Raw genomic sequence first — 72089 nt, forward strand, 5'->3', positions numbered from 1 at the left:
TTCTTTCTGATAGTCAAATTCTATGAATAATTTTAATGAGGATATTTTGGATAAAGCTAGACATCTGCTTAATGGTCTGATGGCCCATGCTGAGAGCTACGAAACTGTAGAGGTTCACACTTTTCCGTTAGACTCGGTGAGTCCTTCTGATGACAGGCATGTATAAATCCTAGTATAAGAGTGTGGTACATTAGTGCAGCAAGAGGGCTTTACAATTCCAATGACCCACAGATTCTATTCGATCTCTGGTACAATTAGCATAGAATTTCCTTGTTCTCCCTGCTACCAGTAGGAGTTTTCTCCTGTGCCCTTGTTTTTCCTCATGTCCCAAAGTTGTGCTGGTTAGTAAGCTTATAAATAGATGTATGGTAGGAGAATCAGAGTGAGGTTGATGAACATGTGAGAGGAGATAAATTACAGAGAAATAAATGTGGGAAATGATATTGATGGGTTGCTGTGAGGCACAATGTCTCAGTTGTTTTAGACACAATGGATTCAGTGACCTCCTACATTCAAAGGCGATTGAGAATAAGCACTGGTACTAACCTAAGAAAAATGCATGGACTTCTAATCACACATTTCATTTCTCCTGCACAAGCTGTCACACTGTGAGGCAGTATTCTGTTTGAACCAGAAGACCTGTTTGCCTTCAATTCAGACCTTATACAGCTGCTGTAAATCAGCAAAATGATTAGCTCTCTCTTTTGGATGTGGGATAAAAGGGTAAATCTGGAATATCCTGAGTCGATACAGTCTTGGGTTGGAGGTTAGGGTACTTCAGTTTCAAAAATTTTATATTTTACTCTACATTTGCCACAAATAAAGATTTACTTAGTGTTATTTCCTTATCTATTGAATTCATTGGATGAAGGATGGCTCATATGATCATGCTGTAATCTGGGAGTTCCTATTTTATCATGCCCACATGGGATAGTCACTATTGGATCTGTGATGAAAATCTGGTTTCTTTGCAAAAGTGTTTCCAGAATAAAAGAACAGCTTTTATGAATGGTATTTGATCCAACTGAGTTATCATTTCCAAAAGCTGCTGGCCAAGACAATGAATCTGGAGACTTGCAGGACTAGTTCTTCTAATGCCTGGTCCATATGACAAATCATAAAAACCATCATGAGGCAATATACAGTAGTTCCCATGTCCAACTATTTCAATGGTCCAACCTTGTCTTGGATTGAGCATCTGTCTCAGCTAATTTCTGGCAGGAATGCACAGTTAAGACATATTCAAGTCCTGGCCTATTTCTCTGCCAACATGAGTTGAATTTTACGATGCCAGCAGATCCGTGCCTTAAATTCCACTGAAGGTTTCTGCAAGTAAATCTGAAATACCTTTCTTTACCTGTTGGGGTGAGAGGATGTCATTATATACTGCTGTTCTCAGCATTTTCTTTATATATCAGAAACCAAAGGAGTACAGTTAGTCTTAATTAATACTGATGATGGCAGAATCACAAGCAAAACAATCATTGATAATCTGCCAATTAAAATAGGAACAATAAAAGAGAAACCATTAATTTTAATTGTTGTCAAAACTTCGATATCAAATTGGGCCATCTGCCATCTCTCAGTAGTAGATTGTTGAATTTAGCTTCACTCTAGAGATTTGAATGGAAGAAGAATGCTGACACATTACTGTAGAGCTGCAAAAGTTTTGAACTGTTTTGGATGAAAAGTTAAACTGAAACCCAGTATTCTTTCTCCAACAAGATATTGAACTAACTCAACTAACCTTATTAAAATAACTGGTAAGAGTATGTCTCAGGCCGAGCAATAACAGCATCAGACTTCTAACTCGAGGATCACCAAGTGATCCTTACAGTGTTTTATGCCAGAGTCCAGTACTTCCATGGATTTTAATTCCAGTGTTTATTTAATTAATCAAATTTAAATGTGCCAGCTCTTGCAGAGGAATTTGAATTCATGGCTCAATGTCATGAATCTAGATACTATACACCTGGGTACCAGACCACTCATTTAGCCATCATATTACTGTGCCCGTTAAGCAGATGTGTGTGGCACAATAGTGTAGTGGGTAGAGTCACACTATTACAGTGCCAGCAACCCAGGCTCATTTTCCGCCATTCTAGGCAAGAAATTTGTACATTCTCCCTGTGACCGCACAGATTTCCTCTGGGTGCTCTGGTTTCCTTCCACATTCCAAAGATGTAGGACTTCATTCACATTAGTGTAATTGGACAGTGCGTGTTTGTCGGGTCAGAAGGGCCTGCTGCCACGCTGTATCTCTAAATTAAAATAAGAAGAAAACAGCAGCATACGCATCCTGACAATCAATATAAAAACTCAGCATAGCATCTATATCATAGCCAGAAGGAGATTATTAGCCGAGTAGATGATTACAAATAAGATCCCATGAAATATGATATAGGACTTCCAAGCAGCTCTTGGCAAGAATGAAGAGACAGGAAAGTAGACTGGTTTACTGATTACCTGAATCCAGCCACTGCTAATAAGAAAGGAAACTGTAATATGGTGAGATGATTCAATGGCTTTAATGGATGAGGCAATAATAGGACAAAGTGAAGCATTGAGTACTTGGAAAATAATCAATACAGAAGAAGTCATGCTCCAGGGATCAATTACTATGATAAAGCTGAAGATTGTGCACAGAGATATAGAGAAGATATTGAAAAGGAATCCATATTTTGGACAACTCTGTGCTTTAATAAAATGAATGGATTGTTATTTCTATTGGCACCTTTTAACAAAGCTCAATGGACAGGGCTAAAAATTATGTAATGTTTCATCCTAAGCACCATCTTCGACTGGGGCTATTTTACGTTTAGAGAGAAAAAAACACTTTCAATATTTTCTGTCTTGTTGTAGATCAGGGTGTTCAATAGCTGGCAGTGTGTCTCTGGGTGCTTTATTCCATTGATGCCCCTGACACAGTACTCTAATGGGAGTTTAGGTCCTGGCACTCCAACAAGGCACCAAACAGCATGGGGCTGTCTTTATGCGAATTGCTGGCAGCATTCATAGAACAGCTTTGCCCCAAGATTCACAAGCTGTGATAACCATCAGAGTGATCAGTGTCTTTGAATGTTTTTCCACTATGAAAGATTAAGGATATTTATCCTTGCACAAAAATCAATTAAATATTTATAGTTAATGTATCTAATTAGGAAAAATCTACTTAACTTTCTTCCATCATCTAATTGCTGCTCTTCATTTCAATGGGGCCAGCTGTGTTGGGAACAGGTTTTAACTGGTCCATGTCCAATGGACAGATTTCCCAGAGAGAGTGGAAGCTGCAGCCATCAACTTAAGCTGGCAGTACTGGATACCAGCAAGTTGTTGAGGGACCAGATAAAGAGCAAACTATTTAATTAATATCTTGATGATAATGTATTAACCAAATCTCATTCAACTCTGTGAAAGACAGTGCGTTCTAACTGTGAATTAATTTATTTTATTTATTAACAAAGAAAGTGTCCAAGTATTCTCATCATATGCATCAGAATCATTTAAAATGAATTACTGTGGTTTAGTAGGCAACTATGATATCCTGCCTAAATGGCAATGCAGTGAACAGGCAATGCTGGTCTTGACTGAATGATGTTTTGGGCAAACTTTTGGCTGAATCCTCAGATAATGGTGTGAGTTATTTTTTATCCTTCACATAAGTTGCTAAAATAGGCAATCAGATAACTCATTTAGTATGAAATTAATATAAAAATGTTGGTAACATTCATCATGTCAGACAATATTTGTGAAAGAGAAACAGAGTTATGTTTCAGGTGTTATAGATTTCAATTTTCTGACAAAGTATTTGAATGTGAAATGTTAACTCTATTTCTCTCTCCACAGATGCCACCTGTTGATTCATTCTTTCATTCTCTATTTTTTTATTTAATTCTGTGTTAATCTACTTCCATTGATAAACTATTCATTGTTTATTGTTGCAGTCTCCTCTTCTTCGGAGAAACCAAATGCCAACAGGATGACTGCTTTTGCAGAATCACTTACTAGATCATAAGACCAGGAAACGTAGGAGCACAATTAGGACATTCAGCCCATCAAGTCTGCTCTGCCATTTCAATATTTCACTCTCAAACCCATTCCCCTGCCTTCTCCCTGCAACCTTTCACAACCTGACTAACCAAGAATCTACCATACTCCATTATAAATATACCCAGTGACTTGGTCTCCAAAGCTACCTGTGGCAATGAATTCAATAGATCCACCACCCATCCTCATCCCTTTATTCTAGATTCCTGCTTTATAGGAAACATGCTCTCCACATCCACTCTATCTAGGCCTTTCAACATTTGATAGATTTCAATGAGATTCCCCGCTCATTCTACTAAATTCCAGCGAGTACAGGCTCAGAGTGGGAATTATGAGGATCCCTCATAATATAATAACCCTTTCATTCCCAGAATTATTCTCGTGAACCTCTTCTGAACCACCACAAATTTCAGCATGTGCTTCCTTAGAGAAGGGTCCCAAAACTACTCACAATACTACAAGTGACAGCTCACCAGTGCCTTATAAAGCCTCAGCATTACATCCTTGTTTTTATATTTTAGTCCTCTCCAAATGAATGATAACATTGCATTTGCTTTCCTCACTCCCAATTCAAATTGCAAGTTAACCTTTAGGAAATCCTGCGAGAAGACTCCCAAGTCCCCATTCACCTTGGAATTTCGAATTTTCCTCATGTTTAGAAAATAATCTACATTTTTATTCCTTCTACCAAGGTTCATGACCATACTATTCTTGACGCTGTATTCCATCTGCCACTTCTTTGGCCATTCTCCTACTCTATCTAGACCCATCTGCATCCTCCCTGCTTCCTCAACACTACCTGCCCCATCCACCTATCTTCATATCATCTGCAAACTGGGCTACAAACCTATCAATTCTGTCATTCAAATTATTAACGTACAATGTAAAAAGAAGTGGTCCCAACACTGACCCCAGAGGAACACCACTAGACCTTGGCAGCCAATCAGAATGGCTCTCTCAATTCCCACTCTTTGCACCATGCCAATCAGCTGATGCTATGTCCATGCTAGAATCTTCCCTGTAATACCCTAAGTTCCTATCTTGCTAAACAGCCTTATGTGCAGCACCTTGTTAATGGCCTTCTGAAATCCAAGTACACAATATTCACCAATTCTCCTTTGTCTGTCCTGCTCATTACTTCGTCAAATAATTCCAACAGGTTTGTCAGGTAAGATTTTCCCTTAAGGAAACCACACTGACTTTGGTCTATTTTATCATTAACATCCAAGTACCTGAAACCTCATCCTTAACAATTGGCACCAACATCTTCCCAACCATTGAGGTCAGGCTAACTGGTCTATAATTTCCTTTTTTCTGCCTCCTTCAATTCTAGAAGAGTGGAGTGATATTTGCAATTTTCTAGTCCTCCAGACTCTTTGCAGAATCTGGTGATTCTTGAAAGGTCATTACTAGTGTTTCCACAATCTCTTGAGCTACCTCTTTCAGAACCCTAGGATGTAATCAATCTAGTCCAGTTGACTTATCCACATTCAGATCTTTCAGCTTCCCAAGCACCCTAACAATAGCAACTGCACTCACTTCTGCCCATTGAAATTCTTGAATTTCCAACATCTTGCTAGTGTTTTCCACAGTGAAGACTGATGCAAAATACTTTTTCAGTTCATCCACCATTTCCTTATCTGCCCTGGAATTCCAGCATCATTTTTTCATGGTCTGATATCTATTCTTGTCTCTCTTTCACTCTTCATATATATGAAAAAATATCTTTGATGTCCCCTTTGATATCATTGGTCAGCTTACTTTCACATTTCATCTTTTCCCTCTATGGCTTTTTGGTTGCCTTATGTTGGTTTTAAAAACTTCCCAATCCTCTAACTTCCCACTAATTTTTGCTTTATTATATGTTCTCTCTTTGGCTTTTATTTTGGCTTTGACTTCCTTTGTTAGCCATGGTTGCATTATCCTACGTTTAGAATACTTCTTCTTCTTTGGGATGTATCTATCCTGCACCATCTGAATTGCTCCCTGAAACTCCAGCCACTGCTGCACTGCCATCATTCCTGCTAGTGTCCACTTCCAAACAATTTGACCAGCTGCCCTCTCATGCCTCTGTAATCCCCTTTACTCCACTGTAATACTGATATATTTGACTTTAACTTCTCCGTCTCAAATTGCAGGGTTAATTCTATCATATTACGATCCCAGTCTCCTAAGGGTTCCCTCACCTTAATCTCCCTAAGCAAATCCATTCATTACACAACACTAACTCTAGGATTGTTGATCCCCTAGTGGCCTCAACCACAGGCTGCTCTGAAATAGCATCTCATACATGTTCTATAAATTGTCTCTCTTGGTATCCAGCACCAACCTGATTTTCACAATTTGCCTGCATATTCAAACCACCACCCCCCCCCCGCCCCCATGACTCTCATAACGTTCTCCTTTTGACATGGTTTTTCTATCTCCCATTGGAATTTGTAGCCCACATCCTGGCTACTGCTTGGAGTCCTGTATACAACCCTCATCAGGTCTTTTTAACCTTTCAGTTTCTTAACTTTACCCACAAGGATTCTACATCTTCCCATCATATGTCACTTCTTTCTAAGGATTTGATTTCACTTTTTACCAACAGAGTTACATCACCCCCTCTGCCTACCCTGACTGTATCTTCAATACATTGTGTATCCTTGGATGTTAAGCTCCAACTGAAACCTTTCAGCCACAACTCAGTGATGCCCATAACATCATACCTGCCAATTTCAAACTCTGCACAAGAGCATCTACATTATTCTATGCACTGTGAGCATTACAATATAACATCTTCAGTCCTGTATTTACTGCCCTTTTTGCTTTTGTCCTCCTCTTACACTGCAATTTTGCTCTATCATCCACTTGTTCTTCCTGGCGGTCTTACTATGCACTGCCTCAGTGTATATGCCAACTTCCCTATTCTCGACACTTTTACTATCCTTGACACTTTTACTCCAGTTCCCATTCCCCTGCCAAATTACTTTAAACCCTCCCCAACAGTTCTAACAAACCTGCCCACAAGGATATTGATCCCCCTGAGGTTGAGGAGTAATCTGTCCCTTTTATATAGCTCATACCTTCCCCAAAAGAGATCCCAAAGATCCAGAAATCTGAAGCCCTGCTCTCTGTACCAGTTCCTTAGCCACATACTCATCTGCCAAATCATCCTATTCTTACCCTCATCGGATTTATCACAGGCAGCAATCCAGAGATTACTACCTTGGAGTTCCTGTGTTTCAGCTTTCTACCTAACTCCCCATATTCTCTCTTCAGGACATCCTCTCTTTTTCTAACTATGTCATTGGTTCCAATATGTACCACGACTTCCCCTCTTTTACAATGCTGTGGACTTGATCCAAGGCATCCCTGACTCTGGAACCTGAGTGGCAACATGCTGTTCTGGTGTCTCTATCACATCCACAGAATCTCCTGTCTGCTCCTCTAATTATGGAATCCCCTATCACCACTGCACTCCTCTTCTCCCTTCTTCCCTTCTGAGCCACAGAGCCAGATTCAGTGCCAAACACTCATTCGCTGAGGCTTCCCACTGGTAGGTCATTTCCCTCAACAGTATTCAAAACAGCATACTTATTATTGAGAGGTACTCTGTACTGGCTGTCCATTTCCTTTGCATCTCCAGACAGACAGCAGATACTTGCCCCTGGTGACCTGGGGTGACTACTTCCTTATAATTCCTATTTATCATCTCCTCAGTTTCTCCTATGAGCTGAAGGTCATTGAGCTGCAACTCCAGTTTCTAATACGTTCTCTAAGGAGCTGCAACTCGGTGCACTTGGTGCAGATGTAGTATCTGGATGGGGCGGGGGGCTGGAGTTGGTGCTGGATGTCTCCCAGAATTCTCTCATCTCTCACAAAGAATACAACACTGCTCATGGAGGCATTCTCATTGCTTTAAATGTTCACTAAAGATGAAAAATGAAGAAGAAGAAGAAACTTACCAGATATTTACCAAGTCTGTTGAGCCCAAACCTCCACACTCTAATGCTGTCCACTCCCACACTGACCAATCCAACAATGGCCACTCAGCTTGTTCATGCCTTATTTTTATTTACCCTTGCTAATGAATAGTTCTTTGATTGGGCTGCCATAAAAATGCTGAAAGCCTGTCAACACTTCTTTTTAAACTCTCCTCTTGACCTGTGAGTTGCCTGCTCCGTTCCTGATTTTATTGGGCTGCAGGAAAATACTTAAGTTTCTTCCAAATTATCCCACTATATTCAGTGTTCAGAATATAGTCTCCTCTACACTGGAGTGACTAAATACAACCTGATTGACTGCTTTATAGAACTCTTCTGTTCAATCTACAAATCTACAAGAATAACTCCCATCTTCGGTTGCCTGTTACTTTGATTCTCCATCTAACCCTCACTCTGACAGTTCTTTCAGCTCCAATGCTGTTCCAATAAAGAACAATCTAAGTTTGAAGATAAACACTTCATTTTTCATCGAGGCATCTTGCAGCCCATGGGACTCAATATGGAATTCAATGATTTCAGGTAAACAGCCTTTCCTGTTTTGTGTCAGGATAGTGATGTAATACTATCCACCTGTAATATTAACATAGTTTTCTCTCTCTACTGATGTTACTTGTACTGCTTAGCCCAGTATGCTTTTGTTCGAGATTTCCATCCACTACGTCTCAGTGTGTCAACACTTTTTATTCTCTCTCTTCAATGCCCCTCATTCATCTCTCTCTATTAACATTCCTTCCTACAGTTCAACTTTGATAACCACTGTTAATAGTCATCCTGGTGCCAGCACTTGAACAACCATGCTTCCCACATCACATATCTCCTCCTCTCTGTAACTTATGATATTTGCTTTCTCATTTTTCTTGTTCAATGAAAAACCATTGATGCTGCTTTTCTCTCCTAACAGATTCTGCCTGACCTGCTGGGTATCTCTATTATTTTGTTTCATTATTGTTCTAAGCTTATTAATACGCAAGAGAAAATTAAGATCAAGTCAAGCATGAAAATGTTAAAGGAATAGACACCACTACTTCTGAAACATGATTCAAGCTTCAAGATTTTTTAACTTCATTTCCAGTGCACAAGTGTAAATGAGAACAAAATAAATGTTTCCCTGATCCAATGCAGCGCAAAAAAAGCAATAAGATAAAGAACACAATAATAAAAAAACCACAATAAATGTAAATGAAAAAGATTGACTATATGTACATAAAGAGACGCTATGTACAGGAGTCTGTACATAAAGTGATTCTGACAGGAAATGATAAAGTAGTGGCAGTGGGGGGAGGGGCATATTCAATTTGTATAAGAAGCAATAGTTTATGTGCTCACCTGGTTTCAAAAATTCATAGATTTAATGTGAAGAAAAAAAGTCATAAAAGTAGACCCTAGTTTTGGCAGACTATATTGGAGTAGATGGAGATATTTCATAAAGTAGATACCAGTTAACTGGGCCACATAGGGACCAATACATTTTGGCCCAATTAAGTGGTTGCTCCAATTAGCTGAAGTTTCCTGGAAATAGTCAAAAAGGTATAAAAGTGACAAACTGGGTAACAAATTTTGTATTTAAATGAAATAACAGATCAAATTAGAACACTAGAAATATCTATAGTACTATAAATCAGTGTATTAGTTCCTGATAGTTATCGATGGAGGAATTCATCCAGTGTATGATGCCATTTTCATTTGGTTGACTGTAAATTAACAAAATCGGTGCAAATATCTAGTGCATATAACAGACTACCTACATACAAAAGATGTTTTGATGACTGCATCCTCCAAATGTTCATTTTCATTTTAACGTTTAAGATGATTGCTGGTACCTTCAAATTCTTTATAGTTTCTAACTTGCCGAAGTAGTGAAATTATTTCATTTTTGCTCCTGGCCATTTCTGGCATCTCAACGAATGAATGCTCAAAAACACAGTGAGCAAAACAGTTCTGAATTGTCTTATTGCTTATATCTCACTAACTAACTGTGACAAAAATCATTGCTTTTTGAACACAAACACAAACAAATGACAAACGAGAAAATGTGCAGATACTAGAAATCCAAGCAACACACACAAAATGCTGGAGGAACTCAACAGGCCAGGCAGCAGCTATGGAAGAGTACAGTCGACATTTCAGGCCGAGACCCATCATCGAGACACTGACGTTATTTAAAAACTGTTGATTCTGACAGCAGTGTAGTGTCTAACAGCCACACAAGTGCATGTAACTAACACTAGTTAGAGGCTGTTCGGCAACAGTCTCCCATCCCAGTTAAGCAGCCTGTAGTGTCCCAAATAAACCAAGGGAATTCTGACTATTTTCTCAATTAGTTTGTGTCCTTTAAGAGTTGTTCCAAAGAAGTGGCTGCCCCAACTAACCAATGGCCCAATTAATCGGAATCTACTGTATTGAGAAGATAGAAATGAGAAGGGCCTGCAAGAGGGATATACAATACATTTTAAATCAGAAGTATTCCTTCAGAGTCAATCAGACTATCTCAGTAATACAGGGAGAAATTGTAAGTTCCTCACTCTCCCTGCTAGTTTTGAACTCATACCTGCTCAACAGACTGCTTCTGAAGACATTCCTGCTGTTTAGATAATTAAAGATAAAGACAGGAAGGTTACCATTCAGAACTATTAATAGAAGTAACTCAATTATTTCCAAATTGTCTTGGCCATTTTCAGAAATGGTTGCCATAGTGATGGTCCAAAGTAATGCTGAAAGACTTGAAGATATCTCCTTTGGGGATTTTAATGAGCAGATGCAACAGAGGGAAATGTATTCTGACTCCCTGCTGAGCTATTTGGGAGAAAACAAAGCAAATTTTTATTTTCTCCAATATCTCATTCATGAGTCACAGTTCCAAAGATCTCTTGAGTGAGTCTCAGCCTGAAGTACATGAATAGATATGAGTAAGTAGCATATCCATGCACTTTCAGCAATACGTAAAGTGAATAATTAAGAATTCTTCCCTGATTATGGGAAATAGTTGATATCACATGTGCAGTTAATAAGGTCTCTACTTATGGTTCCATGTGTTACGGTAGTGAAGGTTAAACCCATTATAATGGAAGTCAAATTAGAAATACGTATGCATATTAAGTTATTGCCATGTGTAATCTAACATAAAATATAATGGATTCAAATAAGGTTTGTACAGTGATTAGCTTCCTGCTGAAAATTTAATCAGCCAAGATCACCTTCAATCAATGTTGGAAACCAAACAAGAACCTGTCAAAACAAAATGTAAAGCAAGTTTATTTAAGGTTTACCCAACAGTGATGTGTGAAAATGGCCGACTGAAAAATAACTGACTAGCCACTTAAATGCACTGATTTTGTTTAGACTGCAGATGGGGTGTAAATTCCATCTCTGACATCCTGACCTTTTCAATGTGGCCCAGCACTTAAGTTGTCTAAACCTTGCTCTCAGCCCCAGGCCCTGCTGCCTCGACATGCTCTCAGGCTGGTGCTGTACTGCCTCAATTTGGCCCATACCTGACCTTTCCTGTTTGGCCCGGCGCTTAAACTGACTAAACCTCGGGCATTTCCTTGACTCTGCTTGGCTTGCCTCGGGTCTGTCACATTGAATCGCACAAAGTCCACTCCAGCAATGGTCAAACGTTGGCTCATTCCCATCTCTTGGGCCAAGGCCCGATTCGGCCCGCCATGCCTTACCCATACCACATCTTCGCAACTTCAGTTCACACCGGGTCATACAAGCGGTTCAAAAGCTCAACTGCGCAACAGAAGTTACAGGCTATTGTTTGCAGTGATTGTTTACCAGAAAATGAGGTGTTATTAATAAAGTATTTTGTTGTTTTCTTTGTTTTGTTTGCCACCTATGAGCAGTCACTGAGCTTCACCAGCGGAACCTTCAACTGGAAAAAGACCTGATGCAACATTTCAACCTAAGTGTCAACAAATCCTTTCCCCCCTCCCCCAGTGCTGGTACTGCTCGAGCTGCGGATTTCCTCCAGTGGGTTGCTTGTTGCCCAGATTCTAACATCAGCAATCACTTGTGACGATCATGCATACCTTTAGATTTCGTTGGCAGTACTCACTAACAAAGTGGGAGCATTAAGTCAACATAGTGTAAAGGATTATGGTAAGTACCGAAGTTCTAAGTTCAAAAGTTCAAAGTAAAATTTATTATCAGAGTACATACATGTCACCACATACAATGCAGAGATTCTTTTTCCTGAAGGCATACACAGCAACTAGAGGACACAGACTTTCATTCTATTGGCTTGAGCTTCATTGAAACCTAGATTAGCTGAGAAGTTTTAATTTCCATTTGATACTGTCTTTTAATCCATCACTGAATACATTGACTATCCAAATCTACAATTAAATTAATTTATTACTCTTGCTTTATCCATTTCCCGTCCTTTTCATCTCAAAACCTAGACGAAACAATGAAAGATATGGGTTAAGTTGTGATAAAATATTGACACATTTCAAAAGGCCAGCATTACTTGTCTCTTCTCCTGGAGGAGTGAATTAAAACTGAACTAACTATGCACAATTGGAAATCTATAAATCCATAAACAGTCAGGATCTAATTAAACTGGAAAATGCTGTGGTTTGAGAGTACCTCAGTTTGAGTGCTCATTGTGAAAAGAGATCCATAATTACAATGGTATATTAAAGGGTAAATAACCAACAATTAAATATTGTGCATTGCACTAGCAGGGTTAAGATGTAAACTGCAGTGGATTAAGAAAGATAACCTACCACACATACAGTGCACAGGGGAAAAATCCAAAGTTATGATTGATTAGTGGGTTTTGGCATAACTCCAGAGGACTGAGACTTTCTGGCCAGCTTTGGCTTCTTCCCCGCTAGAATCAAATTACTTTCACATCTTCATATTGTTTTCTTGACTCCAGCAAGTTGTGATGGGAGTGAAGAATATATGTAAGGAAGGAGTTTAAATTAATTGAATATCTTTTTTCTGCTTTTCTTCTTGGTAGGCTTTTGTCATTGATATGTTGATGTGTGACAAACAATGTAGTTTGGGATTTCAGTAACAGTGGCGGCTGAATGCACAATGAAAATTGATGGATTCAACAAAATCAGAAGGATGTGATAACATTGTAGAGAGGTGCAGAGGAGATTCTGGGATGGAGTGCTTTAGCGATAGAATACATTGCACTTATTTCTCTTGGAATACGAGAGGCTAACGTGGAACTGATAATGGTGTGCAAAATGATGATGGGCATAGACAGGGCAGATAATCAGAAACTTTTCCCAGAGCAAGGACGTGTGGAATCAGAGGACATAAGTTTAATATAAGAGGCAGGAGATTTATAGGGTATCTGAGGAAGAACCTTTACAGCCAGAAGCTGTGTAGAATCTTGGATGAACTTCCTGAATAATTGGTGACGACAGAAATTCTCACAACACTCAAGGATGAGAACCTAAATTGCTAAGGCTATGAAACAAGTGGTGTTAAATAATCAAAGGTATTCAAAGGTTAACAAACATTGAGGACAAAGGATCTGTTTCTGTGCTGTATGACTCTGTGACTTTCTGAATCTATGCCTTTGACTCTTCCATTGTAACTTAACTCTTTCATTGCCTCATATTCCTTCTCGGCCTTCAGCATTTTCCATTATGCCTCAGTGTTCAAAGCTGAACACAAATTTTGGACCCACTGAAGAGTTACAACATTGGTATATCAGAAACAAGAGTAGGCAATTCAGTCTCTTGACAATGAAATCACAGCCGATCACTATCTCAAGTCTCCTTTCCTACCTTTACTCCACATCTGGTAATGCTCTATGCTGATAAAATGATTCATCTTAGTCTTGAAAGCTTAACTGGTCCCATTTTCCACAGCTTTTTGGGAGGAATGTTCTGGATCTGACTAACATTTCTGTGTGAAGAAATTGTTTTATTTCCACTTTCACTCTTGAATAGCCTTACTCTGATTTTAAGATTTTATCTTGATTCTGTCACCACAGGTGCTTTGCAGTGATACATGACAGAGTTCAAACAGTGTCAATGGTCCAACCAGTGAATTTTCAGGATAAATCCATGTTAGATCAGATTCTCTGTATAATAACAAAGGAAAATAATGGATCATGTGACAAAGCAGTAACTTTCAATGACCATCACCTACTGCTACAACTGTCACCCCTCCTGACAAGCATACATAAAGGTTTGATGTTAAGCAAAAGAAGCAAAATAAAGGACAGTCCGTAATTTGCTTACAAATGGACAGACGTGAGTCACAGGAAATTCTTCAGATGCTGGAAAGATTGAGCCACACACAAAATGCTGGAGAATCTCAGTAGCTCAGGCAGCATTTTGGAGGAAAATTAACAGTCACTGTTTTGAGATAAGTCCTTTCATCAGGACTGCAAAGAAAGGGGACAAAAAACACAGTAAGAAGATGGGGGTGGGGGTTGGTGGGAGGAGCAGCACAAGCCGGCAGGTGATAGGTGAGTGAGAGGGAAGGTAGGTGGGTGAGGGGAGTGGGGGATGATATGAAAAAAACTAGAGGTGATAGGTGGAAGAGGAAGAGGGCTGAAGACAAAGGAATCTGATAGCAGATGAAAGTGGAGTAAAGGGAAGAAGATGGGCAAGCAGACAAAAGGGAAGAGCAGGTCATGAGGGTGAGGTAGGAGAAGAGAAGGGGTAAGAGGGGAATCAAAATGGGGAAAAAGAATGAAAAAGGAGGGATGATAGAAGCTAGAGAAATCAATATTCATGCCATCTGGTTGGAGATGGAGTGTGAGACAAACATGAGACTCTGTTCCCTATATTTGTTTAATCTACTTAATCTTATTAATTTTATTCCATGCAGCAATAGAAATGATCATTATATAATATCAAATAAAACCATTGCTCTTTTGGCTCTGAGGGCGAAAACACGATGTTGCAGTTAGAGTGTAATGACAAATGAGTATGATTACGTTAAAAAATAACAAGTCTCTGTTTTAATCAGATAAAAATGAATAGGCTTGAAATTAGCTTCTACAGTAATGCTGATGAACATCTTCATGCATTTATCCGAAATACCTACTGTATTTCCATTACTTTATCGAAGTTATTAAATTGTATAACATAAACTCTTCACTAAAATAGCGGAAGCAGTTTATTAAAACATTCATTATTGATACCTTGGAATGTATGCGGGATGGTTTTTTGAACCAACATGTCGAGGAACCAACTAGAGAGTAGGCTATTCTGGACTGGGTTTTGAGCAATGAGGAAGGGTTAATTAGCAATCTTGTCATGAGAGGCCCCTTGGGTAAGAGTGACCATAATATGGTGGAAATCTTCATTAAGATGGAGAGTGACATAGTTAATTCAGAAACAAAGGTTCTGAACTTAAAGAGGGGTAACTTTGAAGGTATGAGACGTGAATTAGCTAAGATAGACTGGCAAATGACGCTTAAAGGATTGACGGTGGATATGCAATGGCAAGCATTTAAAGGTTGCATGGATGAACTACAACAATTGTTCATCCCAGTTTGGCAAAAGAATAAATCAAGGAAGGTAGTGCACCCGTGGCTGACAAGAGAAATTAGGGATAGTATCAATTCCAAAGAAGAAGCATACAAATTAGCCAGAGAAAGTGGCTCACCTGAGGATTGGGAGAAATTCAGAGTTCAGCGGAGGAGGACAAAGGGCTTAATTAGGAAGGGGAAAAAAGATTATGAGAGAAAACTGGCAGGGAACATAAAAACGGACTGTAAAAGCTTTTATAGATATGTAAAAAGGAAAAGACTGGTAAAGACAAATGTAGGTCCCCTGCAGACAGAAACAGGTGAATTGATTATGGGGAGCAAGGACATGGCAGACCAATTGAATAATTACTTTGGTTCTGTCTTCACTAAGGAAGACATAAATAATCTTCCAGAAATAGTAGGGGACAGAGGGTCCAGTGAGATGGAGGAATTGAGGGAATTACATGTTAGTAGGGAAGTGGTGTTAGGTAAATTGAAGGGATTGAAGGCAGATAAATCCCCAGGGCCAGATGGTCTGCATCCTAGAGTGCTTAAGGAAGTAGCCCAAGAAATAGTGGATGCATTAGTGATAATTTTTCAAAACTCGTTAGATTCTGGACTAGTTCCTGAGGATTGGAGGGTGGCTAATGTAACTCCACTTTTTAAAAAAGGAGGGAGAGAGAAACCGGGGAATTATAGACCGGTTAGCCTAACGTCGGTGGTGGGGAAACTGCTGGAGTCAGTTATCAAGGATGTGATAACAGCACATTTGGAAAGCGGTGAAATGATCGGACAAAGTCAGCATGGATTTGTGAAAGGAAAATCATGTCTGACGAATCTCATAGAATTTTTTGAGGATGTAACAAGTAGAGTGGATAGGGGAGAACCAGTGGATGTGGTATATTTGGATTTTCAAAAGGCTTTTGACAAGGTCCCACACAGGAGATTAGTGTGCAAACTTAAAGCACACGGTATTGGGGGTAAGGTATTGGTGTGGGTGGAGAATTGGTTAGCAGACAGGAAGCAAAGAGTGGGAATAAACGGGAACTTTTCAGAATGGCAGGCGGTGACTAGTGGGGTACCGCAAGGCTCAGTGCTGGGACCCCAGTTGTTTACAATATATATTAATGACTTGGATGAGGGAATTAAATGCAGCATCTCCAAGTTTGCGGATGACACGAAGCTGGGTGGCAGGGTTAGCTGTGAGGAGGATGCTAAGAGGATGCAGGGTGACTTGGATAGGTTGGGTGAGTGGGCAAATTCATGGCAGATGCAATTTAATGTGGATAAATGTGAAGTTATCCACTTTGGTGGCAAAAATAGGAAAACAGATTATTATCTGAATGGTGGCCAATTAGGAAAAGGGGAGGTGCAACGAGACCTGGGTGTCATTATACACCAGTCATTGAAAGTGGGCATGCAGGTACAGCAGGCGGTGAAAAAGGCGAATGGTATGCTGGCATTTATAGCAAGAGGATTCGAGTACAGGAGCAGGGAGGTACTACTGCAGTTGTACAAGGCCTTGGTGAGACCGCACCTGGAGTATTATGTGCAGTTTTGGTCCCCTAATCTGAGGAAAGACATCCTTGCCATAGAGGGAGTACAAAGAAGGTTCACCAGATTGATTCCTGGGATGGCAGGACTTTCATATGAAGAAAGACTGGATGAACTGGGCTTGTACTCGTTGGAATTTAGAAGATTGAGGGGGAATCTGATTGAAACGTATAATATCCTAAAGGGATTGGACAGGCTAGATGCAGGAAGATTGTTCCCGATGTTGGGGAAGTCCAAAACGAGGGGCCACAGTTTGAGGATAGAGGGGAAGCCTTTTAGGACCGAGATTAGGAAAAACTTCTTCACACAGAGAGTGGTGAATCTGTGGAATTCTCTGCCGCAGGAAACTGTTGAGGCCAGTTCATTGGCTATATTTAAGAGGGAGTTAGATATGGCCCTTGTGGCTACGGGGGTCAGGGGGTATGGAAGGAAGGCTGGGGCGGGGTTCTGAGTTAGATGATCAGCCATGATCATAATAAATGGCGGTGCAGGCTCGAAGGGCCGAATGGCCTACTCCTGCACCTATTTTCTATGTTTCTATGTTTCTATGTTTCTAATACAATTACATGTCCTGGTACCGTAAAAATGTAAAATGACATAACCTGTTTAGCAAGATTGAAAATCCTTTTTAAGATTGTTGGTGATTTTTTAAGATTATTTGCTCATTCCTGAGATGTGACTACCATGGAAATGCCTGTCTATTGTATATTCTGAATGCCCTCAAACTGAGAGGACATTTGTAAATCAGGCCTAAACGCAGGAAGACAATCTAGGTTATTCTGGGTGAGGACAGCAGGTATCCTTTATTTAAGAAAGTGAGTGAATCTGATAGATTTGTACCAAATTCTGAAGTTCCATGCTTATTGGTAGAGAGACTATATCTCATTTCAGTTTTATTTAGTTACTTCAGTTTTAAATTTCACAGCTGCCGTAAACAGACTTTAATTCATACCTCTCAGTCAAAGGTTGATTACCAGGTGCTGTGGGTTTTTCAATGTAACTGCTTGACAGTGGTAAAATCTGCATTAGTTACAATCTTGATTAATAATTTGAATGAAGGGATTGAGTGGGCAAAAAGCTGGTAGATGGAATATAATGTAAGAAAATGTGAGGTTACCCATTTTGAAAGAAAAGTGTAAAAATGATAAAGTTCAAGGATAATAGGGATAATCCTGCGAACTACAGATTTATTTCAGTGGTGGGCAAATTCAATGTTCAAAGTTCAAAGTAAATTTATTATCCAAGTACATATATGTCACCATATACAACACTAAGATTCATTTTCTTGTGGGCATACTCAATAAATCCATAATAGAATAAATAAAAGACCTCACCAACTGGGAATTCAATCAGTGTGCAATGTATGCAAATACAAACTGCATATACAAAAGGAAAGAAGTAATAATAATAAATAAACAAACAATAAATATCAAGAACATGAAATAAAGAGTGCTTGCAAGTCTGTCTATAGGTTGTGGGAACATTTCAACGATGGGGGAAGTGAAGCTGAGTAAAGTTATCCCCTTTGGTTCAAGAGCCTAATGGTTGAGAGGTAGTTAACTGTTTCTCTTGTTCCTGATGGCAGCAGCGAGAAGACTGCATGACCTGGGTTGTAGGAGTCCCTGATGATGGATGCTGCTCTCATGCGACAATGCTTTATGTAGATGTGCTCAGTGGTGGGAAGAACTTCACCAGTTATGGACTTAGCCATATCCATTATTTTTTGTAGGATTTTCCATTCAAAAGTATTGGCGTTTCCATTCCAAGTTATGATGCAGCCATTCAATATACCCTCCACCATATAACTATAGAAGTTTTAGATGTCATGTCAAATCTTTGCAAACTCCTAAGGATTTAGAGGCGTTGCAATACTTTCTTCATAAGTGCACTTATGTGCTGGACTAAGGGCAGGTCCTATGAAATGATAACACCGAAGAATTTAAAGTTGCTGACTCTCTCCACCTCTGATCCTCCAATGAGAACTGGCTTATGGACCTCTGGTTTCCTCCTCCTGAAGTCAACAGTCAGCTCCTTGGCCTTATTGACATTGAATGAGAAGTTGCTGTTGGAGCGTCACTCGGCCAGTTCTTCAATTTCCCTCCTATATATTGACTCATCATCCCCTTTCATTTGGCCAATGACAATGGTGTCATCAGCAAACTTGAAAATGGCATTGGAGTTGTGTTTAGCCACATAGTTATAAGTGTAAAGTGAATAGAGCAGCAGTTTAAGTACACAGCCTTGTGGTGATAGAGGTTGTGGAGGAGGATTGTTGCCAATCTTTACTGACTGGGATCTGAAAGTGAGGAAATCAAGGATTCAATTGCACAAGGAGATATTGAGGCCATAGTGTTGAAGTTTATTCGTAGTTTTGACAGGATGACAGTATTGAATGCCCATTTGTAGTTGATAAAGAGCATCCTGATATCTGCATCTTTGTAGTCCACCTGTGCCAGGGTTGAGTGAAGAGCCAATGACATGCCATCTGCTGTGGACCTGTTTCACCGGTAGGCAAATTGGAGCAAATAACAGACACTTCTAAGGCAGAAGTTGATATATTTCATCACTAAACTCTCAAAACACTTCTTCACTGTGGGTGTAAGTGCTACTGGACAACAGTCATTGAGGTAGGTTGCCACGTTCTTCTTAGGCACTGGTATAAGTGGAGCCTGCTTGAAGCAGGTGGATACCTCAGGCTGCTGAAGCCAGAGGTTAAAGATCTCAGTGAACACTCCACCCATTTGATCAGCGCAGGTTTTTAGTTATTGACCAAACACCCTGTCTGGGCCAGATGTTTTTTGTAGCTTCACCCTCCGGAAGGATGCTCACACCTTGGCCTCTGAAAATGAAATCACAAGGTCATCGGAGCTGTAGGGGCTTGTGATGGTTCCTCCAATCAGAGTGAGCATAGAAGGCATTGAGCTCATCTGGAAGCAACACCCTGTTATTGCCTATGTTGCTTAATATTACTTGATAAGAGGTGATAGCATTCAAGCCCTGCCAGAACTGTTGAGCATCCTGGGCAACACACACAAAATGCTGAAAGAACTCAGCAGGCCAGGCAGCATCTATGGAGAAGAGTAAACATTCAACATTTCGGGCCGAGCCCCCACATGAAGACCCTGATGAAAGGTCTCTGCCTGAAAAGTTGACTGTTTACTCTTTTCCATAGAGTCTGCCTGGCCTACTGAGCTCCTCCAGTATTTTGTGTGTGATGTTTTGGATAGCCAGAATATGCAGATTTTCTAATGTTTGTTGAGCATCCTTCATTAATTTAAGTTTAATCCAGAATTGCCTCTTCAACAATTAGATGGCTTTCCGGAGATCATACCTAGATCTCTTGTAACTTTCTTGGTCACCAGACTTGAATGCCTCTGATCTGACCCTCAGATCTGATTCATCCAGGGGTTCTGGTTGGGGAAGACTGAATGATCTTTTGGGGACACACTCATCTACAACTGTTTTTAAAATGTCCGTGATGACTATGGTGTATTCATTCAGATCCACAGATGAGTCCTTGAACATGACCCAGTCCACGGACTTGAAACAATCTCATAGCTATTCCTCGGTTTACTACGACCACCTCTTTGTTGTCCTAATCTCTGGAGCTTTGCTCTTTAGGTTCTGCCTGTACGCAGGTAGGAGAAGGACAGCCAAGTGATCAGATTTCTGGAAACACATTCTGAGCATAGAACAGTTGGCATTCCTTATCTTAGTTTAACAGTGGTCTTGTGTGTTGAGACCTCTGGTGGTTCAGGTTATATCTTGATGGTAACCACGAGAAATCCTAAGCAACAGACACAAAATGCTGGAGTTCAGGCAGCATCCATGGAAATGTAAGAAATCGACGTTTTGGGCTGAGATCTTTCTTCAGGACTGGAAAGGTACAGGGAAGATGCCAGAATACCAAGGTAGGGGGAGGAGAAGGAAGATAGCTAGAAGGTGATAGGTGAAGCCAGGTTTGGTAGGAAAGGTAAAGGGATGGAGAGAAAGGAATCTGGTAGAAGAGGAGAGTGGCCCATAGGAGAAAGGGAAGGTGATAGGCAGGTGAGAAGAGGTAAGAGGCCAGAATGAGGAATAGAAGAAGAGGGGAGGGGAAGGGAATTTTTTATTACTGGAAGAAGAAATTGATATTCATACCATCAGGTTGGAGGCTAGTCAGACAGGATATAAGGTGTTACTTCTCCAACTTGAAGGTGGCCTCATCTTGGCACAAGAGGAGACTATGGACAACATGTTGGAATGGGAATGGGAATTGGAATTCAAACATTTGGCCTTCGGAAGTTCCGCTTTAGGCAGATGGAGCTGAGGTGCTTGACAAAGCGAACCATAATTTACCATGGGTTTCAAAAATGTAGAGGAGGCTGCATTGGGAGCATCGGCCACAATAGACGACATCAGCAGATTTGCAGGTGATATGTTGCCTCACCTGGAAGGACTAATTGGTGCTCAAAATGCAGGTGAGGGAGGAGGTAAATGGTCGGGTGTAGAATGGCTGCTTGCAGGGATAAATGCTGGGAGAGAGATTAATGGGGGGGGCGGAATGAATGGACAACGGAATCATGGAGGGAGTGATCCCTGTGGAATGCGGAGGTGGGGCGGGGGGGGGAGGTAAAGATTTGTTTGGTGGTAGGATTCCTTTGGAGATGGTGGAAGTTGTGTAGGATGGTGTGTTGGATGCAGAGGCTCATGGGGTGGTAGGTAAGAATAAGAAGAACTCTATCACTATTAAGGCGGCGGGAGGGTAGGGTGAATGCAGATGTTCAGGAAATGGGGGAGATTCGGCTGAGGGCAGCATCAATGGTGGAGGAAGGAAAATCCCGTTCTCTGAAGGAGGATCTCTCTGATGGGGATGCCACCAACTCTCATCTTCACCGGTCTGCCAGCCCAGCAAATAACCATGGATGTCCTTCATTCCACTTCCAAGTCACTGGCCTTCAAACACAAAGAAGCATCCTAGACTCTGGAAGACCTCTAATTCCCTCATATCACTGTTCCTAAAACCCTGACCCCAACTCCCTGCTTTTCCTGAAAACCATTCCTACAAATCAAAAAACAACTAAGAGAAATTAAGCTTGAGCCACGATGTCAATGGAGACTGCAGTTCGGAGCCATCTAGATTAACAATATAGTCTTATTATGGATAGCTAGTGTGGGTTTGTGTAGGACAGGTCATGCCTCATGAGTCTGATTGATCAAACATAGCCATTGTGGAGACTGACAAAGTACTGTAGATTATGGTTTCAGCCTTTCAATATAAACAAAAATTAAATTCTGGAGACCAGACTTCCATTCTTTTATCAGAAGATAATATGTAGGTTTGCTAAATTAAGATGAAAGGAGAAAGACATCATCACCAAGATTGAAGGTAGAAAAGGATTGATGCAACATAGAATTGGTAGATATGCTGGAAGCTGAGGAAGTCTGCCATAATGTTCTGATCCACAGATTGATGTTGCCTTAACTGCTAAACATAGTCTACCCACAATCCTCTGCTAAGTGAGAGGATAATGAGATGTGTAGTCCAATCTTTCTGAAAATCCCACAACAACGTACTCTGCAAGTGAACAAACAGGGAATTAAGGCAGCACAATCAGAAATATCACTATAATTGAAAATGCTGTTTACAGCTCAAGGATGTTGTAACTGCAAGGAATCCATGTGCCACGGAGGAATGCACAGATGATTTAAGTCCACCTAAAAGAATATTCCCCCAGTCTCTTTCTCTCTACGCCCTTCCTTATGCATTCAGAATTATATAAATTCTGTGAACAAAAGGTGGTTGAATTAATATCAACTAACCCAGATGCTAGTGCTTGATGATGTCAAGTTCCTCTTTTTTGAGCCCGAAGGAGGTAAACAATTAGGCATTCTTAAAGAACACAGCAAAAACAACATAAAAACTGGAGTAGTTGCTACTCCAAAACTTCTACAGGGAACGTTGGAAGAACTCCAACTGTCAGTTTCACTGCTGGAGAGAATTAAAGAGTTAAAATATCAGGTATTAGTCTTTCACTGTAACATAGGACATAGAGCAGTGCAGTGCAGTACAGGAACAAACCCTTGAGTCCACAATGTCTGTGTGACTATGCTGGCAACTGAAACTAACCATAAATGCTTGCGCATGCTCTGTCTCCCTCCATTCCCTGCCTTTATCATGCCTCTCTAAAAAGCTCTTTAACATTGCTATTTTATCAGCTACTAATACTGTTTGTACATGGCAGGGTGTTTCAGACACCTACCACTTTTTATATTTAAAAAAACATTTTGTGTGACTGTATTTTACTGATATCCTATATGTACCTTGTGCTGTGCATGACTATTGACACTGTTCATTGCACCTTGGCCCCGGAGTAACGCTGTTTCTGTATTCTAGAGTATTCAAGTATGGTTGAGTGACACTTGAAATTGAACTCGAAATAAAATGTTTTACCCTCTAGTGTTTGACATTTCCAACCTTCTTTCACATCATCCAGTACAAAGTCCACAGAAGAGGCTATGCAAGTGGGGGGCATGCACCTATCTCAGCAGGAATGAGATTGGTGAAGACGAACAGGTCACTGCTGCTACTGTGGCTCTCCAGGACACTTCTGGGTATCATGTCCCAAGCGTCCAGTAAGAAGATAGCTGTCAGTAAGAAGGGGAGTTCTGGAGAGTTGGTTCTCTCTGCAAGCATCTTCCCCTGATTGAGAATTGCTCCCAACTTTCCTGTTGTGGGGGTCCCAGATTCATGAGCTTCAGGCATTTATTGACTCAGGAGCAGCTGGTAACCTCATGGATATCACACAGGCTTAAACATTGGGAATTCCTTCTCAATAATTGAGAGAGAATATTGATGTCAATGCTCTGATTGATAATCCACTGAGCACCGGAAAGATCCACCTTTCAAAGGTACCCTTCCAACTTGCGCTAGAGGACAACCATAGGGAGCAGCTCTTCTTCTATCTTGTTGATTCATCTGAACTACTACTGGTGTTGAGATAGCTTTCCCTGGCTATCTTGCACAACCCACAGATTGATTAGTCCTTAAAGGTGCTCCAAGAATATGGAGTGGCATGCCCATCTTCCTCATTTTCTACTCTGGCCTTTCACCTTTTCTCTCCCACCTATCACTTCTCCCTGGGCCCTTCCTCCATCTCTTTCTGCTTCAATCCACTCTCCTCTTCTATCAGTTACCTTCTTCTCCAGTCCTTTATCTTTCCCATCCACCTGGCTTCACCTATTACCTTCCAGCTAGCCTCTTTCCCCTTCCCCGAGCTTCTTATTCTGGTGCTTTCCCCCTTCCTTTTCAGTCCTGAAGAGAGGTCTCAGCCTGAAGTGTTGACTGTTTGTTCAATTCCACAGATGCTGCCTGACCTGCTGCTCCTCCAGCATTTTGTGTGTGACGCCTGTCTACCTGATTGGACCCTGTCAGCATTTTCCCTGTGGTACCATCTGCTAGTGTGGACCTGTCCAGTGTTCCAGCTGAATATGCTGACCTTCTTGAGGTCTTCAGTAAGATGAAGGCACCTCCCTGAATCCACACTAGCCACTTGACTGTGCCATTGACCACTTATCCAGTTCTAGTCCTCCCTGGGACCAGCTCTGTGCCCTCTCTCTTCCTGAAGCAGTGGCTATGGAAGAACACATCCATCAACCTCAACAGCAAGAGTGTTCTTTTTTTCTGAGTAAGAAGGATCGCAAGCTCAGTCACTGTATTGATTATTGGGCCTTCAATGATATCACGGGGGAAGAAGCGCTACCCTCTTCCTCTATTTGCCTCTGCGTTTGAACGTCACCAGGGAGCAACCACATTCACTAAGATAGATATCTGGGCAATGCTTGCAACCTGGTTTGCATCCAAGTAGAAGATAGCATTCAACATCTCCATTGGCCTCTGTGAGTACTTTGTGATGACTATTGGTCTGGTCAGCTCCCTGCTGATTTTCAGGCCCTGTTCAACGATGTGCTCTGGGATGTGTTGATTCAGTCTGGTTTTGTGTTTTTGGACAACATTCTCATCTATTCCCATTCTCACCAGGAACATGTCCAGAATGTCCGGAGGGTGCTTAGATGGCTCCTTGAGATCAACCTTTATGCCTAGCCAGAGAACTGTGAGTTCCACACAGAGTGTCGTTCTTGTGCTACATCCTTACTTCTTCCAGTGTTCGAATGGACCTATGTAAAGTTCAGACAATCACAGAGCAGCCCAAACCACTGACTGTCAAACAGGTGAGGCTTCACGGGGTTTACAAACGCTTATCGCTGCTTCAGGAGAAACTTAGTTCCATTGCAGCCCCCATAAATGCACTCACCAAGAAGACCTGTGCAGGATTCCTTTGGACAAGTGAAGCAGTCCAAATGTTCTCTGAGCTAAAGTGATGCTTCACCACTGCTTCAGTGCTGCAACATCTAGACCCATCCCAACCATTCATCGTTGACGTCGATGATTTATATGTTGGCTTTGGAGCAATTTCTCTCCCAGTGCTCTTCTGTAGATAATCAGCTGCACATATGTGCTTTTCTTTCCCATCGCTTGACTCCTGTAGAGTGAAACTATAATGCTGGGATCCGAGAACCTCTGGCTGACAAGGAAGACCTGGAAGCATGGCGACGCTGGCTGTCAAGCCCATTGGGCTCTCTTCTTCAGCAGTTTAATTTCACCCTCTTCTACCATCCTGGCAACCATCCATCCAAGGCCAGTTCTCTCTCCCATCAGTTTGACATCTCTGAGGGCAATGCCACTCCAGAGATTATCATTCTTCTCTCATGCATAGCTGCTCCAGTGATGGGAATAGAAAGAGAGGTGAGGGCTGCCTAACAGTTAGATCCAGGCCCAGTGGTGGACTCCCCAACTGGCTGTTTGTTCCTGCTGCTGTGTACCTCAGAATGAAGTAGGGTCCCTCCTCCTGTCTGGTTGGCCATCTGAGGATTCAGCAGAACCTGGAGTTTATAAGGAGATGGTTTTGTTGATCATCGATGCATGTCCTAAGATGTCCACTACTTCGACTCTCCCTGTTCCATTTGTGCCCAGAACAAGGTGTCATGTCAGCACCCTGCTGCCTGTGCGCCACCATCCCTGGTCACACCTTTCCATGGATTTTATCACTGATTTTCTTCCATCAGATGGGAACAGTACCATTCTAGTAGTTGTGGACCAGTTCTCCCAAAGCAGCCCATTTCATTGTTATCCCCTAGCTCCTGTCAGCTTGTCACACTGCCACTCTCATGGATCAGCATGTGCTCAGCCTGCATGACTTCCCTCAGGACACAGTATCCGATCAAGGACTACAGTTAATGTCCCACTCTTAGAAGGCTTTCTGTTCTCTTTCGGGAGCCACAGCCAGCCTCTCATCAGGATTCCACTCCCAATTGAATGGCCGGACAAAGACAGTGAATCACAGTCAAAGTTCAAAGTAAATTTATTAACGAAGTACCTGTATGTCACAATATACAACCTTGAGATTCATTTTCTTATGGGCATTACAGTAAATGCAAGAAACACAATAGAATCAATGAAAGACTGCACCCAACAGGATTGACAAACAACCAATGAGCAAATATAATAATTCAGAAAATTAATAATAATAATTAAAATACAAACTCATAAATAACATCTTATCTTTCTATAAATACAAGCCTGTTCCAGTTTTAGAGTCAGAGTCTTACAAATTATATTATGACTGATCCATTATTACAGATAGGACAACCATTATAACAATCTAGAAATAATATTACTGGATTAACAGGAACAACTTACAGTACATAATAGATATAGTCATTCCAAACACACATGCCATACAAAAATCAATGAAAAAACACCAGAAATATGCTGAATTAAAAGAGGAAATTGCAAGACTATGGAACAGGAATAGGGCATACATTGTCCCAATAGTAATATCTATAAATGGTATTACCCCAAAGTCATGACACAATACATTAAATAATTAGGCCTACACAGCAATATTTATGTATATCACCAGAAAGCCACAATAGACCGAAAGATCCTAGAAATTGCGAAACGAATGTGATTGTCTATGCCTGTACCTCAGATTTTACCAGTTTGAGCTGAGAAAAACTTCAAAAAATAATAATAACTTCATGTGTACCTATTAATAAATATAAACAGTTTTCTTAAAAAACCTGAAAAAGTGTTTGCATTTTTGACAGAAGGTAAAACATATCTTTTACCGAAAGGAGAAATCACAAATGACCTGCACAATATTGTGCTATTGCTTCTTTACAAACTTTATATCAAATTGTAACATCATGCATCTCAAACTAATTAGCGCTCATTTAGATAACTACAATATACTTAGAGAAGAGCAGGAAGGATGCCATAAGGGTATAAAAGGATGTAAAGAACAACTGATAATAGTTTCTGTAACTCTAAATCAGGCCTGGCAGAAAAGCAGAAAACTCTCATGTTGTTATATTGACTAACAAAAAGTGTTTGATTCTGTCCCACACTCATGGTTAGTAGAAGTTTTTAATATATGTAAACTACACTCAATATTTGTGGAATTCCTATAACATCAGAGGAAGCCTTGGTGTACTATAATCACGCTATCTATTAACAACCAAAAAAATACACAACCACAGTTATGAAAATAAACTGAGACATTTCCCAGGGCAATACTCTAAGTCCCCGGTGGTTTTGTCTATCTTTAAACACACTCTCTAGTTTACTGAATTGGATAAAAATTGGGTATCACGTCAGAAACAATCAAACAAGTTATATCTTGGCATGCCTTCTATACATGGACAATTTGAAATTATGTGCTCTTTCATTGGTAAAGCTAAATCAATTAAATTTAAATAGTAGAATTATTTTCTAAAGATATGAACATGAACTTTGGACTAGATGAGTGCAGAACATTAAACATAAAGTAAGGTGCAATAGAGCTAGTAGAATATAAAACAGAGCAGCAGGATACAATACAACCGATAAATGAATATGAAACATATAATTATCTGGGGTATCAACGAGCAAAGGAAATAGATCATAGTGTGAAAAAGGGAAAACTTTTGACAGAATTTATTTCAAGGTTTAAGAAAATCTGCCAAACAGAGCTCAACAATAAAAATATAACAAAGTCAGTAAACACTTCTGCTATACCCATGTTAATGTAATCTTTTGGCATAATATCTTGTTTTGAAATCGATCTGGAAAACATACAAAGAAAAATAAGAATGGAAATGACAAATTTTAGAAAACACTATGTATGCTCGAAGGCACTTGGATAAACACTACCTAGAACAGAAAGAAGAAGTGAAATAACAGATCTAAAAAGTTACACAACAGTCAGATTAAACTTCTAAGGATACACTTTCATCAACAAAAAGAGGATCCAGAGCAGGTATGAGCAGGTGCAATTCTGATAAGAAGTACACACCACTAGACTTAAAATGAAAGAACAACCCAGAAACATGAAAAAAAATCACTATGGAAGAAAAAGTCAACCAATGGAAGAGTATGACCTTCCACGTAAGACATCCTCACAATTTGTGCAGATTAGATGTCGACAAGGAAGTGTTGAATGCCTGGCTCAGAGGTGGAAACGTCTTCCCAGATGCAAAGGGTTTCCTTGTGGAGAAACAGGACCACGTAGTTAACACAAAAAATAAAAATGTACTTTATACTTTATTGTCGCCAAACAATTGGTACTAGAACGTACAATCATCACAGTGATATTTGATAAACTAATAGTAAATAATAATAATAATAACAATAATAATAATAAAATACCAACAAATTCAAGATGATAAATGCAGAAAATCCAAAGAGAAATCAAAAACAATTCAACACATTAACCAATCCTGCAGCAGCTTAACTCAATCTGGTTATTTACACAGGCACAATCAACCGGCAAACACCATTCACCAAAATCTTGCTTTAAAATAAAAATTCATAACAGACACCATATCTTACTATAAATGCAAGGCTGATCCAGTTTTAGAGTCAGAGTCTGTCAAATTATATTATGACCAATCCATTATTATGGATAGGACAATCCATAATAACCATCTGGATATAATATTACGGGTTAAGCAAGCAAGTTTACTTACTTAATAGGTATTGCCATCCCAAACACATATGACATACAGAAATCAATGTGAAAAGCCCAGAAATATGCTGAATTAACAGAGGAAATTGAAAGCCTATGGAACATGAACAGGATAAGCCTAGTAATTGAGAAATGACTGTGCTTGGATATAAGACCATAAGACCATAAGACAAAGGAGCAGAAGTAGGCCATTCAGCCCATCGAATCTGCTCCGCCATTTTATCATGAGCTGATCCATTTTATCCTATTTAGTCCCACTCCCCTGCCTTCTCACCATAACCTTTGATGCCCTGGCTACTCAGATACCTATCAATCTCTGCTTTAAATACACCCAATGACTTGGCCTCCACTGCTGCCCATGGCAACAAATTCCATAGATTCACCACCCTCTGACTAAAAAAATTTCTTCGCATTTCTGTTCTGAAAGGGCGCCCTTCAATCCTTAAGTCATGCCCTCTCGTACTAGACTCCCCCATCATGGGAAACAACTTTGCCACATCCACTCTGTCCATGCCTTTTACCATTCGAAATGTTTCTATGAGGTCTCCCCTCATTCTTCTAAACTCCAAGGAATACAGTCCAAGAGCGGACAAACGTTCCTCATATGTTAACCCTCTAATTCCCGGAATCATTCTAGTGAATCTTCTCTGTACCCTCTCCAACGTCAGCACATCCTTTTCTTAAATAAGGAGCCCAAAACTGCCCACAGTATTCCAAGTGAGGTCTCACCAGCACCTTATAGAGCCTCAACATCACATCCCTGCTCCTATACTCTATTCCTCTAGAAATGAATGCCAACATTGCATTCGCCTTCTTCACTACTGACTCAACCTGGAGGTTAACTTTAAGGGTATCCTGTACGAGGACTCCCTGGTCCCGTTGCATTTCAGAACTTTGAATTCTTTCCCCATTTAAATAATAGTCTGCCCCTTTATTTTTTCTGCCAAAGTGCATAACCATACACTTTCCAACATTGTACTTCATTTGCCACTTCTCTGCCCATTCTTCCGATCTATCCAAGTCTCTCTGCAGACTCTCCGTTTCCTCAGCACTACCGGCCCCTCCACCTATCTTCGTATCGTCAGCAAACTTAGCCACAAAGCCACCTATTCCATAATCCAAATCGTTGATGTACAATGTAAAAAGAAGCGGCCCCAACACTGATCCCTGTGGAAAACCACTGGTAACCGGCAGCCAACCAGAATAGGATCCCTTTATTCCCACTCTCTGTTTCCTGCCTATCAGCCAATGCTCTATCCACGTATGTAACTTTCCTGTAATTCCATGGGTTCTTACCTTGTTAAGTAGCCTCATGTGTGGCACCTTGTCAAAGGCCTTCTGAACATCCAAATATACAACATTCACTGCATCTCCCTTGTCTAGCCTACTGGTAATTTCCTCAAAAAATTGTAATAGGTTTGTCAGGCAGGATTTTCCTTTAAGGAATCCATGCTGAGTTCTGCCTACCTTGTCATATGCCTCCAGGTACTCTGTAACCTCATCCTTGACAATCGACTCCAACAACTTCCCAACCACCGACGTCAAGCTAACAGGTCTATAATTTCCTTTTTGCTTCCTTGCCCCCTTTTTAAATAGCGGAGTGACATTTGCAATCTTCTAGTCTTCCGGAACCATGCCAGAATCTATCGCTTTTGAAAGATCATCGCTAATGCCTCCGCAATCTCCACAGCCACTTCCTTCAGAACACGAGGGTGCATTCCATCTGGTTCAGGAGATTTATCTACCTTTAGCCTATTCAGCTTCCTGAGTACTTTCTCTGTCGTAATTGTGACTGCGCACACGTCTCTTCCCCGCCACCCTTGAGTGTCCGGTATACTGCTGATGCCTTCCTCAGTAAAGACTGATGCAAAATACTCGTTCAGTTCCTCTGCCATCTCCTTACCACCCATTACAATTTCTCCAGCATCATTTTCTATTGGTCCTATATCTACTCTCACCTGTCTTTTACTCTTTATATACTTGAAAAGCTTTTAGTATCCTCTTTGATATTATTTGCTAGTTTCCTTTCATAGTTAATCTTTTCTCTCTTAATGACCTTCTTGGTTTCCTTTTGTAAGGTTTTAAAAACTTCCCAATCCTCTGTCTTCCCACTAATCTTTGCTTCCTTGTATGCCCTCTCCTTTGCTTTAACTTTGGCTTTGACTTCTCTTGTCAACCATGGTTGCATCCTTTTTCCACTCGAAAATTTCTTCTTTTTCAGAATATATCTGTCTTGCACATTCCTCATTTCTCAAATAAACTCCAGCCACTGCTGCTCTGCCGTCTTTCCCGCCAATGTCCCTTACTAGTCAACTTTGGCCAGTTCCTCTCTCATGCCACTGTAATTTCCTTTACTCCACTGGAATACCGACACATCAGATTTCGGCTTCTCTTTTTCTAATTTCACAGTGATCTCAATCATGTTATGATCACTGCCTCCTAAGGGTTCCTTCACCTCAATCTCTCTAATCACCTCTGGTTCATTACACAATACCCAATCCAGTACAGCCGATCCCCTAGTGGGCTCAACAACAAGCTGTTCTAAAAAGCCATCTCGCAGACATTCTACAAATTCTCTCTCTTGAGATCCAGTGCTGACCTGATTTTCCCAATCCACTCGCATTTTAAAATCCCCCACAATTATCATAACACTGCCCTTCTGACAAGCCTTTTCTATTTCCAGTTGTAATTTGTAGTCCACATCCCTGCAGCTGAAGTATGCCTGTACTTCAGGTTTTACCAGCTTGAGCTGAAAAAAACAACAATAATAAGTAAATAAGCAATAAATATTGAAAACGAGGGATGAAGAGTCCTTGAAAGTGAGTCTATAGGTTATGGGAACAGTTCAGTAATGGGGTGAGGGAAGTTATCTTCTTTGGTTCAAGAGCCCAATGGTTGAGTGGTAAAAATTGTTCCTGTACCTGGTGGTGTGGGTCCTGAGGCTCCTGTACCTTCTTCCTGATGGCAGCAGCAAGAAGAGAGTATGGTTTGGATGGTGGGAGTCCTTGATGATAGGAGCTGCTTTCCTGTAGCTGCGCTCTTCATAAATATGCTCAATGGTGGGGAAAATTTGATCTGCGTTAGACTATCTTATATACTACTTTTTGTAGGTACTGCCATTCAAGGACATGGGTGATCCATACTAAGCCATGATGAAACCTGTCAGTATACTCTCCACCACATATCTAATACAAGTTTGTTGAAGTTTTAGATGGCATTCTGAATTTTCGCAAACTTCTAAGAAAGTAGAGGCGATGCCATGCTGGGCCCAGGACAGATCCTCTGAAATGATAAAACCATGGAATTTACCATGGATGACCCTCTCCACCACTGATCCCCAGATTAGGACTGGCTCATGGGCCTCCGATTTCAATAATCATCTCTTTGGTCTTGCTGACATTGAGTGAGAGGTTGTTGTTGTGGTTACACTCAGCAAAATTTCCAATATTACATCTATATACTGATTCATCACCACTATTGATTTGGCCACTGATAATGGTGTCATCAACAAACTTAAATATGTCATTGGAGCTGTGCTTAGCCTCAAAGTCATAAGTATAAAGCGATATATCAGTGATAAATATAAATCAAGAGCTGGAGACAACTTTGTGCTACCTTGTCTCTTCCAACCCCACCACTTGAAGCTCCTAACTTGTTTAGCCAGAGATAGCCCACAATAATCTCCAGATGTTCACCATTGGTATGTCTCCCTTTGCATACCGAAAAGGAGTCTAGTCACTGTTCTTCCCGGGGCCAAAAGATTTACATGGGAGTTCCTGCTGCTGAACAATTAATCCAACACTTCAAGTGTATATGAAGATGGGTCAGGGCTTCTGTGCTGTGCACACATAAATAATATGCCCGGAAGACTGACTGGCTCCACTAACGGAAGAGAGCTCTCTCAGGCCAGGGGAAAATAGTCTGGCTGATGTCAAGGGGTTGTTGTCTGAGAGAGGAAACCTGCATAGGACCATTCATATTGGAGGTAGCTATCAACAGAGCTTCCTGTAGTCTGTACCTTCGATCATCTGTGAAGATTCATCATATGTTTCATGTTTCTCAGCACAAACTAGTGACTTCCCCTCTCCCCTCTTACTCCAGTCACCCCTCTGCCCCTCCTCCCCATTTGGTGTATGTGTCCAGGTCAATTATGTGTGGCGCCATAACATCCAATCCAGGACCTTGTGGATTGGGAAGGTATGGCCCAGAGGAGCGTTTTGAGTTCTAGCACATAGAAACATAGAAAAACTGCGGCACAATACAGGCCCTTCAGCCCACAATGCTAATGCCGAACATGTACTTACTTTAGAAATTACCTAGGGTTACCCATAGCCCTCTGTTTTTCTAAGCTCCATGTATCTATCCAGGAGTCTCTTAAAAGACACTATCGTATCCACCTCCACCAATGCTGCTGGCAGCCCATTCCATGTACTCACCACTCTGCGTAAAAAACTTACCCCTGACATCTCCTCTGTACCTGCTTCCAAGCACCTTAAAACTGTGCCCTCTCATGATAGTCATTTCAGCCCTGGGAAAAAGCCTCTGACTACCCACACGATCAATGCTTCTCATCATCTTATACATCTCTATTAGGTCACCTCTCATCTTCTATTGCTTCAAGGAGAAAAGGCCAAGTTCACTCAACCTATTCTCGTAAACCATGCTCCCCAATCCAGGCAACATCCTTGTAAATATCCTCTGCACCCGTTCTATAATTTCCACATCCTTCCTGTAGTGAGTGGCAAGAACTGAGCACAGTACTCCAAGTGGGACCTGATCAGAGTCCTATACAGCTGTAACATTACCTCTCGGCTCTTCAACTCAATCCCACGGTTGATGAAGGCCAATGTACCATATGCCTTCTTAACCACAGTGTCAACCTGTGTAGCAGCTTTGAGTGTCCTATGGACTCGGACCCCAAGATCCCTCTGATCCTCCACACTGCCAAGAGACTATATTCTGCTGTCATATTTGACCTACCAAAATGAACCACCTCCCACTTATCTGGGTTGAACTCCATCTACCACTTCTCAGCCCAGTTTTGCATCCTATGACAGCCCTCCACACTATCCACAACACCCCCAACCTTCGTGTCATCAGCAAATTTACTAACCCATCCCTCCACTTCCTCACCTAGGTCATTTATAAAAATCATGAAGAGAAGGGATCCCAGAACAGATCCCTGAGGCACACCCCTGGTCACTGACCTCCATGCAGAATATGACCCATCTACAACAACTCTTTGCCTTCTGTGGGCAAGCCAGTTCTGGATCCACAAAGCAAGATCCCCTTGGATCCCATGCCTCCTTACTTTCTCAATTAACTTTGCATGGGGTACCTTATCAAATGCTTTGCTAAAATCCATATGCACTGCATCTACTGCTCTAACGTAATCATCAACGTGTTTAGTCACGTTCTCAAAAAATTCAATCAGGCTTGTAAGGCACGACCTGCCTTTGACAAAGCCATGCTGACTATTCCTAATCATATTATGCCTCTCCAAATGCTCATAAATCCTGCCTCTCAGGATCTTTTCCATCAACTTACCAACCACTGAAGTAAGACTCACTGGTCTATAATTTTCTAGGTTATCTCTACTCCCTTTCTTGAATAAGAGAACAACATCTGCAACCCTCCAATCCTCCAGAACCTCTCCTGTCCCCATTGATGATGCAAAGATCATTGCCAGAGGCTCAGCAATCTCCTCCCACTCCTCACACAGTAGCCTGGGGTCCATCTTGGCTGGTCCCAAAGACTTATCCAACTTGATGCTTTCCAACAGCTCCAGCACATCCTCTTTCTTAATGTCTATATTCCCAAGCATTTCAATCCACTGTAAGTTATCCCTGCAATCGCCAAGATCCTTTTCTGTAGTGAATTCTGAAGCAATGTATTCATTAAGTACCTCAGCTATATGCTCTGGTTCCATACACACTTTTCCACTGTCACACTTGCTTGGTCCTATTCTGTTACGTCTTATCCTCTTACTCTTCACATACTCATGAATAATAGCAGAAATGCAGAATATATAGGTTGAGTGGTAAAGATACTCTACTTACAGTACTTACAGTATTTTCATTAGTCAGGGCTGATTGGTCCTATTCTCTCATATCTTATCCTCTTACTCTTCACATACTTGTAGACTGCCTTGGGATTTTCTTTAATCCTGTTCACCAAAGCCTTCTCATGGCCCCTTCTGGCTCTCTTAAGTTCATTCTTAAGCTCCTTCCCGCTAGCCTTATAATCTTCTAGATCTCTGTCATTACCTAGTACTTTTTTTAACCTTTTGTAGCTTTTGTTCTCTTGACTAGATTTTCAACATCCTTTGTACACCATGGTTCCTTTCCCTGTCTCATTGGAACGTACCTATGCAGAATGCCATGCAAATACCCCCTGAACATTTGCCACATTTCTGCCATCCATTTCCCTGAGAACATCTGTTCCCAATTTATGCTTCCAAGTTCCTGCCTGATAGCATCATATTTCCCCTTGCTCCAATTAACCACTTTCCTAAGTTGTCTGTTCCTATCCCTCTCCAATGCTATGGTAAAGGAGATAGAATTGTGATCACTATCTCCAAAATGCCCTGCCACTGAAAGACCTGACACCTGACCAGGTTCATTTCCCAATACCAGATCAAGTACAGCCTCTCCTCTTGTAGGCTTATCTACATAGTGTGTCAAGAAACCTTCCTGAACACACCTAACAAACTCCACCCCATTAAACCCCTCACTCTAGGGAGATGCCAATCAATATTTGGGAAATTAAAATCTCCCACAACGACAACCCTGTTATTATTACACCTTTCCAGAATCTCTCTCCCTGTCTGCTCCTCGATGTCCCTGTTACTATTGGGTGGTCTATAAAAAGCACCCAGTGGAGTATTGACCCCTTCCTGTTTCTAACTTCCACCCACAGAGACTCAGTGGACAATCCCTCCATGATTTGCTCCTTTTCTGCAGCCGTGACACTATATCTGATCAGCAGTGCCACACCCCCACCTCTTTTGCCTCCCTCCCTGACCTTTCTGAAACATCTAAAGCCTGACACTCGAAGTAACCATTCCTGCCCCTGAGCCATCCAAGTTTCTGTAATGGCTGCAACAACATAGCTCCAAGTACTGATCCACGCTCTAAGTTCATCCACTTTGTTCATGATGCTTCTTGCATTAAAATAGACACCTCTCAAACCTTCTCCATCACCTGCCTATCTTCCCTCTCGCACTTCCAAGCTTTCTCTATATGTGAGCCAACTGCCCCAAAGATGACATTCTGCATCAGGGGCTTCCAGTGGGCACAGATCCACATTACAGGAAAGAAGATTACAATTTACATCGACGCTGCAAAGCAGCATTAGTAATTTAGTATTAATTTCTGTTTCTGAGCCACTGTGATAGCGTTAGATTTTAGTTTGAGAGTTTTAGTTAGTGACACAGTTGGATGAGCACTCATTATTCAGCTTTTGTTCTGTACATTTCTTTTTAAAACTCAGTGAACTGTTCGTTCTTCTATGGCGTCTCTCCCTCTGCACTTGGACTATCATTGAACATTGTATCAATTTAGATGTGATCTGCAAACTTAAACCATACCTTGTACACACTCATCTAAATTGTTGCTGCAGATGGAAAACAACAGTGGTCTCAGCAGTGACCTCAGAGGCACACCGTTCCCACAGGCCTTCAGTCTGAGAAATACCTTTCCGCCATTACCTTCTACTTCTACCATTAGTTCAATTGTTTCCAATTGGCCTGCTCTCACAGGATTCTACAGGATCTAATGTTCCAAAGCAATCCACTGAGTTTGGAAAATTATCGAAAGCCACACTGGAGTCCATGTAGATCTTATCTATTGCCCTTCCCTCATCTACTTGATACTCAATTAACTTTGTACGACATGATCTCCCTTACACAAAAACTTTGTCCTTGAGTGGTGCTATTGTCTCCTTAACTAACCTCTTTTTTAATCAATGTATAAAATGCCTTGGGGTTCACGTTAATCTTACTCAAGATCATTTTTGGCTCATTTTCCTCCTGACTCCCTGTTGAAGTTTTCTATTGCTTCTTTTAAATCCCTTAAGGGGCCTGTCTAATCTAAGCTTACTAAACTTAAAATATACTTAACTTATTTTTTAGAAGTTGCATATCCTTTGTCATCCGAGGTTCCTGAACCTTGCCATCCTTGTATTTCTTCCTCACAAAAACATGTTGACCTGAATTCAGACCAGCAAGCCTTTAAATCAGGGGTTCCCAACCTGGGCTCCACGATTCCCTCAGTTAATGGTAGGGTTCTGTGGCATAAGAAAGGTCTGGAACCCCTGCTTTAAGTGGTTCCCCCATTTCAGAAATGGTCCTACCCTATAACAACAATTTGTTATCTATTGTTTCTAGTTTAATAGATGAATTGTTTAAAAAGGCAGTATATAAGGGAATTAAATGTTATGGGGAAAAGGCAGGTAGATGGAGCTGAGTTTACGGACAGATCAGCCACGATCTTATTGAATGGTGGGACAGGCTCGATGGGCCGGATGGCCTACTCCTGCTCATATTTCTTATGCTCTTATGTTCTTATATTGCTTCAAATGAATTCAAGGTGACTCCAATTCTCAGAGCTACCTGGACTATTCCTCTTCCCATCCTGTCTCTTGCAAAAATGCCATCCCCTTCTCACAATTCTTCTGTCTCTGCCACATCTGCTCTCAGGATGAGGATTTTCATTCCAGGACAAAGGAAATGTCCTTTTTTAAAGAAAGGGGCTTCCCTTCCTCCACCATCAACTCTGCTCTCAAACGCATCTCTCCCATTTCACGCACATCTGCTCTCACTCCATCCTCCCGCCACCCCACTAGGGATAGGGTTCCCCTTGTCCTCACCTACCACCTCACCAGCCTCTGGGTCCAACATATAATTCTCCATAACGTCTGCCACCTCCAATAGGATCCCTCCACTAAGCACATCTTTCCCTTCCCCCCCCCCCCCCGGCTTTCTGCTTTCCACAGGGATCGCTCCCTATGCGACTCCCTTGTCCATTCGTGTCCCCCCCCATCCCTTCCCACCGATCTCCCTCCCAGCTCTTATCCTTGTAAGCAGAACAAGTGCTACACATGCCCTTACACTTCCTCCCTCACCACCATTCAGGGCCCCAGACAGTCCTTCCAGGTGAGGCGACACTTCACCTGTGAGTCAGCTGGGGTGATATACTGCGTCCGGTGCTCCCGATGTGGCCTTCTATATATTGGTGAGACCCAACACAGACTGGGAGATCATTTCGCTGAACACCTACGCTCTGTCCGCCAGAGAAAGCAGGATTTCCCAGTGGCCACACATTTTAATTCCACATCCCATTCCCATTCTGATATGTCTATTCATGGCCCCCTCTACTGTCAAGGTTGGAGGAACAACACCTTATATTCCATCTGGCTAGCCTCCAACCTGATAGCATGAACATTGACTTCTCCAACTTCCGTTAAAGCCCCCCTCCCCTTCTTACTCCATCTCTTATTTACTTACTTACTTATTTATTTATCTATTTATTTGTTTGTTTGTTTATTTATTTATTATTTTTTCCCTTTTTTTCTCTCTCTGTCCCTCTCACAATAACTCCTTGTCTGCTCTCCATCTTCCTCTGGTGCCCCCGTCCCCATTTCTTTCTCCCTAGGCCACCTGTCCCATGATCCTGTCATATCCCTTTTGCCAATCAACTTTCAAGCTCTTAGCTCCATCCCTCCCCCTCCTATCTACTCCTATCATTTATGATCTCCCCTCCCCTCCCACTTTCAAATCTTTTACTATCTCTTCTTTCAGTTAGTCCTGGCGAAGACTCTTGGCCAAAAATGTCGACTGTGCTTCTTCCTATGGATGCTGTCTGGCCTGCTGCATTCCACTAGCATTTTGTGTGTATGGCTTCAATTCTTTGACATTTATGGAATGGGTTTTCAGAAGCAGATTGGGTTACATTGACATATATAGCCATGGGCACCTTTCCATATCTAATGACTTCAGTGAATATCTGGAGAGTTACATAAGGTAGGTTTGAACTAATATTGTATGCAACATTTTCAACTAAAATCAAAACAGTTGCCAATGCATTTTTACACCAGTTTAATCAGAATAAAATACTTGAAAAGAAGAAAGTAGATAGCATAAATAATTCATTTATTATGTTGGTATGTTGTTCACAGAAAGGTAGCTAAAGCTCTTGTTTATGGAATAAATGTCTCTGTTTTTGTTTTCTACCAGAGATATTAACTTCCATCCATCTTTCTGCAGCTGAAAGCATAAGCAAATAATACTAAACTGATCAGATAGTCAAGATAAAACCATTCAATTTTCTCAACTGGACACATGCTTTACAAAGTTCAGAAGGGGTGACAGAAATTCAACTGAACCATATTAAATATTTTCAATTTTTTAAAAATTCAGATTATCCCTGAAATAAAATATTCTAATGTGCGATTATATGCTTAAGATAAAGTGAATGGATTTAGTTTATAAAGAATATGGAATGATTTGAACTTCATTAAAATATCATGACACTACTATTTTTTTTCCAGTGACATGACACATTTCAGAACACAGGTGCCATTTCCACCTGTGACGTGAGGGCAGGCTACGACAAAGAAATGTAACACTCCGGGTAATTGCTGTACCGCTGCCTTTATCAAATCACCAGAGTCAAATGCTACTGTCACATCAGCATCTTTAAAATTTATTCATGCCTAATACTGGTGTCAGAAAGACTCCAGAAGTTGAAGGAGGTAAAGTCCCCAATGTAATGCATCAGTCATTTTTGTACCCTGCATCTTGTACCACTTCATTCTATTTAAATGACAGTATTATAAACACAGTGACCCAAACTTTGCAGTCAGCACTGAGCTCTTCTAACTTGCCACTGATTCCCAAAAAAACCTGTTCTTACTTGCAAAGCATTGTTTCTTCAGCTGGAACATTGGAAGTGGATGGCTCCATCCATCATGGCAAGCACAGAAAGTTCCTTGTCACAATCATACAAGGGGAAGTCAGAAAAATGCCTGCCCATTAAACAGCTGGAACACTTTGACAAAGAGCTCAGCCATGCCCTGAGGTTTGTTTGCTGTCAAAGCTGCCAAAACATTCGTATGCATTTAAGGATAATAAAAAATTTGTCAAACTAATGAAATATCTTAATGCTATCAAGATGGGTAAAAGGGAAACAAAAAAATGTGAAGACTGCTTGAAATCCTAAAAGAAAGAAAATAAAACAAGTTTAGAACATTGCAGTTAGTAAGGTTAATTAAGATTACTACACAACTAAAAGTTATGCTCAGTGAGATAAACAGAAGAATTTTTTGCAAGATCTTACGAATTGGCGGAGGAGTTATGAGGGAACAAATGGACTAATGCTGTTTTGATTTAATGCTCTGTTTTCCTCAATAGTTCAAAACCAATTATATAGACACCTACTGGAACATTAAAAATCCATATAGCCATAATTCTGAACTGCATTAAGAACTTCTTCCGAATTCTAAGAGTTACACAAAGTGGTCTCATTAGAAATTAAGTCTTTGTGGAAATGTATTTGTGTTAAATGCAAAGCACTAACCACATTTTGAAGAAGTAGCTAATCCCATTGACGAAAAGACCGCAAGACCATAAGATATAGGAGCAGAATTAGGCCATTTGGCCCATCGACTCTGCTCCACCATTTCATCATGGTTGATCCAATTTTCCTCTCAGCCCCAGTCTCCTGCCTTCCCCACGTATCCCTTCATGCAATGACCAGTCATGAATTTGTCAACCTCTGCCTTAAATATACACAAAGATTTGGCCTCCACAGCTGTCCGTGGTAAAGAATTAGCATCTGACTCCCTGAACTCCGTATGCAGAACCTCATCACTCATCCTACCCATGTCATTGCTACCTTAATGGACCACAACTTCTGCCTGTTCTCTCTCACTTAAGAATGCTGAGAATTTGATTTGTGATATCCTGGAACCCGGCACCCAACAGGCAACGTACCATCTGGGAATCTCGCTCCTGCCCACAGAACCTCCTGCCCGTTCCCCTAACTAACAAATCCCCTATCAGCATAGCGTGCCTTTTCTCCCCCCTTCCTTTCTGAGACATAGAGGCAGACTCAGTGCCAGAGACATGACCACTGTAACTTTCCTCTGACAGGTAATTCCCACCCCCCCCCCCACAGTATCAAGAGTGATATACTTGTTGTTGAGGAGGATGACCATGGGGCTACTCTGCACTGGCTCCTTAACCCCTTTCCTCTTCCTGACTGTCACCCATTTTCCTGTGTCCTGCAATTTGGGTGTAACTACCTCTCTGTATGTCCTTTCTATCACCCTTTCAGCCTCCTGAATGATCCAGAGTTCATCCAGTTCCAGCTCCAACTCCTTAACACGGTTTGTTAGAAGCTGCAGCTGGATGCACTTCTCTCAGTTGTAGTTGTCAGGGACACTGGAGGTCTCCCTGCCTTCCCACCTCCCACAAAAGGAGCATTCAGCTATCCTGCCTGGCATCTTTACTGTCCTAGTCAAGCAGATATAAAGAAGGGAAGGAAAAAAAAACACTTAACCTAGAGCTTTTCTTTTCTTTCACTTTCTCTGAATGAAGCCTCTCTTTGTGGAAGCCTCAAAGAGCTAAAGCCTCAAGATCACAACTCTGACTCTGTCCACTCAGACGATGGCCACTGTGCTTGCCCTTGCCTTCTTTTAATTTGCTAATCAATACCAAACGCCGATTGGTTGCTGGTCAAATCTCTTTTTCACTGTACCGACCTGCTGCTGCCTTTTGTACCTGGGCAGTGGACCTGAATGAAATCCACTCCTCTCAATACTTCTGAAGTCTGGATTGGCTCCTGCTCAAAGTTCTCGCTTGAAAATCTGGAAGCATATTCCTTAAAATCTCGAAGAAACACATAAATATGAAACTCAAAGTTCAAAAGTTCGGTCAATTTATTATCAAAGTGCATATCTGTCACCATATACCACCATGAGATTCATTTTTGTACAGGAATTCACAGTAAATACAAAGAAACACAATAGAATTGATGAAAAACTGCACACTGCAAAATCGACCAATGTGCAAAGACAATACACTAAGCAAATACAAAAAGCAAAAAATAATAATAATATTAATAAATAAATAAGTGTTATTATTGAGAACAAGAGTTGTAAATTCCTTGAATAACACCATAGGTTGTGGAATCAGCTCAGTGTGGGGCAAGTGAAATTATTGCCTCGGGTTCAGGACCAAATTCAGACATATTTGGGGAATGATATCAATTTATAAATGATTTCTGTGATTGAGCCATTAACCCAGAAATGACTAATTCACATATTCCTTTCTTTCATTCTTAATGCCCGTGGAAACTTACGTGACTTATAGCAGCTGGGTTTATGGAACCATGTCTTTTAACTGTCAGCAGACAACCTAGGGGGGCCTGTGCAGTGTGGCTTGATTATCAGTGACTCTTATCAAAATAAGTCCATGAAAATTTTAACATGTCAATAGCCATACGCTCTTGATATCATATGACTAAAAAAAAGTGGAGCTTGATTCTTCTTCCAGTCTTTTTCCAAGTTGAGTTAATCTAGCATTTTCCTTACTTAGATCAGAGGAGTTTAGCTTGTGGTGAGAATTTTATACCTAGAACATGGAACAGTGCAGCACGGGAAGATGCCCTTTGCCCCATTTTGAGCCAAACTAATTAAACTATCGATTAAAAGCCTACTACAGTAATTCCTTCTGCCTGCATGTCCATATTTCTCAATTTTCTGCATACTTATGTGCCTATTTAAAGTAAGAAAATAAGACATAGGAGGAGGAGTGGGTGATAACAGATTATTTTGGTGAAGTATTAAGTACTTTGGATAAAATGAGGTGATAACATTGCACAATCTTGGGCCAGGACAGGACAATAATCATTTTGATGACCCATCAAGCCAGCTCTGCCATTCTGTATGATTACAGATAATTTAAGAAACTCTTATAAGCCTCTATAGTATTAGCCTCCACTACTAACTCTAGCAGCACATTCCAGGCACTCACACATCTCCTTTGAACTTATTCTTTCTCACCTTAAATGCATACCCTCTAGTATTAGACATTTTTAAATCAAAATAGGGTACTGCCCGTTTAATCTACAGTATCTACCCTGTATATCCCTCATAATCTAATAAACTTCTATCAGATCTCCCCTCAGCCTCCACTGCTCCAGAGAAAACAACCCAAGTTTGTTTAATCTCTGCTCATGATTTTATCACTGCAAAATCAAAACAGGACAATATCTGCTATAGGTAGTTCCCTTGGCAACTAGTGAAGGGATTAAGATCAAATGTGGCTGGATGTAAATGCAACATCAGTGAGTAAGTCAAATGATCCTCTTTATCCATCTACTTATTCAGTTTTGACCTGGCAAGTAGAGTTCAAATCAAACTGTTCACAAAATTACCATAATTTGCTGACAAAACTGCATCATTTTAATGAGATATGTTGGTGTTTTTGTGGGCAGTAACAGATTATTTTGGTGAAGTATTAAGTACTTTGGATAAAATGAGATAATAACATTGCACAATTTGGGCCAGGACAGGACAATAATCATTTTGACGTGACTTGGAAAGGACAGATCAATGGGAAGGTGAAAACAGCCTTTCAATTGCAAAATTGATATCCTTCACCATCATAGGCCTCGTAAACTAAAAACATCAATATATCAGGTGGCTTCATTTAGAAGAACTTTTTGCTTATATTATATTCCAATTGTTGTTTATGAATAATTGTTAGGAAGATGCAAATAAGCAGAAATAGAATTCAAGTATGTTCAAAATGCCATCAGTAGTAAGCTAATGCATAAGGCACTTTAAGCTGTTTTGTGATATTATAGAAGAATTCAGTAGATGGAGCTATACACCAAGGTAAAAGTAAGTGTTGATCATAATTTAATTTTCATCCTCATGTCAAATCATCAGTTTGTCCTAATGGCTATACACTATTTGTTAAAAATTAATGTTTTGCTTCTATTATTAAGATAAAAATAAGGGTATGCTCCAGAGTTTATATTAACAATCTTCAAATGACATCTTTGCACAAGAATGAGCAACACACAAAATTCAACTAATATCATTAAATCTTGTGAAAATAAAAATGATAATAAGGTATTTTAGTATCTCAGCCTCAACTGGCTGTTATTTATCCAAAGGGGTTCAATGCAAATTGATTGTACTGTCATACTGAGTCATACAGCACAAAATGATCCCTTCAGAACACCATGTCTATGCTGTACATATAAAATGCTGGAGGAGCTCACAGGCCAGACAGCATCTATGGGAAAGAGTAAACAGTCGATGTTTCAAGCCGAGACCCTTCATTAGGAGTCCTGATGTAGTCTTGGCCCGAAACATCGACTGTTGACTCTTTTCCATAGATGCTGCTTGGCCTGCTGAGTTCCTCCAGCATTTTGTGTGTGTTGTTTTGATTTCTACCATTGCAGGTTTTCTCTCGACCATGCCCATGCTGACCTTTTTGCTCATCTACGCAAATCCCATTTAACCACAAGAGAGCAAGATTCTTCTGTGTCCAATCTATTAGTACTTTCTAAATGCCTCTAAATGTAGAGATTGCACCTGATTTCTCCAACTCCTCTAGCAAAGAGTTCCAGATATCAACCACTCTCTTTCCCCTTTGATCCCCTTTAAAACTCCTTCCTCTCACTTTGAAATCTTACTTCATTGTTTTTGATATCCCTGTCATGAGAAAAGATTTTAAAATATACTGCATTAGTCCTCTCATAATTTTATAGGTCAGGTGACCTCACTGCTTCCTTCACACCAGGATAAGCAAAGTCTTGCCTATCCAGTTTCTTCTGAAAGTAAAAGTCCATGTAGCAACCTGCTGAATCTCCTATTGTACTCTTTCCAGTCAACCTCATACTATGGTGATCTAAATTACCCATAATATTGCAAGTCCTGTCTAGCCAATGTTTTATAAAGTGAAACATAACCTCTGAACTGTTGTATTCTATGCTCTGACCTATGAAGAAGAATCCCAGCCCCGACTAGGAGTTGAGGATTCCATCATCTACCTGCTGAACCGTGTCTACGCCATCCTGGACAAGCCAGCGAGCACTGTGAGGGTCATGTTTTTTGACTCCTCAGTGTGTTCAACACCATCTGCCCTGCTCTGCTGGGGGAGAAGCTGACAGCAATGCAGGTGGATGCTTTCCTGGTGTCATGGATTCTTGATTACCTGACTGGCAGACCACAGTACGTGTGCTTGCAACACTGTGTCCCCGACAGAGTGATCAGCAGCACTGGGGCTCCACAGGGGACTGTCTTGTCTCCCTTTCTCTTCACCATTTACACCTCGGACTTCAACTACTGCACAGAGTCTTGTCATCTTCAGAAGTTTTCTGATGACTCTGCCATAGTTGGATGCATCAGCAAGGGAGATGAGGCTGAGTACAGGGCTACGGTAGGAAACTTTGTCACATGGTGTGAGCAGAATTATCTGCAGCTTAATGTGAAAAAGATCAAGGAGCTGGTGGTGGACCTGAGGAGGGCTAAGGCACCAGTGACCCCTGTTTCCATCCAGGGGTCAGTGTGGACATAGTGGAGGATTACAAATGCCTGGGGATACAAATTGACAATAAACTGGACTGGTCAAAGAACACTGAGGCTGTCTACAAAAAGGGTCAGAGCCGTCTCTATTTCCTGAGGAGACTGAGTTCCTTTAACATCTGTCGGACAATGCTGAGGATGTTCTACGAGTCTGTGGTGGCCAGTGCTATCATGTTTGCTGTTGTGTGCTGGGGCAGCAGGCTGAGGGTAGCAGACACCAACAGAATCAACAAACTCATTCCTAAGGCCAGTGATGTTGTAGGGATGGAACTGGACTCTCTCACGGTGGTGTCTGAAAAGAGGATGCTGTCCAAGTTGCATGCCATCTTGGTCAATGTCTCCCATCCACTACATAATGTACTGGTTGGGCACAGGAGTACATTCAGTCAGAGACTCATTCCACCGAGATGCAACACTGAGCGTCATAGGAAGTCGTTCCTGCCTGTGGCTATCAAACTTTACAACTCCTCCCTTGGAGGGTCAGACACCCTGAGCCAATAGGCTGGTCCTGGACTTATTTCCTGGCATAATTTACATATTACTATTTAATTATTTATGGTGCAACTGTAACGAAAACCAAATTCCCTCAGGATCAATAAAGTATGACTACGACTATGACTATATGCATTCTTCACTATCCTATCTACCTGTATTGCCACGTTCAGGGGCATGAGCCCCAATGCCCTTTTGTTCATCAGTACTCCTCAGTACCATATGCCATATCTGTGTCTTATTTCCCTGAATGCATCTCCTCACATTTGCTGGGATCTGCCGTCATGCCAATCAACTTTCCATCAGATCTATATCCTGCAACAGCTTCAACCTTCCTCATTTCCATTAATTTTTAATGTCATCCACAACCATACCTCCTAAACTCACATCCAAGCCTAATAATATATATCTCAAACATCAAAAGCCCCAGCACATTTCCTTGGTGTCACAGACCTCCAATCAGAAAAAAAATCCTTCCATCACCACTCTCTGTCTCCTCTCACCAAGCCAACTGTGGATTCAATTAGCCTTAGATCCAATCTATCTTTATGCTAATTCCCTCTAATAGGAGGCCTAAAGTATAACCCAAAAAAGTGATTGCATTTCTCTTATTTCTTGATGCAATGGGTATGGCTTCATAGCTTGATTCTTCTAATACTTTCTTCTAAGTACCATTATATTTTCCTTAATCTGTTGTACACCTGCCCTTTCTCCTTTGCAACACTCTCTATCACATCTAGAACTTTTATGCCCCAGAATATTAAACTAAAGACGTGCCTTTCCCTCGGCAATAATATTGTAATTTCAGGTGCTGATCCATGCTCTAAACTCATCTGATTTGCCTGTGAGATTCTGTGCATTAAGGTAAATGCAAATGAATATTAACAGCCCTCACATATTTCCTAATCTGTACAAACAAGAGAAAATTTGCAGATGGTGAGAAATCCAAGCAACACACACCAAAATGCTGGAGGAACTCAGCAGGCCAGGCAGCATCTATGGAAAAGAATAAACACTTGACCACATTTCAAACTGAGACCCCGCATCAGGACTGGAAAAAATAATGAGAAGTTAGAGCAAGAAAAGGGGAGGGGAAGAAAAAGTACAGGGTGGTAAGTGGTAGGTGAAATCAGGAGGAGGAGGGTGAAATAAAGAGCTGGGAGGTTGGTAAGTGAAAGAGGAAAAGGGGCAATCTGATAGGAGATGGTAGAATATGGAAGGCCAGGTGGAGTAGAGGGAGATTATGGGCAGGTAAGGAAATAAGGTGAGAGAAGGAAATGGGATTGGGGGAATGGTGAAGGAGGAGGGGACAATTACCAGAAGTTTGAGAAATCCATGTCCATGCCATCAGTTTGGAGGATACCCAGACGGAATATAAGGTGTTGCTCCTCCCACCTGAGTGTGGCCTCATCACAGTAGCAGGGAAGGCTGTGGAGTGACATGTCGGAATGGGAATGGGAAGCAAAATTGAAGTGGGTCCCCACTGGGAAATTCTGTTTTTTCTGGTGGATGGAGCATAGGTGCTTGGAGAAGCAGTCTCCCAATCTATGTCGGATTTACAGGAGGCCAGGCTGGGAGCACCAGATACAGAAGATGACCCGTACAGACGCAGAGGTGAATGTTGCCTCAGCTGGAAGAACTATTTGGGGCCCTGGATGGTACTGAGGGAGGATGTGTAGGGCCAGGTGTGGCAGTAGATGGGCTCACAAAGGTAAGTATCGGGAGGGCGATCAGTGGGGAGTTGCATAGGAAGTGACCCTGTGGAAAGCAGAAAAGTGGGAGAAAGGAAAAGTTGTGCTTGGTGATGGGATCTTGTTGGAGATGATGAAAGTTAAGAAGAATTATGTGCTGGATGCGGAGGCTACTGGGCTGGAAGGTGAGGACAAGAGGAACCCTGTTGTGTACATAGCCTTTTTACACAACTATGTTATTAATAAAAATGCTGGAGACGGCAACTAAGTTTCAACGTTCTTTACTGGTAGAATCTGAACTTGGCACACACATACAGATCAATGCGCGCCTAATAGCACATGCAACCACATGTTACTAAAACATAAAGTAGTCCCTTATTATAATGTAGGGTACACGGTACACTCCTCCCCTTTTATTTTAATAGTGTATCAACTTTTTTTTACTGGGGCACTATGCTAAACTAATATTTTTACTATTAACATACAAATGCCTACCATTTGTTTACAAATTATAGCAAAGTAGCTTAATAATATCAAATTATAACAAGTCTTTTTTTCCTTTTGGTCTAAGACCCATTTAGAACTCAAGTCTCTGGGGAAGTCTTCTCTGCCTCTGCAGGTAACAACTGTCCTCAAATGTTTGCTTGGGGAATGAGTCTCCACAGGTACGTCAGGTGGGTCATCAGCACTGATGACAGGCTTATCTGTAGGCGAGGCTGATGTGGTCACTTCAGGAGTGTTTGCTTTGCTTCAACGTCAGGGGAGTCCAGGCAAAGTGTTGTTGTGTTTTTCACCTGAGCATCCAGGATTTGGTCCACATGATGTCTCCATACGTTCTCTCCCACCCCCACTGTATACATCAGTGGCCCATCTATAGTGGAAATTGTACCCAGCTGCCACTTTTCAGTCTGGTAATCATGTGCAAGAACTGACTGTCCCACACTGAAGCTCCGTGTTGACTTAGCATTCAAGTGTTTGAACTGTCTTTTTTCCACATCACGCCGTACATCTGGTTTCAGAAGATCCATGCGGGACCTCAGATTCCTGTTTATAAACATCATTGCTGGAGTCTGATTAGTGGTTGCATGTACTGCATTATGATAGGCAAGGAGGAAGTTGTCTATCTTTTGTTGCAGTGGTCGATTTTCACTGTCCATTGCCTTGGTGGCTTTCTTGAATGTCTGCACAAATCTTTCTGCCAAGCCATTTGCAGATGGATGGAAAGGGGCAGATGTAAAGTGCTTGATTCCATTGTTCTTCATAAAACTTCGGAATTCTTCAGAGACAAATTGTCGTCCATTGTCTGTGCGGATTTGCTGTGGTATGCCATTCCTGGTGAACATGGCCCTCAGAACTGTAATGGTCATTTCCGATGTGGTTGTCTTCATTTTGATGACCTCTGGCCATTTGGAATGTGCATTGACGGCGATTAAAAAGATAAGAGTCCATGAATGGTTTAACAAAGTCGAAGTGCACTTGTTGCCATGGTGATGAGGGCTGCTCCCATAGATGGAGAGGGGCTTGTGATGGTGTGTCCTGGATCTTTTGACATCCAGAGCAGTTCTTGGTCAAGTCCTCAATCTGTTTATCAATTCCTGACCACCAGACATAGGCACAGGCAAGACTTTTCATCTTCGTGGTACCCAGGTGCCCCCTGTGCAGTTCCTCCAGCGCTCTGGTGTGTAGCTTGGGAGGAATCACAACTCGTGAACCACACATTACTGTTCCCCGACACACTGACAACTGCTCCTTCTTGGCTGAGAAGGCTGGAAACAGTGTGTTACCACATGTTGGCCATCCCTTTACCGTGATATCATACACTTTTGACAACATAGGGTCATTGCGTGTCTCTTTTTCAATGAGGCTGTTTGTTACTGGTAATTGTTCAACTATTGTGTGAAAGACCTCTGCTGAATCCATTTGTGTAGTTATCTCTGAAATCGGCAGTGGTAAATGTGACAAACCATCTGTGTTGCCATGTTGCTTGGTCACCTTGTGATCAATGTCATACATGTGACCCCCTAAGAAAAGGGACCATCACTGCAGCCTTTGTGCTGTCATCACTGGAACACCTTTTCTTGGGTTGAAGATTGACATGAGAGGCTGATGGTCAGCCAAGAGGGTAAACTTTTGACCATACAGGTAGTGACTGAATTTCTTGACTCCCCACATGAGGCTTGAGGCAAAGGCTATTGGTCTTTCGGAGCCATCTGGAAACTTGTGCGATAACACAGCTCCTACCCCATGGGGTGAAGCATCACAAGCCAGTTGGATAGGTAAGGAGGGGTCAAAGTGCGCGAGCACCCCTTCCGGAGTTATGAGTTTTTTAGTTTCTTGAAACACTTTCTCACAGCTCTCAGTCCACTTCCATTGTGTCCCTGTTTGTAATAGTGCATTTAGTGGGTGTAGGACTGTGGACAGGTCAGGCAAGGCCTTATGGTAATAGTTCACTGATCCAAGATAAGCTCTCAGCTCAGACACATTTTTGGGCGGTGGTGCCTTAAGCACTGCTTCTGTCTTGTCTTGAGACATGTGTAAGCCATCCTTGTTGATCACATGCCCACAGTATGAGATTTCCTTTTTGAAAAACTCACATTTCTGTCGATTAGCTCTGAGCCCATATTCTCGTCACCTGGTGAGCACTTGTTCAGGGCTAGAAAGATGTTCGTCGTCGTCTTTTCCGGTGACAATGATGTCATCCAGGTAACACTGAGTCCCTGGAATCCCCTGCAGAACCTGGTCCATTGCCCTTTGTCAGATTGCAGCAGCTGATGCTATCCCAAACACCAACCTGTGGTACTGGTAAAGCACTTGGGGAGTATTTATTGTCAGGTATTTCCATTTGGAGATAAGCCTGGGCCAAATTGATTTTTGTGAAATGTTCCCCTCCTGACAGGGAAGCAAAGATGTCCTCAATACAAGGTAGCGGATGCTGTACTGTGCAGAGAATTGGGTTAACAGGGACTTTAAAGTCTCCACATATGCACACCTTGCTTGGGTTTCCTGGTTTTGTGCTGGAGGTTTTCTTCATCACTGGAAAAATAGGTGTGGTCCATTCACTCCAATCCACCTTTGACAGGACCCCAGTCTGCTCCAGATTTTTCAGCTCTGCCTCTACTGTAGGATGGATTGCATATGGCACTGGTCTGGCTTTGTGAAATTTTGGACTTGCATTTTCCTCAATCTCAATCTTTGCCTTTACACCTGAAGTGTTCCTATTCCTTTTATGAACACTTCCTCAGAGTCAGCAAGTATTTGTGACAGTCTCTCAGATGTAGCCTTGCTGCCCGCCTTTGCTGACACAACTAATGCCTTGATGGTGTGTCAATCCAACTGAATTTTCCTGAGCTATTCATGTCCCAGCAATGGTGGTCCTCCATTTTTGAGTACATAGAGATTCAGCTGCTGTGTTTTGTCTCCGTAGGTCATTGTCACTTTAATTTTGCCTTTGGGATGCACTTTCTGTCCTGTGTAAGTCTTTAGCAGTAGTTTAGTTCATTTCAGAGGTATGTGAGAAAACAGTCGTTTGTAGTTGTGTACAGAGATCACTGTTAAAGCTTAGCCTGTGTCCAACTCCATTTTCAGTCTCGCACCTGCCACTTGTGGAGTGATCCATATTACTCTTCGATCATCTGTCTTTTTCACGCTGTGAAGTTGCAGACAAGACAATTCACTTTTGTCTGAGTCGTTTTCATCAGAACTGTTTTCTTTCATTTTGTGTACATTGTTGTATTTTCCTTTCTGGGGTTTCTTGTTTCTCTGCATTTTGTCCTTTTTCTGCTGTTTACTAGCTTTGCATACTCTGCCAGTGTGGCCCTGTTTGCCACAGTTTCTGAATTCTTTGTCTTTAAACCAACAGTCCTCAGGGTCATGTGACCTGTTCCCACAATGTTAACATTTCTTTCCTTCATTTCTGTTCAGTGACATTTTATTTGTAGCATATTCCAGAGAGTTTTGTTGTATCTCTGAAGCACCCCGTGCTGCTATTTTCAATAATATTCCAACGTTCAGCGCCTTCTCTAATGTAAGGTCTTTTTCACACAGGAGCTTCCTCTGTGTGGTTTCACAGTACATGTCCCTCAATGTGTCTGATAGACCAGCTCCAAATTGACAATATTCTGATAATTTGCGCAATTCAGCACAATATTCAGAAATGCTTTCATTTTTGCTCTGATTCCATTTGGGGAATTTAAATCTTTCAGCAATGACCAGTGGTTTGGGGTTTAAATGCTGTAGGAGAGTGTCTACTATTTGCTGGAATGTTTTATCAGTTAGCTTTTCAGGGGTTAACAAGCTCCGTAGCAGCCCATATGTTTTTGCTCCCACTGGATAAGGCTACGTCCACACTAGACCGGATAATTTTGAAAAAGCCGGTTTCGCGTAAAAACGATAGGCATCCACACCAGGCATTTTTGAAAATACCTCCGTCCACATTAAAATGGGTATTTGGGTAAATCTCCTCCTACTGGGCATGCGCAGGACACATCTACAGAAAACAAGTGAAGAGGAAACGGTATACTTGGTGCGCGTTTGTCCGGTTACAGACTAGAAAAACTTAAAAGGACAAATGACAGACAGCTGTTGGCTCTCGCGCAGGAGGACTTAAAACTAAAAAAAACAAATACCGGAGCTTATGGAGGCAACTGACAGGGAGTTCATGGACAGTATGACCCGGCTGGCGATGAACATTGAAAAACTGACTAACTCTGTCGCAGAGGGATTTGCAATGATGAGCAATATGATGGCTCCCCCCAAGTACTTTTCACCGCTACAATACCAGCCCCACAGTCACGACAATAGCTAAACATACGGACACACAGACCCCCGGTGGCCCCACCAGCATCTTCCCCACCCCCACAGAGGGCTCACCCTGGAAGCATTTCCTACAGCCATAGTCTCTTCACCGATGAAAGGGACGACAGCTACAACTAAATGCAATAAGGCTTGTTACTGGGCAAAAGTGAAATTTGCTGTTACCTCATTTGTTTACCTTTACTTTTGCCATGTCTTTCTGTATTATGTTGCTGTATTTAACACGTGCAATAAAACGAGTTACCGGGCAAAAGTGATTTTATTTTTACCTGAGTAAAAGTGAAACTTACAATTTTCCTTTTTTGGCCTTAACATTTTCACGTCTATGCCAAACATAAGCTACTACTTAAAAATGACATTTTGGAAGTAATGACAATTGCATCTATTGAATGTTTGCACAGGCAATACATTAAAAAATCACCTTGTTAAATGTATAAAACATGTCTGCATCAGTATTATCTAGTATTTCCATACAATGTTACATTGGGCTGTTACTCATCTATTGTCAGATATCAAGCAACACACATCAAAGTTGCTGGTGAACACAGCAGGCCAGGCAGCATCTCTAGGAAGAGGTACAGTCGATGTTTCAGGCCGAGAACTAGAGATCTCTTCCTAGAGATGCTACCTGGCCTGCTGCGTTCACCAGCAACTTTGATGTGTGTTGCTTGAATTTCCAGCATCTGCAGAATTCCTCTTATTGTCAGATATTGATGTTGTGGTGTTGGAGGTTGTGTTGAAGAAAACAATGAAATGCCGCGCTGCTACCACTATCGTTCCGGCGCGTCATGACAGTGTTTTTAAAAAGAGCCGGTTACCCTGTACACACTACACCGGCCATTAGGTGTTTTCAGATTTATTCACCCTGGAGAGCGTTTTTGAAAAGCTCCATTTTCGGGGGGAGGAAAACGTCATTTCAGTGTGGACAGAGGGTCAAAACGGAGAGAAAATGCTTCGGTTGCAGATTTATCCGGTCTAGTGTGGATGTAGCCTAAGGCGCTGGCTTTCTTTTCATCATTAACCCTATTAGCATCACAATATAACTCCACGCTTTCAATGTAAGTTACCCAGTTTTCAATGCCACTATCAAATGATGTAATGGTTCCAATCATCGCCATCTTTGTTATGTTAGTTTAGTCCTGTTATTTCTTGTTTTCTTTTCAGCCAGCTCCTTGCAGTCACTGCACGTTCCACTTGTCTCACGTGTCCTTTTTGCTAGTGTAATGAGTGCACTCTGTCTAGATGTGTGTGTCTCTCCTTTTCATCTCCCTTCTCTCTCTTCTTCTTCGTGTCGTTATCAACTAAAACATGGCGTTCCGATAAGCTGTAGGTTCATAATTCTCGTCACCAATTTGTTGTGTATGTGGCCTGTTTACACAACTATGTTATTAATAAAAATGCTGGAGACAGGAACTAAGTTCCATGGTTCTTTATTGGTAGAGTCCAAACTTGACACACACATACGGATCAATACGCGCCTAATAGCACATGCAACGACGTGTTACTAAAACGTAAAGTAGTACCTTATTATAATGTAGGCTATATGGTAACAAACCCTATCCCTGGTGGAGTGGCAGGAGGATGGGGTAAGGGCAGATTTGTGTGAAATGGAAGAAATGCAGGTGAGGGCAGCATTGATGGTGGAGGAAGGAAAGCCCCTTTCTTTGAGGAAGGAGGACATTTCTATGTAGTGTAGGAAAAGTTGAGGAGTGATACCAGTGAAGGATTGGAACATAGACTGTTCCATGCAACGAACAAAAAGGCAGGAATAGCTGGGGCCTATGTGAGTGCCCATGGCTACACCTTTGGTTGGAAGGAAGTGGGAGGAGCCAAAAGAGAAATTATTGAGAATGGTGACCAGTTTCACCAGACAGAGGAGAGTTGTGGTTGGGTCTGTTGTCTAAAAAGAGTGGAGAGCTTTAAGGGTCTCTTGATGGGGCATGGAGGTGTTTGGGGACTGGACGTCCACGGTGAAAATGAAATGATTGGGGCCAGGAGCTTGCGATCATTGAAAAGATCAATGTCATGTGATGTGTCACCGATGTAGATAGGAAGGGACTGAACTGGGGAAGATGAAACAGAGTTGAGGTATGTAGATATAAGTTTGGTGGGGCAGGAACAAGCATAAACAATGAGTCTACCTGGAGAGGAAGGTTTGTGGATCTCGGGTAGGAGTTAGAAACAGGAAGTGCAGGGTAAGGAAACTATGAGGTAGGTAGCAGTGGACGGGAGATACCCAGAGTTAATAAGGTCAGTGATGGTGCATGGAACAATGGCCTGGTGTTCCTTAGTGGGGTCCTGTTCGAGGGGTGAGAAAGAGGAAGTGCCTGAGAACTGTCTCTTTCAGCTATCAAATTCCCAGCTCTTTACTTCACCTCTCCATCTCTCCTGGTTTTACCTATTACCTACCACCTTGTACTTCTTCCTCCCCTCCCCCCATCTTCTTGCTCTGACTCCTCATCTTTTTTCCAGTCCTGATGAAGGGTCTTGGCCCAAAACATTACCTGTTTTCCCTTTTCCATATATGCTCCCTGGCCTGCTGCTTTCCTCCAGTATTTTGTATGTTCCTAATCTGCCTCTGTCTGCCCTACATACTAGGCTCGTAGACCAATCCGCAACATCGGAGTCATATTAAATAATTACTCTAATCTTCACCTTTAGTGTGTGTCATTTGAACCTGAACAGAAACACAACATATAACTAATGAACAATTGCTTTCATAAGTCGATAGAAAGAAAGCAGAAAATAAAATAAAAAGTGAGACAGAACTGTCACCCTTCACAACCTCAGTATATGAAGAAACCTCCCACAGCTAATTAGGTACTTCATATGAACTGCAGTAACTCTTCTAATGTAGGAAACATGGCAGCCAATTTGTGCATAATAAATTTTATTACCAGCAATGAGCTAACAATCAAATAATCTGCTTTGCCAATCTTGATTAAAGGATGACTATCATCAAAGGTAATAGATTAAACTTCCGTACTATCTCTTGCACTGATACAGTAATTTATTTCAAATATACTGGAACATAAGTTTAACCGTTTATCTGAAAGGGAACACCTTTGATGGTATAGTGCTTTGTAAACACTTCAGGCTATGTTATTTGTTAAGCCCCTAGAATACTGCTTACATCCTCTGCCATCTCAATTTGATATGAAACCAATTCCTCTGAGCCATAGCGTATGTCATGGATGAAACGGGTACAAGACACACAGTGTAACTTACATTTCAAAGTAAGCAGCCTTAAAAAACAGTTTATTATTTCTAATCATATCATTTCTCATAGGTAATTTGATAAATAATTTCCAATATTGTTTCACTTCAATGCTTTATCTGACTTTTTTAGAAGGACATTCAAATGAAGTACTGAGGGTTTGCTGTACTGCAGAAGATATATTTTCCAGATTATATATTAAAACATCTGTCAGCTTTGATTTGTCACATTATCATTAATAATTTTATGGTGTTAGGCAAAATAGAGCAAGAAGTTTTACTGTGACCTGACTGGCATACTGCATGTTTCTTTTTAAAAACTAATTCCATTTATAGCAGATGAATCCTTTGTTCATTTCATTGCTGTTTGTAAGATCATATGAGTTAAATTGAAAAGCCTCTGAAAACGGGTGTGGGGATAGCATTGTGAAATTAACCCAGGCCTGTTGTTTGTAATATAGGCAGTAAACCAATTTCATGCTGCACGTTCATTGAAATTAGTTCTGCATCTGGCTAGTGATACTGTTCAGTGGTTTCAGCCAGGAATCAATATTGTTAGTGTGTACCCTCAGTTAAGGGAAACCTGCACCCATCACCACTTAAAAGGGAGACATACTGAGAATGCAGCAGGAGTTAGTTTAGAAGTTAATTTGACCTAGGAAGTAGTGAAGAACAGCAGAACCAGGACAGTAAACCAAGGTAGCTGAACATCACATCAAAAAGCTTGATAGAGAAAGTGGAATATTATTCTCACATATACTGCCATTGGGATAGCTGAAGTGATCATGACTGCATTGAGAGACTGGTCATGGCACACATCAACTGCTCTACATTCATCTCTAAAGCAAATGGACAGAAAAGACATTATGCTATGTTTAATGACTACAGATCTGCCTTTAATACCATAATTCCAAGCCCAATCATCTCTGAACTCCTATAGAGGGGACTCAACATCTACCTAGCAAATGGATCCTTGATTTCCTGTTGAACAGACCACAAACAGTAAAACCTCTGCCAAAATTATCCTCAATATTGGTGCCCCACAATGTTCCATCCTCCGTCCCCTACTCTTCTCCCTATACACTCACAGCAGTATGGCGAGATTCAACTCTAACTCCATCTGCAGATTTTGTAGATGACACCACCATACTGGGCTGAATCACAATTTGTCTCAGCTCTTTGTCCTGCATACTCCTTCTGAGATTGGGTTTGAGGAGATCCAAGTGTGAACGCAAGACTTAACTGGTGAGCTGTTGGTTGTGGAGTGTACTGCATAGCAATATGCAAGGAGGAAATTTGAGAACTTCTGATGCAGTGTTGGGGTAGTGTGTTCTGCTGACATTGCTATGGTGTTTTCTTTAGGCTCTGGAAACAAACTTTCTGCCAAGCTACTTGTAGGTGGGTGGCACAGTGCAGATGCAATAAGTCCTATTCCATTCATTTTCAGGAATGACTTAAACTGCTCTGCAACAAACTATGGAACATTGTCATTGATAGATAGGTTCTTGATTAGCCAGGGCATCAAAGGATATGGGGAGAAGGCAGGGGAGTGGGGATGACTGGCAGAATTAGATCAGCCCATGATTGAATGGGCCAAATGGCCTACTTTTGCTTCTACACCTTATGGTCTTAAGTTCTTACTCAGTGCTCTGGAACATCACTTCTTGAGAAGAGGCTTCTTAACTGTTCAGTTGTGTGCGAGGCTGGATGCAACCATATTACCAAGAAATTTGTGCCCAAGAATGGTCTGGTAAAATCCACATGAATAGTCTGCCAGACAAAGCTTCAAGCCAATGCTTTCACTTTAACCATGCTTTGATGGCTGGAATATGGCTCCTCCAATAATTTAACTCTCAGCTTGGATGGTACAGCAACTCTCAATCTCCTTTAACCTCCATCAAAGGCAACCTCTGTCAAGCGCAAGTTCATCCTCACACTGGTAAAAAAGGGAGAACCGGAATTTCTGCTGCACTTTCCAGCCATTTTAGGTGGCATGTACACCTGCAACAGTCTGGGGTCCTTTCTGGGTTCCCTTTGGATCACCTCTGCCATAACAGGAACACCCTTATGTGGACTGAAAATGGAAACTAGTGGTAGATGATGAGTAATAAGGATAAACTCTCTCAATTACAAATACTGTTTGAAATGTTTTACACTCCAAACCAGACTCAAGGCCTCTGTGCATAATTTTTTACTGCAACAGTAAGAGAAAGTGTTGCAAACGCTATGGAGCATTCATTTTCATCTCTCATAACATGTGACGTGACTACACCTAACGTGAGGAATCACAATGTGGCCGATGTGGATCATAATGTGTAAGAACAGTGTCCAACGTCACCATTTCATTGACCTTTCAGAAAATCACATCACACTGTTTACCCATTGCCATTTCCTCCTGACCTATAAGAATTAGTTCAAGGGGTGGAGCACAGTAGACAGGTTGGCAATAACCTGTTGTAGAAATTGATAAATCCTAAAAAAACCCCACAACTGTGACTCATCCTTTGGCCTTGAGGCATTCACCACTACTTGAATTTTCTCTGCACACTTGTGTAATCTTTGAGCATCAATGCTGAGACCAGAGTAAGTTTTGCTTGGTTTAGAGATTTCACAGTTGTTGCATCGTGCTATGAGCCCATAGTCATCTAACCTTTTTAACACTTGAGATTTTGGAGACGGATCAAGTTATAGTTGACCCAGCCAATCACAACTCCACAATGCTGGCCTTCCTGTTTTTACCACATACAAGCCCAATGTCACTGGTTGGTTGTTGTATCTCACTGTTATTCTCACATGAATGATCTTTTCTCCAGTATAAGTTCATAGTTGGATATTTGCAGGTTTCATTTTAGTGTCTTTGAAATGCCATTCAAACTGACATTGTAGAATGACTGAAACAGCCAAGCCAGTACAATTCAATATTAATTAATTTGCCGTTCACTTTTGGTGTTAGCCATATTGGTTGGTTTGTTTTAGTTTTCACATTGTAAATCTCAAGGCTACTCAGTCCTTTGTCAATTTCATCATTATTAGATTTTTCATCAACAGCATGCAGATTAGTGCTCTTTTTGAAACTGAAACTTACCTTTTTACTTTTTCTCTTCCCTGTGCAGTCCATTTGTTTTTCCCTGCTCGAGAAGCTCTTTGTATGGGTCCTACGTTGTTGCATTTTCTGTAAGTTTTGCCTTTAACCCTGCATTGTTCTGATGTACGTGAGCTGCTGCTATAATGATAACACAATTTTTTCAGCCAAGCAGGCCTCTGTCTAGATGCTGCAATTTTGTTCACACTCACTTTCATTCCTGACTACAATGCAATTGTGTCTCTGTCTGCAGTTTCCATTAAAGCAGCAATTTCAACTGCTCTTTTAAACGTAAATTGTACTTCAGTAGGCCAAAACGTTTTTTGTATTCAAAAAACATCATTTTGGAATGCTTTCTTGTAACATTCCACAAACTAAATGATCTCTCAGTTCATCATTAAGGCAATTTTGGAACTGACAATGCTCAGACAATCTCATCAATTCTGCCATGTATGCTGAAAGGTACACCCCTTCCTTTTCATTTCACTTATGAAACCAAAGGAGTTCTGCTATCAACAATAGCTTTGGTTCTAAAAGTTCCTTCATTGTTTTCATGAATTTGCAAAGCTCATTTCGACTGGTTTGGTGGGAGGTATCAAACTTCTAAAAAAACGGTATACTTTTCCAGTCAATGCACTCAGCAAAACTTGTAGTTGTTTCTCATTGGCTATTCTGTTTGTTTTAAAATACAGCTCAATCTGTTCAGTATATGAAATCCAGTTATCTGCTGTGTAATGGAACACATCAATCTTTCCAATGTAGCCAGCCATTTCTACCTTATTTCTATTTAAGATTATTATAACCTTGTACTCACTGTTTATGAACCTGTGAACTTGTCCTTTATCTGTTTTTTTTTTACACTTGACAATTTCTGTCCTTTCCTGAAGAAGCACATGCTGTGTTTTTTTTTAAAAAAAAACTCAAAAGTCTTGCAGCACTTTTTTAAAACTCAAACATCTCAAAGCCCTTCAACTGGTAGGTGGTCGTCTCAGGATCATTTTAATCTCATCTTCATCTCCACTGCTACGATTTGAAAATTAACTTAAAAGAGAAACACTGAGAGGCCAGAATGTGAGTCTGACTTTCAGCAAGGTGCATATATGTGATGTGCTGACATGATGACCTGTGTCATTTACTTACTTCTATAAATCACCTGCAATGAATTATTTAAACATAGAAACATTAATCAACAACATATTTTAAATATTACTCAAAATTACTGAAATATTAAATAAACAACACCCTCTATATGAAACATCCTCTCCATATCCATTCTATCAATATTCGATAGGTTTCAATGAGATCACCCCTCATTCTTCTTAATTCCAGTAAGTACAGGCCCAGAGTCATCAAACACTCCTTACATGTTAACCCTTTGATTCCTGGGATCATTCTCATGAATCTACCCTGGAATCTCTCCAATGCCAGCACCTTTTCTTAGATAAGGGGCCCAAAACTGCACACAATATTCTACCTGCTGTCATATCAATGCCTTATAAATCCACAGCATAACATAATTTCTTTTGTATTGTAGTAATCTTAAATCAAATGCTAACATTGCACTTGCCTTCATTACCACCATCTCAACCTGCAAGTTAAGATTTAGGGAATCCTGCACAAAGACTGCTAAGTAGCTTTACACTTCTGATTTCTGAATGTTCTCCCTCTTCAGAAGATGATCCATACTCTAATTTCTTCCACCAAGTGACATGGCCATACTCTTTCCTACACTATATTCCATCTGCCACTTCTTTGCCCATTCACCCAATCTGCTTAAGTCCTTCTGCAGACACTCTGCTTCCTCATCACTACCTGCCCCTTCACCTATCTTCATAGTGTCCAAAAACGTGGCCACAAAGCTATAAGTTCCTTCATCATGAACATAAAACATGAAAAAAGCAGTCCCAGTACCGACCCCTACAGCACATTACAAGTCACCAACAGCCAACAAGAAGAGGTCACCTTTAGTCCTACACTTTTCCCCTTGCTAATTTTTTTATCCATGCCTGTACCTTTTCTGTCATACCATGGACTCTTATTTTGTTGACAAGCCTCATGTGTGACATCTTGTCAAAGGCCTTCTGAAAGTCCAAATAAACAACATCCACTGACTTTCCTTTGTCTATCCTGTCTGTTTTTTCCTCAAAGAATTCCAACAGATTTGTTAGGCAAGATTTACCCTTTAGAAAACCATGCAGACTCTGGCCTATTTTGTCATGTGCCTCCAAGTAGCCTGAAACTTCAACCCTAATAAAATACTCCAACATCTTTCCATCCACTGAAGTCAGGCTAATTGGCCTGTAATTTCCTTTCTTCTGCTTCACTCCCTTCTCAGAGTGATATTTGCAATTTTCCAGCCCTCCAAACTCATTACAGAATCAAGTGATTCTTAAAAAATCATTACTCTTCAATCTCTTCAGCTACCACTTTCAAAACCCTGGGGTGTAGTTCATCTGGTCCAGGTGACTATCTTACTTCAGACTTTTTGGCTTCCTCAGCACCTTCTCCTTAGTAATAGAAATGACACTCTCTTTTGCCCTCGACACACTCAAATTTCCGGAAATCTACTAGTGTCTTCCTCAGTGAAGACCGGTGCAAAATACTTATTAAGTTTGTCTGCCATTTCTTTCCTACCCCCATTACTACCTCTCCAGCATCATTTTCCTATCATCTGATATTCACTCTTGTCTCTTTTGTTCTTTATATATCTGAAAGAAACTTTTTGTATCCTCTTTGATATTACCTTCATATTTCATCTTTTCTGTCTTTATGGCTTTTTGATTGCCCTCTGTTGGTTTTTAAAATCTTCCCAATCCCTTACCTTCACACTAGTTTTTGCAATATTATATGCCCTTTTCTTTTGCTTTTATGCTGCCTTTGACTTCCCTTGTTAGCCTCATTTGCCTCACCCTCCTGTTAGAATACTTCTTCGTCTTTGGGATGTATTTTTCCTGTGCCTTCCACATTTCCCCTAGAAACACCAGTCATTACTGTTCTGCTGTCATCCCTGCTCATGTCCATTCCAATCAACTTTTTGCAGCTCCTCTCTCATGCCTTTGAAATTCCCTTTACTCATCTGTAACACCGGTATTTGTGATTTTAGCTTCTCCTCAAACTGCAGGGTGAATTCTATTATATTATGATCAATGCTTCCTAAGGGTTCGTTTACCTTAAGTTCCCAAATTAAATTTGGTTCATTACGCAACACCCAATCAAGAATTGCTTTTTCCCTACTCAGCACAAACGTAAGCTGGTCTAAAATAAAACATCTCTGAGGCATTCTACAAGTTCCCTCTCTTGGGATCAAGTACCACCTAATTTTCCAAATCACCTCTATATTGAAGCCCTCTATGATTGTCACAACTCTGCACTTTTTCCATGCCTTTTCTATGTCCGTTGTAATTTGTAGCCCACATCGTGGCTACTATTTGGGGGTCTGTACTTATATAACTCAAATCAAGGTCTCTTTACCCTTGCAGTTTCTTAACCCTACCCACAAGAATTCTACATCTTTTCATCCTATGTCACCTGTTTCTATGGATTTTATTTTATTTTTTTTTACCAATAATGCCATTGTTTTACAGTGCAGGTGACCAGGGTTTAATTCCCACTGCTGCCTGTAAGGAGATTTTATGTTCTACCCGTGGTCACATGCTTTTCTTCCGGGTGCTCCAATTTCCTCCCACAGTCCAAAGACATCTGGTTGGTATTTCAATTAGCAATTGTAAATTGTCCAGTGATTAGGCTAAGCTTAAAATGGGGGATTGCTGGGTGAAGCAGCAGCTTAAAAGGTTGGAAGGGACTATTGCAAGCTGAATCTCAATAAATAAATAAACCTCCGCTTGTGCTTTCCCAAGCCTATTCTTACTTAAGCCTGTTGAGCCAAAGCCTGTCCACTCTAACACTGGCCCACTCACACAATGGCTGCTCCAGTTACACCTCCTTTCTTTTCATTGGCCACACAATGTTTTCAGCCTGCTGAAGAGCCGAAAGCACTTTTTGATCTTTTAAAGACTCATAATGCATTACGAACTAGTGACCTCTCACACTGATTACAGCCTGCTGAATAAGAAGAATTACAAGAAGCAACTAGAAGACCATTAGAACTGCTCATGGGTGAGTTTGTTGTTGTTACTGCTTGGTATCAAGGAACATATGCAGTATTGAGTTCATTAGGATATGTCTACAAGTTGTAAGTGCAGCTACAGCTTTCACACATGAGGCAAACATTAGGAGTTGGTTAGGTTCAGATAATCCAGCTATTATGCCTACCTGCACATGATCCATTCCATTGTTGTGATAGCGTACTTTCCTTATGTGAATTCTGTGCACATGTGAGGAATTTGTGTTGGAACCATCAGTAATGTCAGTGGAGAGCAGGTGTTACACCAATGGTCAGGCTTTGGTTTGATGTAATATTACAAATGTTGGTAAGTGAATTGGCATGGAATGAATTCATCATGTCTATGCCCTGAATGATCTATGTCCTATATAACTCACATCATGGGAGAACGGATTCACTTTCAGTTCCAATATAAGGAAAAGTTGAAAGAGATCTGCAGAACAATAAGCTTGCAGTCAATTCATCATGCACCACACGAAGACTGTAATCTCAAGAAGTTATGTGCCTTCTCCACCTGCTGTCTTTCTAAAGGAGGATGAAGTCTTATTTTACTCTCTCTGAAAAAATAACCTCTGTGACCTCCTTCACAATGACAGACAGCAATCTGTGTGTGCTGCATCTTCATGTCCAGCTTAGAAATTACCAGGTACATAAAAATTAATCACCACATTCACTTTGACAGCCTCTGGCAATGAGAGTCTAGTAATGCACTATTCCTTGAAGACCTTTTTAATACTTGAAAGAACTACAAAATACATCAAACACTTTTAGAATCACAGCAACAGTCAGTAACAATCACCCAGCAACTAGTTGGTAAGGAGTTATTTTTTAAAGTAGAATTGATCCTACTGTCCATAAGTACACACAGCATAACTGTATAAAGTTTAGAAAAGGGTCTAACTGAAGTAAGGACATCCAAGATCACAATACGGATGTCAAATGAGCATGCACACAGACTGACGTGTTTGATATTCTGGTGAGCAGTCTTAGTGAGCACATCCCCATCATTATGTTGTTTGCCATAATTTATTTCAGAGGTGTGAATATGTCATAGGTATCATTCAAGAGCGCTTGTACAGCCTAATAAATTTGTAAGTAAGATCCCAATTTTGTTCTAAAATCACTGCTAGAATTGTATTCAAAGCAACAACTGTTGTGCTGTTAAATGATTCATTGTCAATTAAGAGCTTTGAAATAAAAGCTGGCTGATAATTATCAATTTTCTTTTAGTAGAAAGCACATCAAAACTGCAATTTAGTTTCTGATTATGTCTTACTTTACAGAGGAATTATTTTCTTATCTGGAAAATGAGCTTTCTCTAATTGCTATACAAATAACAAAGCCTTCAAACAGCAGAAAACTACTTTGTTCATCCCATACAAACAACATTATTCTGAAAATATCTTCTTAAGACAGTGAATATTGATTGCCTTTTCCAGAAACATGACACATATCACTTGATTGTTGGCAGTGAAGTCACGCCTAATGCATTCTTATTCCAATGACCCTTCAGGAAAAGAGCACCATTCTGGGTTAGTTACACCTTTTATGCTATAATTGAAGCAGCAGCAACATCATTGAACATTGGCTCTCATTTTATGCTATATTCCCGTATGATAATTGATAAAGTGCAACATGCTTGAAGGATTCGTGACTCAGGTAAACCTAAATATTCCAAGGCACTATTCTAAAGCAAAGAATTTTTCACTATGTTGAAAAGTTGACAATTTGCTTCACTGCTGCTGCTGTGCAAAATAATTGGTGAATTTCCTACTCAAGAATGGTGACATGTCACAAATTCTTTGTAAACTGCTGTGGAACAACCTATAGCTATGCCACAATGTAAATACAATTTCTTTTTAACAAGATGGACCAAATCTTTTAACTCAAATCCACAATGGGGTGATTCTAAAAGTTTCCAATTCAGGGGCACCCTGGCTGCCAAGTAAATCAACAATGGTACAATGTTAAATAGATCTGACACAATGCAGAAATATATGTGGTAAATTAGCTGAATGTTGCACATCCTATAATGATTTTAAGGAGTTAAGAGGTCCTGGTGGTTACACTGTAAACCAGGGATTAAATGCTTCCTGTTGTCAAACAATCTGCTAACGTGTTGTGTCAAGGGTCACAGATGCAGAATATGCCACTGAAGAAAGTCGACAGAAAAAGAAGATTAGCCGTATCAACCTGTGTAAATCAATAAGTTTGGAAAAATAGAGCAAAAGAAAGGAAAAAAACTGAAGAAAATTAGGATGTGTGATTTCATTCAGATTTGAGTTTCTTTGTAACAGCCAATAAGATTCAGAAAGTATCTGGTTCTGAGCACTGCCTCCTATGCTCTACTTGGACACTGTGAATATAATCCGTTCATTGGCATTTCCTTGTTGCTATTATCTACCTCCTCAGTAACCAATTTGTTTTCATATTCCTACATGTGGTGTTTGCTTTCTTTTATTGGTAATTTTGCACCAATAATCACTATTTGTGTTAAATATTCCTACACAAGCACAACCCTCTATCATTTTCTTGTCACCTCAGGATAATCACTTCATTGAAGGATATGAAAAGGTGGGTTTTGTGATATAATGGGAGTTCATGCAACTATTAATTCTGGATATTATTTCATGGATTAACACAATTGAAGTAATTGCTTCCAAATCCTCTGAAAAAATGATGCATCTGGAATAAAAACAGTACAATTAAAAGCCACACATGGGTTTTATTTAAATGGAATTTTCTCATTATTTTTTGTTGTGTTTCTGATGTATTCACTGGCCAATTTCAATGCCTTTTGCTGTTCAATCTCCTGCTGTTAAAGGAATCAGCTGGAAGACTTCACTGTTCTTTCTAAATCACTACGAAGACCATGCATTCCACCAGACCATAGTTTGCAGTCACCACACACACACACAAAAAATATCTCCAGTGGCTTCTACTGCAAAGTGTTTTATTGACAATACCCCTCTGTGGGGAAACCCAAAGATGGCCCTCTTCTTGTCAGTCCTTAGTCATTATTCTTTGTGAGCTTGCTGCGGGTGGTAACTGCAAGAAAATAATGTTATTTTCACCACTGTGATAACCACTCAAACCTGTACATAGTTAATGAAGTCACAAGTGCTTTCTACTCCCTTCCAGCCTTTTTGCTCATTTATTTAATTGATTGTTGTAAATTGTTTCAAAATCAGAGCCAGGCAAATAGTAAAACTCAAGTGTTTAGTGACGGGAACTTTTCCTGGGATGATGTGAAAGTTATAATTTTAAATCAAGCAAGGAAAAGAACCATAAGCCATACCATTAAAGTTCTCAATAAGGAATACTTTGGGGAGCATGAAGATATATTTGACGAAAAATACTGCCCACATCTTTTACTACTTTCGCCCAAGAGGACTGAAGCTCATTATAATTCTTTAACCAGCTCCCCAACTATAGCATCCATACTGCGGTCCCTACAAGCTTCAAGTTAGCCACCATTATTCCTGTATCAAAGAAATCTACACCTTCAGAACTAAATGACAACCACGCAGTGGCATTGATGCCAAACGTCATGAAGTGATTTCAATGGCTAGTAATGGCCCATATCAAAAACTCCATTCTTGCCACATTGGACACTCACCAAGATGTTTGCCAGCAGGACTGCTCTACAACAGATGCCCTGACACACCTAGAAAACAAGGAGATTTATGTCAGAATGCTGCTTCTGGATTTCAGTTCAATATTCAACTCTACTGCTCCACAGACCTTGGTGATCAAACTCCTTAGTCTAAGTAAGCCACTGTGAAGCTATGTGTTGGACTTGCTAACAAACAGACCTCAGACAGTCAGGACGCACAACTGCTCCTCCCCATTATCCTCAAAATGGATGCCCCCCAGGGTGTGTGCTGAGCCCATTGCTGTACTCTCCACTCACACCTGACTGCAGAGTGTAACACCCAAGTAATCACATTGTCAAGTTCGCCGATGACACGACAATGGTGGGGCTCATCATCAACAACGATGAGGTGACCAATAGAAAGGAGATGGAAGAGCTCGAGGCCTGGTGCCAGGCAAATAACCTCCTCCTGTATGTAAACAAGATAAAGGGGTTTGTTATTGACTTCAGAAGCACTCCCACCACTCACCCTCCTCTTTACATTGGGAGCACAGCAGAGGAAATTATGTGCAGTTTCAAAATATTGGGAGTGCACATCTCACACAACCTCTCATGGTTCCTGAACACATCATACACATCAGGAAAGTTTACCAATTTCTCTGCTTTCCAAGAAGGCTGAAGAGAACTGGACTATGTCATTTTACAGATGTACTGTAGAGATCAACTTATCAAGCTTTATGACTTCATTATTTTCTGTCAGTCACCTTAAATGCAGTCTAGCATCACTTTTAAGGACACACAATCAATTTATTAATATAAGCTATCTTATGTATTTCTATCTATTGTATCTTTTTTATTATTGTTATGTTCTTTATCTTTGTGTTTTGTTGGGCTACATTGGATCCAGAGTAACAATTAATTTGTTTTCCTTATACGTGTACAGGAAATGACATTAAGCAATCTTGAGAGGTAACCTCTTTACATAGGGTAGTGAGTACTTGGAATGAAGTACTTGGACTTTCTGAGAAGGAAGCAAGGCTTAAGATGGAAAAAGAAGAAAGGCAATCAGCAGAGGCAAAATTGGAGGTTGAAATAAGTGCACATTCTCTTCACCAAGAGGCAGCTGCAGCCATTGCACAGGCTGAGGTCGTAGAGACAGCTGAAGAACTGGAGGGAATGATGAAGTTGGTAAGGGCCAGCAAAGCAATGTTAGAAAAGGACATCGTGGAGCATACAGATAACCATGTGAATGTACAGCTTGAACTTCACACGGCACAGAAACCAAACAGCTTTTCCTGACTCTTCCCTAACTTCAGTATATCCCTACTGCAGCTTTATTATGTGGTGATCTCCTTCAGAAGATGGCTTGTGCTGACAACCCAACAGAACCAGTAAGCCACCTGTTGCTGATGATATATTTATCGATACTTTCATACTGCTTCTCAAAGATTCCAATACAAAGGCCCACCACAGGGAGAATGAGCAATGGATGGATGCTAAGACAGCTCATTCCACCCACAGTGCACCACTGAACACTACAGCCCAGTTGTATGTTCCCAGAACAAAGCAGCTTTCACCAGCCTGGCACCTGCACCAGAGCACCTTGCTCTGATATCTGGCTCGTCGCAAAATAATGAGCACAAGGCTTTACCAGTCTAATGAGAAACCTGACAGCTACAGAGTGTGGTAGTCATCACTCAACAATGCCGCTAGGGAGCTTGGCCTCATAGTGTCAGGGCCATTCGAGAGGATGCTGGTGAACATGGGGTGACACCGTTCATTTCGTGGAATGTCACTTCTATGTTGATTGCAGTCTTGTGTCTGTACCTACTGACACTGAAACTATCAACCTTCCGCAGAGGACCTAAGCATTTTGCAGTGATCAAACTGCACAAGTTTGCCTTGAACCGTAAAGCTGTTATGAAAGTGTTCCCACTTAAAGACCATGAATCAGTTGTTAAAGACCTGGACCTCAGTGGAGAAGCCATACCTACGCAACATAGTTTGGGACTCCTGTGGGAGATAATGAACACTACCTTCACCTTTGCTGTATCAACCAGCAATATGCCATTCGTTTGGCATGGAATGTTGTCCACAGTGAACAGAGTGTTTGATTCTTTGGGTTAGGTGGCTTCTGTCACTACCCAGAACAGAACTCTCCTCGGGGAACTTCTTGCAGACATGTGACTGAGGCAAACCCCTCCCCCCACCCCGCCAGAGGAGAAACTCCACAAGTGGGAAGCCTGGAGGGACTCACTACATGAGTTAGAGCAGCTGCACATCTCACAAACTCACACAGCAACCTCTCCCTCCAAGACAGTACAATTACATTTATTGCTTTCTTACTGTAGTTATACTTTAACTTTGAAAGTGGATGGAGAATTTGCATTAAAGGGACCCTTAGGGTCAAGTGATCATAATATAATAAAATTTGATGCAATTTGAGAAGTAGGAGCTAAAGTCAGATATATCAGTATTACAGTGGAGGAAAGGGAGTTACAGAGGCTTGAAAGAGGATCTGGGAAAAATTGAATGGAAAAGAACACTAGCAGAAATGATTCCAGAGCAGCAATGGCTGGAATTCCTGGAAAAATTGAATGGAAAAGAACACTAGCAGAAATGATTCCAGAGCAGCAATGGCTGGAATTCCTGGAAGCATAGAAACCATAGAAAAACTACAGCACAGAAACAGGCCTTTTGGCCCTTTTTGGCTGTGCCGAACCATTTTCTGCCTAGTCCCACTGACCTGCACACAGACCATATCCCTCCATACACCTCCCATCCATGTATCTGTCCAATTTATTCTTAAATGTTAAAAAAGAACCCGCATTTACCACCTCATCTGGCAGCTCATTTCATACTCCCACCACTCTCAGTGTGAAGAAGCCCCCCCTAATGTTCCCTTTAAACTTTTCCCCCCTCATCCTTAACCCATGTCCTCTGGTTTTTTTCTCCCCTTGCCTCAGTGGAAAAAGCCTGCTTGCATTCACTCTATCCATACCCATCATAATTTTATATACCTGTATCAAATCTCCCCTCATTCTTCTATGGTCCAGGGAATAAAGTCCTAATCTATTCAACCTTTCTCTGTAACTGAGTTTCTCAAGTCCCGGCAACATCCTGGTAAACCTTCTCTGCACTCTTTCAACCTTATTTATATCCTTCCTGTAATTTGGTGACCAAAACTGAACACAATACTCCAGATTCGACCTCACCAATGCCTTATACAACCTCATCATAACATTCCAGCTCTTATACTCAATACTTTGATTAATAAAGGCCAAGGTACCAAAAGCTCTCTTTACGACCCTATCTACCTGAGACGCCACTTTTAGGGAATCTTGTATCTGTATTCCCAGATCCCTCTGTTCCACTGCACTCCTCAGTGCCTTACCATTAACCCTGTATGTTCTACCTTGGTTTGTCCTTCCAACGTGCAATACCTCACACTTGTCTGTATTAAACTCCATCTGCCATTTTTCAGCCCATTTTTCCAGCTGGTCCAAGTCCCTCTGAAGGCTCTGAAAACCCTCCTCACTGTCTACCACACCTCCAATCTTTGTATCATCAGCAAATTTGCTGATCCAATTTACCACATCATCATCCAGATCATTGATATAGATGACAAATAACAATGGACCCAGCACTGATCCCTGTGGCACACCACTAGTCACAGGCCTCCACTCGGAGAAGCAATTCTCTACTACCACTCTTTGGCTTCTTCCATTGAGCCAATGTCTGATCCAATTTACCACCTCTGCATGTATACCTAGCGACTGCATTTTCCTAACTAACCTCCCATGCGGGACCTTGTCAAAGGGCTTACTGAAGTCCATGTAGACAATATCCACTGCCTTCCCTTCATCCACTTTCCTGGTAACCTCCTCGATAAACTCCAATCAAACATGACCTACCACGCACAAAGCCATGTTGACTCTCCCTAATAAGCCCCTGTCTATCCAAATGCTTGTAGATTCTGTCTCTTAGTACTCCCTCCAATAACTTACCTACTACTGATATTAAACTTACCGGCCTATAATTTCCGGGATTACTTTTCGATCCTTTTTTAAACAACAGAACAACATGAGCCACTCTCCAATCCTCCGGCACCTCACCTGTAGACAGCGACATTTTAAATATTTCTGCCAGGGCCCCTGCAATTTCAATACTAGTCTCCTTCAAGGTCCGAGGGAACACCCTGTCAGGTCCCGGGGATTTATCCACTTTAATTTTCCTCAAGACAGCAAGCACCTCCTCCTTTTCAATCTGTACAGTTTCCATGATCTCACTACTTGTTTCCCTTAATTCCATAGACTTCATGCCAGTTTCCTTAGTAATACAGATGCAAAAAACCTATTTAAGATCTCCCCCATTTCCTCTGGTTCCGCATATAGCCGACCTCTCTGATCTTCAAGAGGACCAATTTTATCCCTTACAATCCTTTTGCTCTTAATATCCCTGTAAAAGCTCTTTGGATTATCCTTCACTTTGACTGCCAAGGCAACCTCATGTCTTCTTTTAGCCCTCCTGATTTCTTTCTTAAGTATTTTTTTGCACTTCTTATACTCCTCAAGCACCTTATTTACTCCCTGTTTCCTATACATGTCATACAACCCCCTCTTCTTCTTTATCAGAGTTACAATATCCCTTGAGAATCAAGGTTCCTTATTCCTATTCACTTTGCCTTTAATCCTGACAGGAACATACAAACTCTGCACTCTCAAAATTTCTCCTTTGACGGCTTCCCACCTACCGATCACATCTTTGCCAGAGAACAACCTGTCCCAATCCACGCTTTTTAGATCCTTTCTCATTTCTTCAAATTTGGCCTTCTTCCAGTTCAGAACCTCAAACCTAGGACCAGATCTATCCTTGTCCATGATCAGGTTGAAACTAATGGTGTTATGATCACTGGAACCAAAGTGCTCCCCTACACAGACTTCCGTCACTTGCCCTAACTCGTTTCCTAACAGGAGATCCAATATTGCATCCCCTCTAGTTGGTCCCTCTATATATTGATTTAGAAAACCTTCTTGAACACATTTTACAAACTCTAAACCATCTAGACCCCTAACAGTATGGAAGTCCCAATCAAAATATGGAAAATTAAAATCCCCTACCACCACAACTTTATGTTTCCTGCAGTTGCCTGTTATCTCTCTGCAGATTTGCTCTTCCAATTCTCGTTGACTATTGGGTGGTCTGTAATACAATCCCACTAATGTGGCCATACCTTTCCTGTTTCTCAGCTCCACCCATAAGGACTCAGTAGACAAGCCCTCTAATCTGTCCTGCCTGAGCACTGCTGTACTATTTTCTCTAACAAGCAATGCTACTCCCCCATCTTTCATTCCTCTGCCTCGATCACATCTGAAACATCGGAACC

Source organism: Mobula hypostoma, chromosome 1, assembly GCF_963921235.1.
Source record: "Mobula hypostoma chromosome 1, sMobHyp1.1, whole genome shotgun sequence".
In the NCBI taxonomy this organism is placed as follows: Eukaryota; Metazoa; Chordata; class Chondrichthyes; order Myliobatiformes; family Myliobatidae; genus Mobula; species Mobula hypostoma.